Source organism: Chinchilla lanigera, unplaced genomic scaffold (genome assembly GCF_000276665.1).
Source record: "Chinchilla lanigera isolate Chin_1 unplaced genomic scaffold, ChiLan1.0 scaffold00068, whole genome shotgun sequence".
In the NCBI taxonomy this organism is placed as follows: Eukaryota; Metazoa; Chordata; class Mammalia; order Rodentia; family Chinchillidae; genus Chinchilla; species Chinchilla lanigera.
This window is the reverse complement of record NW_004955469.1, coordinates 8,793,105-8,864,706: the sequence shown is the minus strand read 5'-3', so window position 1 is coordinate 8,864,706 and position 71,602 is coordinate 8,793,105. Positions and strand designations below refer to the sequence as shown.

Below are 71,602 nucleotides of genomic sequence, written 5' to 3'. Positions count from 1 at the left end.
GAAGAGTAGTACATGGACCCAGAGGCTACACAGAGAGGCTGTGGGTGGTTACATCCACCATAAATCCTTTACAGTCATAATCATATCTCTATACAAACTGAAAGGAGGCCTCTACTGTCCCACCAGAGCTTCTTCATTCATCTGGACGGAAGGTAGGAGAGGACCGAGTTGGCCAGCAGAGGGCCAGACTACAGGTGAGAACCAGCATAGGAACAGCCTCTTGAGGAAGCAAGAGGAAAGGGAAGGGAAGCTGGATCCCCGACGGTCCATGTCACAGCTGTGACTACCATGAACAAGGCTGAACCTGAGAAAGCTTCACAACCAACTTGGGACAGAGGAGCTGCTACGAGACAAGCCCAAGAGGAGCTGCCTCTCTTGGACCCAGGCCAGGGAGAAGCTGAGCGAAACAAATAGCTTCTGGAAGGTGAATGTAAATCCGAGGGGTGAGTCCTAAAATCAAGTAAGAGGTTTTAATCCCATGGGTTCATCCGGATTGGCCTGGCTCCACGAGGCCGGCAGGCTTAATGAGCAAGCACAGCAAGCGTGCCGGCGACAAGACCTAAATTCCCAAGGATTAGCTCCGAGAGGGTGGAAAGAAATGGGGCCACCAAGCACTTGTTCAACATGATTAGCTGAGGGGTGGAAGAGAAACAGGCTGTTGTCAGAAGCCAAGCTGAGTGCGGGTGGAGCTCTGCACCGGGACAAGGCAGGTTCGGCTGTGTGTTGCTGCCCATGGATATCAGCTGGCCTTGGGCATTTGGGCAGAAATCGGTTTGGTACTGGCTTTCTCAAGGTCAGGTGCTGGGGACCAGGAGAGTCCCCAACGTCTTATGCCACCCTTCTGAGCTTGGCAGATTCCTCAGCCCTACTAAGCTCTCCAGGCCCTTGCCAGCTGTCCCCAGACCCCAGAAAGAATTCCATCAGGTCCCTTGGAAGGGCGGCAGCTGCAGCTCTCGGTCTCCAGCAGTCCAAAGTGGCTGCATCCCAGGACACCAGCCAAAGGGTGGAGAGGGACGGTGCCCCACTGCCAGGAGCAGGGTCAAAGACTCATCAGTTAAGATCTACGTTCTTGGGGGTTGAGGGAAGCGAGTCACAATCGGGAGGAAAAAATAACACCTTTTCCTAATTACAAAAGTATAGCTAGCTTGGGCTACCTGAGAAAATGACATGAAATTGAGCATGAATATGAAAAGTATTTTTTCTCGTTTAAACTAAATATTAGTATGAATAAACTACACCCATATGCAGCATCTCACAAACAATAACAGAGGGAAGGAAGTGGGCATAAAATAGTAGAGCATGAGTCCATTCATATAATTATCAAGACCAAGCTAAAGTGAATTATAGAGTTTCTGCATGTACTAGTAAAGCCAGGAAGGAACACCAGAGACAGGACAGCCAGAGAAGGTGGGGTGGGCTGGGCTGGTGGCGGTGTGGTCCTCGAGGGCTGAAAGTGCCCTGTCTTGTGCCATCAGCTCTGAATTAGTCTTTAAACTGTACATATATTTTCTGCACTCTGCTATAGGTAATTCATCCAACATTTAAAATTTTTAAAATCTTAGAAAGCTGGCACGCCCATACACAAGTATATGTCAAGCACTATCACAACCAAAATACACACAAACCAACAGACACCAAGAGAATAAACAAGTGTTTGTGTTGTGGGATGATAAGGATTTTTTCCCCTCAGATTTTCCAAACTCTCTATATAATGTCACACTGTATTGATAATTAAACATAGATATTTAACTATAAAGCTATGCAACTATATTTTATACTGTTGGGGAAATGGCAATAAAGTCAAAACACTTCCCTCTTCTTCCAAGGAAGTCTTTCCCTCTCCATGCCACTTTCTGGAAGATTTCCAGAAAGGGTAGGGCTTTAGAGCAAATCAGCCTTCTCCCCTATTTAAAGGGAATTATTTAACTAGTGAAATTAAAGACTTCGGAAGGGTGCCCACCAACCTCTTCTTCTGAGATACAGGACTTCTTCAAAAATGTAGCAGGAATTTTACCTTGTGCTTAAAATGTTTCCAGTGTCCCCCCACCCAGTTGAAGCTGCTTTTATCTGCCACTGACTGTAAGCCAAGAATGCTTCCGCCCAATCAAGGATGTGCCTCTTCCGGTGCCCACCTGTCCTAGCTGCTTTCTCCTAAGCCTTGGTCACCTTCATTACTGGGCCAAACAGATGTCTCCTCCAACCCAGAATTCCTGAACTTGAACACCAAACCCCACCAGAGCAACTAACAGAACCTAGCCCTGACAGGATGGACAAGGTGGTGGACCACTGTGAGCTCGTCAGGTCATCTCTGTTGGGGAGACACTCATACGTGAGATGCACAGGTGAGACACTGAGGCACACTGGGGGGCCCAAGAGGCACTCAGTATACTTACAGGCCTTGGGTCAAAGTGACCAACTTCCCCCTGGGCTAGGCAGTGACGCCTCTAGTCTGATGGCACCTGCACTGTGGGGCTCTGAAGAGTGACTGAGGATGCAAAGGATGACAGGAGGAAGTGGAGTTGGATGGGCAAGGTAGGTTCTGGAGTTCTGAACTTGACTTTGTCTCTCTGGCCGGAGAGAAAGTGTCTGCAGGTGACGTCAACACTGTAAGCACCACATCATGGCCCCTGAGCTCTTCGCACACAATTCCCCATAAAACTTACAGCAAGCCTTGGAGGTGAGCACGCTGCTTTCCCTGTCCTGGCAGAGGAACCGTGGTTGGATTTCTATCCAACCTGAGCTTTGCTATGCTTTGTGCTTCTACGGTTGGCACACGGAGGGGACTCAATGCTGGTTGAGAGTTGGCAGTGCTACAGCAGCTCAGGGATCTATGGGCTGGTGTGAAAGCGCCCTGTGTGTGAGAGGGCAGGAAGGCTTCTCCTGAGAGCACGCTGTGCTGGTAGTGGGTGTCTGGTCTGGTTGTGGACTGGGGCAGGGACACAGCAGGCATTCTCTGCTCTTCAGAAGTGAGAAGTGAGGGCTGGGGATTGCAGTCAGCCTTACTGCCTTGGGAGCAGGAGGTGGGACTGGGATGGCCAAAGCCACTTGGAGAGATAGGATAAAGGGACACTGAACCAGAGGTGGAGGCCCTGAGGGACACATGGCTCTGGATGCCCTAAAGCTGCAGAAGCAGAAACCCACATATAGTCCTAGAGGAAAACATGATGTGAGGGCTGGTTTCTTGCTTCTTCGCCTGGCCTGGACTAGTAGCCAGGCTTGAGGATGCAAAGGGTTAACTAGGTGGTGCACACAGAATGGGAAGGGAAGAAGTACAGCTGAGGAAGGACTAAATACTGGAAGGTCTCTGGGGGAAAAGGAGAAGGACTACGGATGCTGATCAGAGTGGCGAGGACAGGTGGGAACAAGCTGACCAGACCAGGCCTGGCTTGTGGAAGCCCAGTAATGTAAGCTGCTTTCACCTTCTCTCTCTAGGAATTCTTTAGCTCAGTCTAACCCAGTCACCCAAGGAAAGGTGGTAGAGGGAACCAGAGAACAACCCCAAGGACTATGCGTGCCAGGGGCTACTGGGCTCTTAACACATGGTGCTTTATGGAAACCACCTGACTGACAGCTGACCTTAGAGATGGGTGTGCTAACTCCTCTTGACAGGTAGGACAAGGGCAAGGAAGTAACAAACAATTAGGCAGGGTCACACAATGTTGTGGAAGGGAAGAGCAGTAGGGGTAACTCTAAACACCAAAAAAATATCAGGATCCAGGCAGTACCAATGGGTTAACTCACTGATTTTTCCTATGTGTAGAAGGTACTCAGGCACTGTTGGTTCTACCTAGTAAATCTGTTCCTCATCTGTCTTCTTGTCTCTGAATGAACGGTCTCAGGCCCTGGTGACTTTTGTGGACATCAATAGCAAGATTACAAGGAGATGCAAACTGGCCTTGGTCCTGTAACCTTCACACTGCTGATGTATGGCACCATATTAGGTACCAGACATTGAGCCAACTCAACTGAAATGCCTGATGAAGTTCCTAGTGGGAAGAAACACTTCATCAGGCATTTCAGTGTGAGATCAGGAGCTCAGAGAGCTGTGTCAGTGTTACAGTTTAGATCTAAAATGTCCCCAAAGCCTCATGTGTTTCAGGGCAACTGGTTCATGGGGTGCTACATCCATCAGTGGATTCATCCATTGATGAGTTCAGTAGTGCCTGTGCTCTTAGGAGGTGGAGTCGAGTTGGAGGAGTGGTCACTGGGGTGTGACCTGGAGGGAGGGTATATTATTGTCCCTGGCTCCTCCTCTCACTCGATTCCTGGCTACCTTGGAGCAAGCAGCTTTTCTCTCCCTTCCTACCATTCTACTTCTGCCATGGAGCCAGCCAACCATGGACCAAACTGTGAGCCAAAATAAAGCTCCTTTTAGGCGGTAGGAGTTAGGTATTTTGCCCCAGTGGCGGGAAAGCTGCCTAATACAATTGGTAAGGAGAAAGGTGGGGAAGTGCTTCACACTGACTGGGGTAGGGGACCTCTGCTCAGCAGCTACCCTGCGGTGAAGTTTGATGCTTGCTTGGGAGTTCAACAGGGGAGGGCAGAAGTCAAGCAAGGCACTGTCCAGAAACTGTAACAGGCTAGAGTGGGACTCCGTAAAGGCAGAGCCCAGATCTCCAAAGGCCTGAGAGGAGCCACTCAGTGTGGGCAAGGTGCCGAGGGACATCTCAAGCAAAGGAATGACATCATTAAACTCACATTTTACATCAAAAACAACACAGTAAAATATCAGAGGAAAATACAAAAGGGGATGTTTACATGTTCACAACACTTGAGTTGTATTCAGCTTTTCTTAGCATGATCTAGAGCCAGAAACCATAAAAAACAAGATTGATTTAGATAAGACTATATAATAGTGAAAAGCCATGATATAGCAAAAGATACCACAAATTACTTTTAATAAATTAATGGTTATGACATATTTGTGAATTATAACCAATGATTAATATCTGCAGTATATGAGATAAATACTCCAACAGGAAAAATGGGCAGGGCTAAGGGTAGCTCAGTGGTAGAGCACTGGCCTAAAAGGCAGGAGGCTCTGGGTTTCATCCTCAATACTGCAAAAAGAGAAGGAAAGAAAAAAGGCAAAGGATTTTAATAGGTAACCAATTGACCAATTATATATAGGTAACCAATTTACATATATAAATAATAGGCAAGTGAAAGAAGATTTCACCTTCATTAACGAAGAAATGCAAATCAAAATGAGAGGACATTTTCCACTTAGAATAATGGAACAGATGAAGGGGAACAGTGCTCCAAGCAAGTAAGAAAAGCACACAGCTAGGAAGGGTTCTAATTGGTACCATGTTTTCAAAAGGAAATCTGAACATCTATAAGAAAACTTACAATGTGGATTTCATATCTAAGACTTTCTTCTAAGGGAATAATTGTACTATGATGTTATTCTTCATTGCACTGTTATTTATAACAACAAATAATTGGGGAACAAGCTTAAGATGTAGCAATAGGAGGACTGTTGGTACATTCACACAACGGAAGGCTATGCAGTCACTGGAAAGGATTATGCTGTTGCTGATGGTCAGACCCCAGGGTCCCTGTACCCCACCCCATTTGTAAGGAACCTAAGGTCTCCATCCCCATAGGATAGCGCACACTTCTACTGCTGCAATCACCTCCTCCACACTGTGTCTGAGGACTTCCACCTGCTGGCATGCTTTCCTGACACCATCTGTTCTCAGATGGCTGCAGACATCCTCTACGATTTAGCCCACTGGCCGCTACCTTCCTTGAATGAAGTTTAAGCAACAGATTGTTTGGGGTTCCAAGGTTTTTCTTTGAGTTTGAAAAAGTGCAGATATCTTCCTTTACCTTAGTGAAGCACCGGTGGGTCATGGGCTGTGCAGCACCTGATGAACACCTCCCAAGGAGAGAGGGGAAGATAGCTACATCTCTGAAGCAGGTAGATGAAAGGAAGAGGTCAGGTTGTCTACACATCTAATTCACCCATCCTGAATGCCAGCACTTTCTCTTATTTACCTGTTCCTTGTGGAAGACATGTGGAACTGGACCTGATGAGATTCTTTTTATAAACGCTTTCAGTGTATCCCCCTTTGACCTCCCAGAAGAGGTAGCCAAGTGTACTTGGTTGCTGGTCCCTTGCAGCCTCTTTTCCACTTTCAGGTGACTTGTGGTCCAGACTAAGAACCGTCCTCAAAGGCAAGATGTGCACCTAACAAGCTGGGACTCCAGAGTGGGCCATCTGGTGCTGGATAAGCGCTGACTGCCTGCTCCAGCTATGCTGTTGCTGAGGGTCAGACTGCAGGATCCCTGTGCCCCAGCTCTGTTTGTAAGGAACCTAATGTCTCCACCCCCATAAAGTTGCACACCCTTCTACTGCTGCCATCACTTACTCCACACCGTGTCTGAGTACCTCTACCTATTGGCATGCTTTCCCGACTCCAGCTGCTCCCCTCCTAATTATCTGCCTGTACTCCTGCCACAGTGCCTTACCTACCTGTTTTCATGCCACCTGCATGCCTGGGTTACCCATCCAATGTTCTGGGCCATCACAGGTGCTCTGTCAGATGCAATGAAGCTGCTCCAGCGTCTGTGACCAGGCGTCCTGTCACCACACCCCACCCACTGCAGGCTTAGCTCTTTCTAATCTGCCTTATTCTGTTGCAGGTAATCAAGTGTTCCACTGCATTTCTGAGAACTGGAGAATAAGGTAGCTTTCAATATTAAAAACCAGCTCATTTAAATAGCATCCAAACAACAGGATAGATTTAACTAATTATGCAAAACTTGCACAACGAAAACTTCATAATGTTGTTGAGAGATATATGAGAAGCACTGAATTAATGAAACACAGTGTGTTCATGGGCTGGAAGACTTAATATTAAAGAGTCAATTCTCCCCAATTTTATCTATAGATTCAGCATAACCTGAATTGAAGTTCTAATAAGCAATTTGTAGATACTGATATGTGGATTCCAAACTTATATAAAACACCCAGGACTTAGCTCAGGTAACCCAATTTTGAAAAAGAACGAGGTTGGAAGTTACATTATCTGATTTCAACATGGAATCAAGACTGTGGTATTGGTGTAAGAACAGACAAACATATGGATGGTAAAGAGTACAGTGCGGAAATGGACCTCCATATATATGGCCAATCAATTTTTGACAAAGGTGCCAAGGTAATTCAACAGAGGAAAGATTAATCATTTCAACAAATGATGCTAGAACCAATTAACGTCCATGAAGGAAAAAATGAACTCAGAGTGGACCATAGACATAAGCACAGGTGCTGCAGTGTAAACTTCTAGAAGAAAACATGCAAAGTCTTTAGGAACTTGGGTTACAACAACAACAGCAGCAACAACAACAAAAAGCATGAATCCTAAAAGATAAAATTGATAAGTGGAACTTCATTCAACATTTAAACCGTTGCTCTTCAGGAGACATTATTTTGAAAAGACAAGACACAGACTGGGAAAACCCATTCACAAATCATATCTAAAAAAGGGCTTATGGGCAAAATCTAGAGAGAATTCTTACAACTCAATAAGACAGACAATCCAATAAAAATGAGCAAAAGATTTAAAGAGACACTTCACAAAGAGGATTCAGCTGACAGATAAGCCTATGAAAAGAATTTCAGGGGATGACAGCTAAACAGGAGGCTCTCCTGCATCTGCCAGGAATGTCCAAGAGGTCCCAGTCAAAAATGTTTTAGAGAAAGCAGGTCTTCTCTGTACATAGACATTCTAGAAAGAATTTTATTTGATTTCTCTTTAAGGAAAATAAACACATATATGACTGCAGCTTCATAGAAGATACAGAAATATTTGCCCAAATTTTAAATTATAGGTCTTTTAACTAAGATCAATAAAAGGAAATATCATTGCTTTTTTTTTTTTTTTTTCCGGGAATCTAACTCAGGACCTTGTGCTTGCCAGGCAGGCACTTATGCCACTATCACGGGCCCTATCATTGCCTTTTAACTTTGTGATGTCATTTCTCTGGAGGGTCAAAGTGGCACCCCCCAATTACACATTTACATTAGGTGCCCTAACTGTGCGTTCAAGAGATGCAAACATGTCTTGGAATCCTTTAAGAGTACTCAGAGGGGTACTAGTAGTGGCACTGGTCATAGTCATGGTCATATGTGATAACAATAGTGGCCTCCTCAGTGTAGGCCACCCCAACCTTAGCCATTACCTAAGCCAGGCTCATGGTCCCATGTTCCTCATCCCAAAGCCCAGGTTCCAAAATTGAGAAACACGTGTACTGGTGTACTGGGGTACACGTGCCCTGACTTCAATGATGCTGAAGCATTAGCGAGCAGGCAGTTTCTATTTTAGCTGTCTTTTATTTTTCTGATTCCATCAAGGAGATGTTTCAGCTGGTGGGTGTGTATCTCCTCATGCCTACCACTCGCTGATCCCTCCCCCCTTTAGCAGTGAGGAAAGCAAGGTCTGGTTTGTCACTGGAACTTAATAACTCGAGCTGTCTTTCACTGTATTTATTTTTACAATGATCCATTTATGGCAAATTTATTGTGCTGATAATTTTTAAAAAATTTTAAGTAACAAGGTAAATCTATTTAAAGAAAAATAATAAGCAAGCAATCATATAGTATCATGTTATAAAAAATAGGTATATGCACACGACTCAGATTGGGAGACAGTGCTCTACATCAAGCACTTTGCGGCCACATTTGGGTGCTATTATATGTTCTTTTCTTTTTCTTTCTTTCTCTCTTTTTTTTTTGATACTCTTTTTGGCCATGTAGTTCAGACTGGTCTTGAATTCATGCTGAAGCTCAAGCTGGCCTTGAACTTTCAGGAATCTTTCTGCCTCAGCCTGCTGAGTGCTAGGATTGCAAGAGTGCCCCACCATGTCCAGATCACATGTTCTTTTTAAGTAATCCATGAAACCTATAAAAACCAACCTTAGCTCACCAGCCCACACAAGGCCTCCACTGGCTGGGGTTTGCCACCTTCTCTGGCCTTTGCTGTCAGAGGTAGCACCCATGAGCCAAGTGTGGCTACTGAGCACTAGAAACACAGCTAGCATGCCTGAGGAACTGAGTTTTTAAACCTTCTTAACTTTAATTGAACCTAAATAACTGTGTGTGGCCAGTTGAGGCACTCTGGTTAAGGCACCGCACAATACAGCTCCAACCAAAGGTTAAAAAGTTAACTATTAAATTAACTTTAATCAACCATTACATCTTAGGCGCCAAAGACAAACATGAAGAAAAGATAACTCCCTCTCAACCTTGTTTAACTCTCCTTGCCTTAGTCTGTTAATAAGAGCCGCCAAAAAATAACATTTTAATGGCAACCTCCTCGCTCCATTTGATAAAGCAACACAACCTTAATATTGAAGCCTAATGAGGACAGAACTGAAACAGTAAACCCTTGCACAAATCTCATGACCACAGATACAAAAGAAATAAAGTATGGGTCTAGCAAGCAGGATGCTGAAGTGTATCACAAGGATACACTTTGACTTTGCTTTGACTTGCTGGGGCTTATTTCATGAAACAAGGACAATTCATGATCATGGAATTTAGCGACATAGTTCTTTACATTAACAAATCAACAGAGAAAAGCTAAACAACCAAAATAAATAAATGCTGACAAGACATTTGATGAACTATCATTCCTGATTTAAAAAAAAAAAAATCTAATAAGGGAACTGAAAACAATTGCTCAGGTATAAAAAAGACAAGTTAACAAAGTAACAACACACAAAAAAATACCATTCTAGTGGGTAAAATACTAAAGTCATAGTCATTATAATTAGGAATAAAGCAGGGATAACTCCCCAAGCCAATATTTTGTTTTGTTTTGTTTTGTTTCTGTTACCGGGGATTGAACTCACGACTTTGCACTTGCTGGGCAGGCGCTGTGCCGCTGAGCTACATCCGCAGCACCCCCAAGCCATTATTAAATAATGTTTGCAACTTACTAGAAAATGCAGTAAGGTAAGAAAACTAAATTTCCATGATGATCTCACTCAAAAAAGAGACAAATTATTTTAAGATTGTAGTTAGAAAAACCTTAGAAATTGGTAATAGATTATGAGATAAACTAATGAAGGGCGTTTTTCATAGTAGCCATCAGCTAGCAAGATGTAGGAAAAATGTTGTATTAACAACAGTGAAAAACACTGTAAAATACTTGGGCATAAGGAATAAAACACTAGGAATGCTCCTCTATACACAGTATTTTCTCTATTCTGATGTATTCGTGGCTTTGGGGGGGCAGGAGAAGGGATGGGAGGTGAGCTCCAGGTTTCTATCTGGAGGGATGGAAATTTTCTAAAATGAGATTCTATGATGGTTACATAACTCCATAAATATCTAATCATCGGTGAATTTTACACTAAGGCAAATGTCATGAGCCTCTTTAGTAAACATTAAAATGTGCTACCTGAAATTACTGTACTTAAAAGTACATAGTGTGAGCATATTAGTGGACAAAGAGATGAGTGGAGCAAAAGACAGTGCTTGGGAGAGATTTAGATGAAATCTAACCAAAGTGCTGCTTCAACTCAATGGGAGAAAATGATTTATGTAATAAATGATGTTGGCACAACTAGATATTCATCAGGAAGAAAAGTAAATTGCCTTCCTGCCTTCCTGTGATCCATCTGGAATTTATTTAAATACAAAATACAAAACAATAAAAATACTAGAATAATGATCCAGGAAGTAGCATACACAACCAAGGAGTAGGGGAGACATTTTAACTCAGTCTGGAAACTCCGGTCATAAAAGAAAAGACATATTTCTGATATTACAAATTTTTTTTTTTAATTTGGTAAAGTAAAAGGTGCCATAAATATAAGGCCAATTGGTAAACAGTAAGTAGCCTGGGAAAACATGCAGTTCATGTAACAGCTGTGAGCTCTTCCATACTGAATGGAAAAACACCAAACAAGACAAAGAGGGGCGGTGGTTAGCAGTAAGTGATACACAACACAGCAAATCTAAACAACCCGCGATATAGGAAAAGACCTACAACCCCTGTAGTAGTCAAGGAGGTGCAAGTGCGAGTGACAATGAGGGAGCACTTTACATCCATCAGATGGCAAAAATTCAAGAGTGATTCCTGACCTTGGCAGGACTAGAGGAGAGGTCTACAGGTTGGGAAGGGTTGAAGGACAGCCTCAAACTCTGCTGATGGAAATGTGAAGTATTATGCCCTTCTAGAAAAGCCTGAAAAAGATCTCTATTGAAATTTTTAAAGGGCCTCTGGCTCCACTATTAAGACCCTATGCACAGGAGTGAAAAGAAAAGAATATAATGAATCAGCTGTAGAGATAGGCGCAGGGCCGAAAACAAATGGAAACAAACTGAGCACCCTTCAACAGGCAAATGTTGCAGTAGCATCCACGCCTTGGATTGTTAGGCATTTAAAAGTCAGATCTCTGCAGCTTCCTCCAAGAGGTAGTGACAAGACAAATCATAGAGATACTGTACCTTTTACCAAAATAGAAATCCAATCCATATCTGTCGTGCCCTTGGCATGCAGACATAAATATAACCAGTACATGTGTCGCTGACACCCATACATAGACACAAATAACAAGATCCTGTTTTGATAGGATAGACAAGGACAAAAAATTATCTACCTGTGTGTAGGGAGTAAGGTACGGGTAGCGACACCCCATTTATGTTAGTTTCCCGAGGGGAAGAGGTGGTATTTACTTAGTTGGACAGAATGGTGTCAAGAGCGTGTGAATGATGAGATGCGTGAATGATGGTCACCAAACCTCAGAGCTGTGGGACGTCAGGCACCTTTCATCTTCTTCCTAATGCATCTCCTACCATATTGACATTTCTCCACTGTAGCTACACAGTTAATAAAATCAGAAGGAAAAAGCAATTTAAAATCATTTTCACTAAGGCAAAAACTATCCACTCATCCTGTAAGTCCTGTGAGCTCTTCGGAGTGCTCTGAACCGCACAAAGCATTAGATGTTGTTTGCGGAGCTGGAGATTGAACCCAGGGCTGTTCTACCGCTGAGCTTCATTTCCAGCACTTTTTACTTGTTATTTTGAGACAGGATCTTACCAAATTGCCCAGGCTGGACTCAAAACTTGTGATCCTCCTGCCCGACCCTCGCAAGTAGCTGGGATTACAGGTGTGCACCAGCAGAGCCAGCAGGGCTGGGTTGTTATACACAGGCATCCCTGGGTGTTTGCGCAGGGTTGGCTCCAGGACTCCCTGATACCTAGGACAACGAAATCTGCAGATGCTCAAGTCCCTTATATAAAATGGCACAGAGCCTACACACACCCTCCCATATTCTTTACATCATCTCTAGGTTCCTGACTGGGGAAAAACCTGCTTCCAAGCTCCCTCTGCTTGTTGGCAGAATTCATTTCCTTGTGGCCACTGGTTTTCAGTGGGAGGCCAGCCTCAGCTCCTCGAGGCCACCCATTTCCAGAGGTCAGCAGGCTTTCCCAGAATAGTGGCTCACTTCATCAAGATGGGCTGGTATAATCATGAGAATGCTATCCCTACCACCTTTGCCAGTCTATGGAGCAAAAGCACCTCACAGAGTTTGCCCACACCCAAGAGGAGGAGATCACACACGACGTGAACAAAAGCTGAGGATCGTGAGTCTCACCAAAGTCCTCAGAAAACACATTAACATGTAACTAAAACCGAGGGAAAATGGAACGAACACCCCTGATTTGGGAACTAACTCTACAGAAGGCAGACGCCTTCTAACTCCTCAGCCAAGACCTCCGCGGGCACAATCACCAGCCCTGCTGTCTGCCTGACACAGCCCCTGGGAGCCACTGGGCCCGAGTTTCCTCCTCTGTGAAATGGCTCTTTCAGCGCCAATATTGCTGACACCCAGGCCTCTGTAGGTGCCCAACAGCACGTACGGTGGGCAGGAAGGGAACGCACACATCGCTACGGGAAGGTTCACGATGTCTGCTGAGTGTTTTTCATTTTCTGATCCTAAGATTCAACCCCAAATTTTCCCTACGTAAAAATGACTAAAAGGGATAATGTTGAAAATGCTATTTGTCATCTGTAGGAAGGAGGTCATCCCCACTTCCTGTACTTAGAGCTCATCTTTTTTGATTGGGAAGTCAAGAAAACACATTCTGCTGGGTGTGGAGGTATACTCTTGTAATCTCAGCATTCTGGGAGGCCAAGGCAGGAGGATCCCGAATTGAAACCTAGCCAGGGCAAAATAGTGAGACCCTGTCTCAAAATTAAAAAAAAAAGTTAAAAAAAAAAAGGTTGGGGTACAGTTCAGTGCAAAGGTCCCAACTTCAATCCCCAGTACCCACCCTCACAGAAAAGAAAAGGAAAACATTTTGTCTCTTCAGTGGGTGTAAAGCCCAGGCTTGTGCTTTGTTCAGGGGCCCGGCATCTGGGGATCTATTTGTGAGCAAACTATTAACATTGTTAACACAGGCAACATGCACATGAAAACATTTATTTCATGAACTATCTATGCATATTTAAGCATAAATTATAAATATGATCCCCAAATATATATATATATATTTGGAAGGAAGTGGGGATGACCTCCTTCCTACAGATGACAAATAGCATTTTCAACATTATCCCTTTTAGTCATTTTTATGTAGGGAAAATTTGGGGTTGAATCTTAGGATATAAATAATGGTAGCATGCATTAAATATTGTTCTATGCTATTTTATCCCCATTTAGTGATATATGGGAAGCTGTTCTATACCAAAACATTTGCTTCATTATTTTTAATGGTACATAATATTCTTCTGTGCCCATGTATCATAATGTACTTAAGTAGCTTTCCAATAAGAAGCAGTTAGTTCATGTCTAATTTTTTGCTAGTATAAATAATGTGGCAATAATATCTCTTTATATCTTCATTGTGCACATGTGCTTGTATATCTTTAGGATAAATTCCTACAACAAGCACTGCTTGATTAAGAGATGGGTGTTTAATTCTGATAGTGGGAACTAGCACAGCTTCCAGACTGTGCTGATAAGGGAGTGTGACAGTCACAGCAGCAACAGCGTGGCTGTCACAGAACATCAGTGCTGTCACAGAGCACCTAGTCTTCATCTCCTCACTTTACAGAGAAGGGAGCTGAAATAATCTGATTAAGCCTCTCCTTGTGTGCTTGTTACCTTGGCACAATTTTATCCTTTAGCCAGTTCACTCAACAGTCATGTATGCATGCCTGTTCTTTTACACCCACACCTGTATACAAAAAGTATATACAGACCTAACAGTACCACGGCAGTTACATTACCTCCATTTATTCCACCCGGCTCAGTGCACTTTGCCCCATTATCCCCCGAGCAGATCTATGAAGACAATATGAACATCCTTTGAATTCACGAGGAAACAGAGGCACTGAGGAGAAGAGGAAATGACTTTGCCTGAGGTCTTTCATGCCTAGGAAGTAATACAGCCAGGATTCAAGCTCCACTTCTTTCCCATGTACTAGCTCCTTCCTGGAAATCCCAGTGCTCATTGCAAGGACTAAGGAAATACAGGTAGGTCTGAGAGGAGGTTCAAGTCTATCTCAAATATCAGCTGCGGTCTGTCCCATTAAATGGCAGCTATCCAGGGTTACTAAACCTCTCTCCTTTGTGCTGGGCTGATCCATCAATTAGCAATCTACTCTCAGATTTTTTGTTTTGTTTTATTTTTTGAGACAGGGTCTTGCTATGTAGTTCAGGCTGGCCTTGAACTCACTATGTAGCCTAGGCTGGCCTCGAACTCGAAGTGATCCTCCTGCCTCAGCCTCCTGAGTGCTATGATTACAGGTGTGCACCACCACACCTGGTTATTTTCAGGTATTTAGAATTCACCTAAGCACTGGCTGCTTCTCCTGTTTCATCTCCCCACAACATGGAGGTCATTTAATTTCTTTCACAATGGTCAACTTTAGGTGCTATCTGCCATTAAGAGGAAGCATAACTTTATGGAATTTATTGATAAAACTCATCTTCACTTTGGGTTGTTTGTCTTCTAAATTTTTTTGTAGGGTTTTTTTTTTTTTTTGCATGACAAAATCTTTACTTTTACTTGTAAATTGATATTGATACACCAAGTAACACGTAACAAGTTCTTGAGTCCTATTATCTAGTAAATTGTTTTATTTTGTTTCTGTTGGGTTTTTTTTTTTTTTTTTTTTTTTGGCACCAGGAATCAAATTCAGGACCTTGCGCTTGCCAGTCAGGCGCTTCTGCTGCTGACCTATATCCCCAGCCCTATTTTGTTTTGTTTTGTGACAGAGTCTCACTATGTACCTGGATCATCTTATGTAGCCCAGGCTGACCTCAAACTCATGACCTTCCTGTCTCAGCCTCCTGAGTACTGGGATTACAGGCATACACAACCACACCTGGCTCATCTAGTAATTTTGGTTAAAATAAACTAAGTACAGCCCAAGCAAGTATATTAGCATTCACTGTTCTATCCTTCCTCCGAATATACTACTTTAAGGCTGGCTGCTGCTTTACATAAGTTACAAATAACTATTTACTACTTTTTCGTAGATAAAGAACCTGATCTTCAAGAAAGTGTAAGGGAAAAAAGTTACTTAATACCTTCTTTTCTTTAAAGAACTGTGTTTTCTTTTTCCTACTAAACCTTAGAAAGAAAAAGTCAACACTGATATACAGGCTGCTTTGGCTAAAAGGTATAGGAAAACAGAAAACATATCAAATTTATTAAATTAAACAACTTATTAAATTTCTAAGAAATATGAGGTAAAAAGATGAAATCTTTGGAGAAAGTACTAAGTTTGTCCAAAGAAGCTAGATATGTTACTCTCTAAGAAGGGAAGGGAACTATTCTACAACATGAGACACAATTTAATGCATTTCATGACTAGAAATCAACTTTGCTAAAGCTTCACATTCCATGAGAACATCTATAATGCCAATCCGAGAAACAGGTGCTTCTTTCTTTTATCCATTTATGTGGTAGTTTTCATGGATTTCTGAAAGGATGTTGCAGACAAAGGCCAAGAGGTTATCCGGGTCTTTCTCCCTGTTCTGCCGGAAGTAGGTTTGGAGGGCAGCCATCTTCGCCCGGGTCTCCTCTACTTCACTGCTGCAGCTGCCATGGGATCCTAAGGCCGCAGCTTTCTTAGCCTTGAACTCTTTCTCCCTCTGCAGGCGGTACTGTTCAATCTCAGTGTGAACTACTTCTTCGCCCTGCTTCAGCCTCTGGTTCTTTGGCTAGTGGACTTCACACACCTTCTCCAAGGCCTTCTTTGCGGCCTGTAGTAGCTGCCGGATTCCCTGTGACTGGCTGGCCATGGCTGCTCTGTAGGTCCTGTTTTTTAATGTCTGATTATCTCAGACAATTTAATTCCTACTTTTACACAAATTCTTTGATGACCAGGTTGCCAAGTAAGGTTAAGTAGAATGCATTCTCTGACTGGGAGCTTTGTAAAGTTGGTCCTCAAATCAAGGGACATATGAATGTGCATTTATGACTTCCCTTTATATGAAAACTATCAAGCACCATGGGTACAATTGTGCCCACCAAGACAAAGCCAATGGTGCCTGTTAAACTTAATTATCAACTTCACTGGGTTAAGAGTCACCTAGCAAGGTGACTAGGTCATGGGAACATTATAGTCATCAGTGGGTTAATCCACAGTTGTTCACAGCTGAATATGCTGTTAGGAAGTGAGGTCCACCTGAGGGAGGTGGGTCACTGGGTGAGCTGTCTTTGGGGGTGTATCTCTTGCTGACGCTCTTCCCTTGGGTCTGCTTTCCTTGTGCCATGAATTGAGAAGCTTTGCAGTGCCATCCCTGTCCACTGTGATGTTTCTGCCCTGGAGCTGGCCAACCATGGACTGAAATCTCCAAAACTGTAAGCCAGATTAAACCTTTCCTCTTTTAAATTGTGAGTGTTAGATATTTTGCCCCACAATAGAAAAGCTGACCAATGAAGCAATATTTTTAAAGCAAGAGAATATTTTTTTAAAAACATTGCAGCTAGGTAGTAAAATCACGAATCTGATGTTCATAAAGACCAAGCAATGGTTTTCACTATTGTACTATGATAGTAAAAAACTGAACATAACCTAAAGCAAAAATTACACTAGCTGAATTAGCAAAACAGTCCATTGGTTAAATATTGGAACATTGGCTTTATACATTTTAAAGTAAAAACTTAAATCTTATACTAGAAAAATATGAAATATTTAAGTGCTTGAGGGATTGAGTTTAAGCAGTAAACTAGGTTTTAAAGCAATAAATTGATCTAACTCTGCTTGCTGAAGGACCAATAGCAAACAGGACACATGGTTTAAAAAAAAAGTCTTTTTCAGGAATAGCCTGGGTTGTAAATAGGTCTTGTAAGAAAAACCCTGCCCAGTTAGGAATCTATGACTGCCTTGTCAGGCTCCTTTGGCACACATTTCACTACCCTCATCCTCTAGTTATGCCAGAATCTCTGCCCTTGACTTGCATTGGCCATATTTACCACTGCCACATTTCCTGGGCCACACAAGACCAGATGTGGAGATGAGCAGGGTTTGCCTCTACCCATAATTCAAGTTACTGCTCACTGTGCTTCATCTTTGTGTTTTTTTATTTGTTGTATAGGTTCTTTCCACCATAATGCAATTGTAAAAATCTTGCCTTTTCAGAAACCCACAAAAGAGGGTATATGGAGTATAACTGAAAAATATAGTGAGTCAGGTATGGTGGTGCATGCTTATAATCCAGCACTCAGGAGGCTGAGGCAGGAGGATTGATGAAAGTTCAAGGCCAGCCTAAACTACAATGAAACCCTGTCTATGAAAAAAAAAAAAGAAAAAAGAAAAAGAAAAAAAGAAAAAATACAGTGAATATAGTGAATGTTCATATTTTTAAAAAACTTTGCTACACTAAAAAAAAAAATACATTGGCATTAATCTTCCTCAAAATGCCCCCCTTCACATCTAACACACTTATTCTATAGATACTACCACTTCCTGCGGGAATTCTGGAAGTCCTCTTGAATGTCTTTAGTTGCACTATCGTGCCTGCCTTGATATCCTGAATCAATTTATAACATTTACTTTTCATGGTCATTTCGACTTTGGGGAAGACTAAATCACGTGGTGCCAGATCTGGTGAATAAAGTGGATGAGAACACACCACGTTTTTATGAGCCTGCCCTTCTGTCAGATGGCACTCAGCAGCTGCATCCACTGTATTTTTGAATGATGGGATGAATGTGTTTGAGTGAAAGGGAATATTCTGAGGGGTACTAAGAGCATTGTATCTTGCACCATAAGTTTTTTTTTTTAAATTAAACATTCATTATGTTTTCTTCACATCATGTACATTACAATTCTTTTGCCAAGTAAGACATATGAATTCTATGATTCCCAGGTGCTATTTTAAGGGTAATTTTTTAAGACACAGAAATCATTCAGTGATCAAGATACAACAAATGAATATAATTATGTATCACAAGCATATTCAAAAAATACAAAATAGCTAATAATAAAAACCATTTGTTACTCTTACCCATGGCTGTCAGGATGTTTCTGGAATCACCTTTGGACCAATGTTTTAATTATAATCTGATTCTCATCTTTTCTTTAAGAAACAAGAGTTAACACAACTTGTAGCAAGAGGAAGGCTGATACACAACATTAGTTAATTCGATCATTTAGTTTATTTCAATCAACCAACCAGTTGCTTTAGAGATACTAGTTTAAGCTTTCTTTAAAGAAAAAACTAGCTTAAAGTACTACTTTTTGCTAAAGAATAAGCACTTGAAAGCGACCTCCAGTGAAGCCACAACATCAAGCTAACCTTCACAATTTCCAAAAACTGTTTCATCAGAGCATTACATACCTTGCAATGCAAAAATACCTTGGAGTATTTTTTTGTTGTTGTTGGTTCACTCTTTGTCTTACGGTTTGGTACAAGCTACTAAAATGGACCATATACATACTGTTGACGTAGCAGTTTCACCCCTCAGCATATACCCAAGAGAAATACACATACGTTCACCAAAGGCATGTACTAGATTGCTCCTAGCAGCAGTGCTTATGATAGCTCCAAACTGCAAACTACCCACGCACCTATTATCAACATAATGGATAAACTGTGGGATCTTTACAAAAAGGAAGGCTATTCAGCAATGAACATAGTAAGTTAAATGCAAAGGTAAAAGGAATCTCACACACATAACATAGAACAAAAGAAGCCATGCAAGCGGAGTGCCTACTGTTTGATTCCCTTTGTAAAAAGTTCAGAACTTGCTAGAGCTGACAGATGCTGTAACAACTCAGAAGAATGGTTACTTACCTTGGAGCAAACGCTAGTAACTGGGGGAGGGCAAAAGGGTTTGGGGTACTGGTAATCTGCTGTTTTTGATTTGATGCTGATTTCCTGGGTCTGTTTAGTTTGTTTAGTTCAGTGGCATATGCCTATAATCCCAGCGACTTGAAAGGCTGAGGCAGGAGGATCAGAAGTTTGAGGCCAGCCTGAGCAACTGTCTCAAAACTGAGCCAGCTGTCTCAAAAGAAAATTTAGAAAAGGGCTGGGTATGTAGCTCAGTGCTCCGTGGGTTCAGTATGGAAAAAAGTCCAAATTATAAAATAATTGTGCATATACTTTTCTGGGTATCTATTATACCTCACTAAAAAGTTTAAAAATATATTTTGGGTGCCTGGGGGCATAGCTCAGTGCTAGAACACGTGTTTAGAATATGCAAGGCCATGGGTTGGATCCTAAGGACCTCAAAATATGAAAAAAAAGAAGGTATCTATATAAAATACACCCTCAGCCACTTTACCTCCCCAAAAGTCACCGTCTTATGCATGTGTATTGCCACCTGGCTATATGGCAAACTTAAACAGTCCAAGCAACTTCACTAAGGTTGCAAGGATTCCATATATGTTAGAAATGAGAAAAAAGATATTTTAAAATCAGTGTGGTATTTTGGATGTATAAAGAATGAAGATGTCAATCAATAGGGATGGAAGTCTGAGGTGGTAAAAATTATGAGAAAAGAGGCAGTTTCCACATCAATAGTGGATCTTGCTCTGCAGAAGGACAAAGGGAAAGACAGGACCAGACAAAAGAAGAAAGAATAAAGACTCCAGGCCTGAGAAATTAGAGCCAGACTATGGCGGAGGATTTGAAATCAACAAAGGGGCAGCCTGGAAATGGCCACCGGCGTGACACAAAGATGGTGTGATTGAGTGCTGGCCACGCTAACGTGTGGGAGAAGCACATTCACACAGAGGCTGGGCAGTGACAGACCCAAAAAACTTTGCCAAGCCAATGAAAATGAACAGATGTCAGGGGTGGGAAGTGCGGCACTTAATTCAGAATTCAGAAATGCTTCTTTTTCCAAGAGAATTTAGTCATTCATAAAACCTCAATTTCACTTGGGCCACATGACTTTAAATTTATTGGGAAACCAGAGGTCTCAATGGCTGGAACATTCTGTAAAATATCATAAATCATTCAGTCATTATTCTTTCAATATTAGCTTCTGAATGCTTACTCTGAGCTATATTTTATGTTAGAAGCTACATGGATAAGAAAAGAACAACAAATTCATTCTCATTCTTTTTCTGCCCTCAGGACTGGAGGTTGAACCCAGGGTGATGAGCATGCTAAGAAGCACTCTACTACTGAACTACATCCCCAGCCCCAAATTCTATTTTAAACACAGTAAAGTGTACCATTTTGTAATTTGATAAAACCTACTGCTAAATTCTTTAGTTTCTTGTAAACCTTATACCCAACTAGTAAGGTTCTCAGCATGGGGTAGTGTTTAAAAGCTTGGATGGTTAATTTTTGTGTATCACCTTGGCTCGGCTGTAGTGCCAGTTACCAAAAACTCATCCAAGTGTTGCCCTGAAAGTCTTCTGTAGATGTGGTTAATATCTACAGCCAGCTGACTTTAAGTACAGGAGACTTTCCTCGATAGTGTAAGTGGGCCCCACACAATCAGTTGAATAAGAAAAACACAAAGATACACCTGAGCAAGAAGAAATTCTAGCCTAAAACTGTACTGCTGATGCTCGGGCCTGAGTTTCTAGCCAGTTAGCTGGCCAGCTCTATAGATACAGACCTGCCAGGCACCACAACTGCACTAAACAATTCTGTGGGTTCTGTTGTTCCAGGTGTCATGGATTGACAGAGACCTTGAGCAGTCTTGGGTCCGAGCTCTGGTTCTGCCATTTCTCTCTCTGGGTGGTCTTTCTACTCTGCTGCCTCCTTCAGCTGTGGATTATAACAGTATCTAAGTTATAGGAATCAGAACCAGTCCACACAGAGCAAGTGCTTTGCAAGTGTTTGTGAAATAAATAAATCTGTGGTGCCAGGTTGCAGGATCTATATTTCTTAGCTGGAAAACGAGAAATATTTTCTTCCTAACAGTTTGCCATCAGCCAAAAATGGTCATTCTTTGCCCTCTAAGACATAATAGTCTTGGAAAAATACACCTCACCAGTCTCAGGTGCTGGATGATTCTTTTGGATAGTGTAAGATCCAGGATCACCTCACACTTAGGGAGGATTTGGCAAAGCTGGGCTCAAAGCACTTCTGGAACATGTTTCACTCTCCACATTCTCAGCTGCTAGAAGCAGCTGTACATAAAGACGTTATCCAGGAACAGACCCGGCACAGAGCAATTCCTACTATTTGCAAGGGTGGAGTTTCAGAAAGGGGTCCTAATCATTCTTTCTTCCCCACTGTTAATATCCTATAGCAGCAACGTGCCCTGACATCTGTAGATGAAAATTTAAAAGGGAAATCAAAATGTTATTTTGGGGGGCATACATTTGGGGAAAAGCAGGATGATAGTGATGGTGGTGGTGAGAACTGATATTTATTGAGCAATGATTAGGTGCCAGACTCTGCTCCCAGAGCTGTCTCTATATTGACCTGTAATCCTTCAGGTAGGTACTGTACTGGTCCACCAGGCTCAGTGTGCGGAAGAACAAACTGAGTCCCTGGGCAGACAGGCAAATACTCACCTAGGAACAGATGGAAAGTGGCAGGGGCAGGATCTGAACCAGGCTTTCTGGCTCAAGGTCCACTTTTCCCTCCTGTGTGCACTGTCCCTGAGCCTGGATTATGCAGAGGAGGCCCATGTGCCAGGATGCAAGGAGCAAATGCAAGACTTGTTTGTGACTGACGACAGCCCTTCACAAGCTCAGGGGATGCTACGGTTAAGTCAATAAGTGAAGCAAGTCTCAAAGGCTGAATGAGAACAAACCATTAACAAAGCTCCTTCATGAACTTTTGTTTTAGTATACAATCTGTGCCCATTTTTATACATAAATATCCAAGTTCATAAAAGATTCATACTATACCACTTAACCTTTCATCATCGTATAAAAAATGTAAGCAAAGCAAATTTGTAGTTATTTCTCATTTATTCGCTAGCAGTGCAATAAACTCAGTCATCTGCTTTCTTGAAAAACACAAAACACACTTTTTCTTATTTGCTCTCATATTATGCCAATTTCTCCTTAGAGGATTTTACATTGACAAAGATGTATGTTCAATATTACTGTTTTCCCACAGGAGCCTATAAACTAAGTCTTAGACTTTTCTGAAATATTTTCTTATAGCTCAGAAAACGAAAAGATATACAGGATCAGATTCTATCAGAAACTGGTAAATTTTTGTACCCGAAAAATAGGCGGGGTCTCAGAGAGTCGCATCTAACAATCCCAACTTGTTCAGCTCTCGGTACTTTTCTAAGCCCTAATTTGAAAGAAAAAGATCTGTAAAAACAGTTCACTTTGACCGTAGCCTTGCCCACATCAGGATGTCCTTCAGCCTACAGTTCCAAGGAACTAGTGTCCTGGTCCAGAGGTTCTCAGGGAACGTTCTCAGATATCCACTGTAGGAGGATGACAGAGAGAAGTGGAGGTATTGCACAGAGGTCAGAATTCCAAGTCCCAAACTCAGTTTTGGCCCACTGTGTACACTTGCCTTGTGTAACTTGTGTCTGCCGAGATGGACACATGCAGCACACTTGAGAATCACGCAACTGCCTCAGCTCAGGTCTGCGTCTTGGAGAGACTATGGTGAAAATGTCCGGCCCACGGACATCTCTCTGTACTAAGCCAAGGTCCCCAACATGAGAGTTAAGAATGGTACCCCAGAATTCTGAGGACATAAATTTCTTCTCTTGGGCTACCTCCCTTTTCCCTTCCTGAGTTCATAGGAGCAGCCTCAGCAGAAGGTGATAGTGGCAGGGGTGAGGGGTAGGGGTGGCAATGCTGCTTTTTCTCCCTCTTCCCTGCAAAAAGCAAGATGGGTGTACCAGCATTCCTCACCCACGAACTCCCCTCCATGAGGGTGGGTTGTGTTGGCTGTTCAAGAGTGGCTTCACAGGAGTACAGTATCTTAGAACTCCAAGAATTAATACAAAAAGAATAAGCCAACAAAACAGCCTCTCTTTTCCTTTTTAAGTTAATGACATGAAAACACTTCTTTCACAAGAAGACTCTACATTGTCATATTCTGATTTTTCCAATGTTGGGATTTCTAGTTTTTACACACTTTGGATGCATATCATACGTACATACATGCATGTATTTGTATTTGATTTAATAAAAATAGTTTAAAATATCCAATGAGAAACATTCCAGTCAGTCCTTCCAGATCCTTTTTGTAAACTCTAAGAGGCACCTCTTCAAAGCGTCATCTTTCAAAACCTACAAGAGCTAGCTGATGGCCGATTTCCTGTGGCCAGCAGAACCCCAGACAAGAGGTCTTCAAGTCAGCAACTGCTATTTGCCCCGGGTCAGAGCCAGTAGTCACACACTGCCCCTCACTTTAGGCACCAACCTGCCTAAGAAAGAAAATCCTGAGGTTTCAAGCCTGGGTTAAAAGAGCCAAAGGCTCATCAGTTAGCCAAAGGCGCATCATTGGGCAACGTAAAGTGATACCAATTAGTTCTGGGATGTTTTGTCATTTAGCCAAGTTTTCTCCATGCTTGGAGCAAAAATGCACCTGCCTTGCTTTTTAAAATTTAATACGTAATAATTTAGCTTTATGCTTCAGATTCACCTTTAACTTATCAGCGAAACAATTACCACAGAACACCTGCAAAACAGAAATCTGGCTCGCGGCTGACATTTCGCGTGTCAAGGCAGTGCAGCTCTGGCACGCACGGCTCTTAGGCAGCAGCAAGTCTGTGTGCACATCTGTGAACGCCGCCACAGCTCTGCCGAGCCCGTTTGTGTTTCCACTCTGCTCATCTGCTTTCCCGTGGGCAAGAGCCCTCCCACTCTTAGGTCAGCAGACAATACAAGCGAAATCTGCAAAGGACCAACTAGCTTGGGTGTGGTCACTGGCAAAGGGAAGCGTGGGTCCTCGGCTGCAGGCTGCAGCTACAGAATCTAAAACCAAGAGCCGCACCCTCGGCGGGGAATCTCACAACTGCTTCTGCCCAATTTTTTCCCAAACCCTACCAGCCCTGACCGCTACAAGGAAGCACAACAAACCCTCTAGATTTGGGCGGTCTTCAGAGACAAAGCCGGTTGCTCCGGAGCCTGCTCTGTAGCGAGGAGACACCCAGCCTCTGGGACTCGCGGGGAGCCCCGAAGCACAGCGCCGCTAACCACCACGCGTCTTGGCTGCTGGCCAACAGCCAGGAGCCACCAAAAGCTGAGGGGGTCGGGGAGCCGTGTCCCGGCTCCACAGCCTAGGGGAGCGCGAGACTCCCACTCCGGATTTGGAGGGACCGGGTGCCCCACGCAAACCACAGACAGTAGCGCCCTGAGGTTTCTCTACAATCGTTTCTGCACCAGACTACTGCACACTTGAATTCTGGGGGGCCCTGATTCGACGTCCAGCGGACATCAGGGCCCGCTATTGTTCTCGGGTCTCGGGGCGGGAGACGCCCCCCATTCCGCCTCCCCAGTAGCATCTGCCGCTGGGCAAAGCCTTTCAGCTTCGCGAGAACAGGGTGTGCCGGGGGGCGCTGCGAATCCTCACAAAATCCTCCACGAGTCTCTGCGGGCTCGTTCCAAGCTGGGAAACAAAGCTCCTCGCGGGCCAGCCTCACCCCGTCCGGGATCCGCCATCCTGGGTCCCTTGCCCGGTCCCAGGACCGCGCCCTGCCGGCGACACCGAGCGTCCTCAGGCCAGAGACCTGCTGGGCGGCCCTCCCTACCCCTGCAGGGGAGCCCCCGTTCCCCGGCGGACCCCCGCCTCGCGAAGCGCCGGTCTCCTCCCCCTCCAGTCTGTCCTCCTCAAACCCAGACGGCCTCCACCCGCGCTCCCCTCCCTCCGCATCCTCCATCATCAGCCCAGCCTCGCCCGGCGCCACCTGCACCGCGCTCCTCGCCTCTCCGCGCAGGCCCGCCCCCTTCTCTTTCCTTCACGAACCTCGTCCCAGCCGCCCCCACTCCAAACGCAGTCACTCACCTGTCCCCACCCAGCTCCCCAGTCTTGCCCATCTTTGCTCAGTCCGAGGCCTCCGCCTGCTCCGCTCCCCTTCGCGGCTTCTCCAGGCCCGGACTCCGGTCCCTTCCCCAGGCCCAGCGCGTCGATGGCCTCGAGCGCTCAAATCGATGCTTCGGGGCGGCTTTTGCGTAGGAAACCGGTTGGCGCCGGGGGCGAGGCCCAGGCAGCAGCGGGTGGCCTTTGTGGCTCGGGCAGGTGCTTCGCAGGCAGCTGGGGCGTCCTCTGCAGACGCCCACTCCGCAGACCACCACCCGGGCAGGTCTAGGCTGCGCAGATTCCAGCCCGGGGCGACACGGACAGAGAGTGCGTAAAGGACGGCGGGGTGGGGACCTGGAAGGAGGCAGGACGGCCCCAGCCTTCTAGCCATTCGCCGCACGTCGACGATAGAGGGAAGGGAGCCCACTGTGTCCCCCGAGTGAGCCCCTGCAACCCAGCTGCCTGCTCACCCGGGTAATCTGCCAATCCCAAGAGCAAACACTAATGCCCAGGCACAGCACGGGGCTCTGAAGGCGCACAGAGAGGACCTGACCTGAACCCCAGTGTAGCTCAGCTGGGGTCCCCAATCCCAACCACACCTCCCGCCACGTCCCTCGCAGCCGGGCCCCGAGGCGCACCCCAGTCCTCTCCCTTTTGTGCGCTCCCTCAGGGAGACCCTGGTCGGTGGATTTCCCAGCCCCGGGAGCATAAAGCCCACGGCCCCCCGCCATCACCCACTCGTCCGGGATGCTGCGGCTGCGAGGGTCCTTCGGTGGCTCGGTCCCAGGTCTCGCCGCGGCGCGGGAGCTGCGGGTGCTCGGGGCGGCGGCGGCTGCACGCGCGCTCGCTCGGGGCCGCCTTCGCGCGCTTGCCGCGGGAGTCGGAGGTGGCGCGCGGAGGAGGGGACGCGGTGGGGGCTGGGCGCGGCCTCAGCCAATCACGGGCCGGACGGCTCCTCCCCGCGCTCCCCACCTCTTGTCCGCAGGTTAAGGGGAGGCGGGGACAGGCTGCGCCCCGCATTCTCCGCGCGGCGAGCTGCGGCTGCCTGGCGACTACAACTCCCGACAGGCGCCGCTGCACGGCCGGGGTCCGAGCGCGGGCAGAGGGCGCGGCCCGGGAACCAGCCGACTCAGCTCCAGTCTCCGCGTTCCTGTGGGTTTCCATGGTGACTTACGACATTCACAAAGCCCGGGCGCTGGGCCTAGCCGCTGCGCGGGTCCCCTGGGAGCGCTGCGGGGCGGGTCCCGGGGACGCACGTCGCCCCACCCCAGGCAGAACCCCACCCGGGAGCGGAAACAATGCCGAGCTGCCCTCGCCGCGCCGCGGGGCCAGCGGAGGCCTCCGAGTCCGCGCCCAGCACCCTTGCGACGCCCGCGCACTGTAGATCGAGAGGCCTGGGGCGGTCATTGCGGCGAAACTGTTCCCCTGGGGGGCCGGCCCCGCTGGTCTCAGTTCGTGTCTGCCCTCTTGGAGCTCTGGAATCTCCGGGTCATTTCTTGGATGGCGAGGACTTTGCTCGGCGCTGCGACCTGATCTCTCAGGCCCAAACTGCTTGTCCTATTTCCGGAGTCTCCATTCAAAGGATGGTGAAACCTCTAGAAATGTTTTGTAACCCAATTTACATTCGCTTCACCTTTTTTCTTCACTTTTAATACGAATATAATTTAACAAAAAAAAACCAAGTCTGTAAAAGGAGCGGGATGGCCCCGCCGCTTTGAGCCCCTTGCGCTGTGGTCCCGCGTTGTTTGCTGGAGTTGGAACGCTAGCTTAGTTGCGGATCAGTGATTTCCCTGTGTACGCTGAACGGTACCCTAAAGGCGCCGGGAAACGTGGAAACACAGCATCTTAACCTGCAACCCCGCGCTGGGTCCCCGGGGAACCCTAAAGACGCTGAAGAAGTTCCTGCAGACCCGGGCTGTCCCTGGTGGGAATGAGGCCTTCGGCCACCCTGGTCACAACCTGGTGTTCTCTTTGCGGGATATTTTCAGAGAAAATCGTCCTGCTGTGATGGTGGTGGTGGTGATGCTGGTGGTGAAGTAGGCCAGGATGGCATTTGTGGCATGCAGTTCTGGGTTACCCCACTAAACCTCCACTTCTGAGAGGAAGATGGATCTCCCTGCACTCCCTTCGTCCTCAGAGTAGTAAGTTCATTCCAGTGGTCTCCCAATGAGCCTGGGATCTACCCACACCACCCCCAACCCGGGAGAGCCCAGGATGTGGCTGTGAAAACGTTTCTAAATTGGGGCACTGTTTATGGAATCTCCGGCCAGGCTTTGCCGGAGCAGGGATTTAAGCAAATTATGCCCGGGCCTTGGGGCGGTGGAGTGGAGCCCAGAGTCTACGCTGGGCGTCGGGTCTGCCAGCTCCCATGGGCTCGCCTCAATGCACTTTTTGCCTTGGGCGGAGACAGCCCTCTAGCGGCAGTAAACATTTTCTGCAGCGTTTAGCGGACCTCAAATTTGTTTAGACCTGTGCTCTGGTCAGAAGGAAAGATTTCTGCGAAGTCGCCGGTCAGCCTGGGACACTAAAGAAAGTCATACCTAAACTTGAAGTTGCAAATGTTCTGGATTTTTGCTTGGTTAGTTGGTTTTAAATGTTTTCTCTTGAGAAGTAAAGAGAGCACAAAGCTTAGAGTCACATCCCTGGATTGGAATTCTGGTTTCTTCTGGCGACTTGAAAAAGTGACCCTTTCCATCTGAGCCCACCTCCAGCCCAAGAACATGAGAGTCATAATATGTTCTTTTACCCTAGCTGTGATCATTTCGTGAAGAAATGTGTATAAGGGGCATAGCCCACTGCCTGGCATATAGAACACACACTCAAATGCATTCATCTAACAAGAATGGTTATTGAATTGTATGAAGGAGATAAACTATGTGACACTCCCTACAATAATACCCACAAAACTGAGCATGTTCTGATTTTTATCATAAAGCTCATACGACTGGGCAGACAAAGTAGGATAGAGATTCAGATGAGAGAAATAAGTCCAGGACAAATGATCACGAAGTGGGGGGATTTGGATTTCACCCGGATATTGATTTGATGGGCGGCCAGAAGCAGAGGTCTGAGATTCGAAGATGACAGGAAAAAAGCTTGTGCTCAGGCAGCCTAGGGAAGTCTAGGAGACAGTGGAGGAACTCACTGTGGCTTGGAAATGAAGTCAAGTCTATGAATGGCGGTGATTGCAAGGAGAGGGAATAGCAAGGCAGGCAGGTGCTGAGGTGAGACTTCTTGAACCCCTGGAGTAGGCACAAACTTGTGATGCTCCTGCCTCAGCCTTCCAGAGTGCTGGGATTACAGGTGTGTGCTACCATCGGTGGCTGCACAAGGTGTTTTGTAACATATCATTTAATCTTTACAATTCAGCCTAGCAGGTACCAGCTCTTATTATTATTTTTTTTTACAGGTGGGGAAATCCAAAGTGAGAATAGGCAACTTGCCCAAAATCACACTGCTAAAGACCTCTTTCCGATCCAAAGCTGAGCAATTGTGCTCCCCGATGCCCTTCCTTCCACTCTCCCTCCAGAGGGGTTGACTCTCCTGTGCAGAGATGGCTCTCCTGACTTGACCGGCTCCAGAGGGGCCTCTTGCCAAGCCATTGGCCCCCCACAGTGTCTTCCTATGCAGTTTCAACCGGTGCCTTCCCTGGGTGCCGGCTGGGAAAGGGCTTCTTCAACAGTCTGGGGAGCTCTGTGTTAAGTTTCTTCCCAAGCCCTCTCTTTCCACCTTTCTGGATCATTACACTTCTCTGTGACAGCCCTAGTGCAGCAAACACAAGGTGAAGTCTACTTAGCCAAAAGTAATTGTGGGCCAGCTGTCTGTAAACCCTCTGTATTGTGGTCATTGCCGCAGAGCAGGAGCCCAAAAAAGGACAAGACAGGACAGGACGTTGGGAGAAGGAGAAAGGATGCAGAAGCCTGAAGAAGCTCTAAAGACATAGAGACGGGGTGGGGTGTGGTTAGCCCTGAGCTCATCTCCAGCCCCCAAACCTAAACTTAATCAACCAAACAAACAAAGCCCAGACACACTGACCCAGGCAGTGGGAAAAGAGAGGCAGAGAGCTCCAGTCCTCAGCCCAACACAGTGCGGGGACCTGGGAAGGGTGGAGACAGACGCTGGAGCTGAGACCACCAAAGTAAATTCCCATGGCTATCACTACCCCGGAAATGCAAATGCATTCGCCAAAAGTTTAAATGATTCTTTCTGGCCAAGGGAATAGTTTTTTGTATTTATTTTTCTGCTTTTATTTTTAAATTTCAAAGTTCAATTTTGAGTGTCTCCTCCTGGAACCAGAATGGCTGCAAAGCAGCATATTGGAGGAATTGCTGGGTGATTCCAGCTGCCCTAGCCCCATAGCAGAAATTTACAGCTCTGAATTTGCATTTCTTTCACACACATATAGAGACTCTTTAAGCCAAAAGGAACCTAGAAATTGCACGGTCTCACAATGCCAACATTATACAGACGAGAATAATGAGGCGTTGTTTTATGCCTTTTTCTCCCTTAACAAAAATTCGTTTGAGGCTTAGTAAGAATAATAATGAAAGCAAGAAACACAACTCTGACAAACAATCACCTTCAGAGAACAAAAGAGTTACTTTAAGAGCTAAATCGTTAATCATTTTCCCCACCTGTCACGCCCACAACACAGTGCTATATTAAACTTCCACCAGTGTGAGGAACTGAGGAGATCCGAAAGAAGCCCCTCAGCTCGACCCCTAACTTGAGTGTTTATTTATAAAATGAATCCAAAGAAATAAAACAGTAACAGAGACCCCTTACTACCTTTACTTGATTTTTTTTCTTATACTCTTTTATGAAGCCAGCTCTTCTGCTGATCTTATTTTTCCTCTTTAGTTATCAGAACTTCTCTCAGTAAGAATTAAAGCTACATAGTGCTCCCTTCGGCAGCACGTATACTAAAATTGGAACAATACAGAGAAGATTAGCGTGGCCTCTGCTCAAGGATGACACACAAATTCGTGAAGACTTCCATATTTTTTGCTGGGAAAACTGCTCACATGCACAAGATTTAATCTAGACCCACATCTTCCACCCTGTACTACAATAAAATGGATCAAACATCTAAATGTTAAAATACAGATGCTTAGTATGCTGGAAGAGAAAATAGGTAAAACTCTTGAGGTCCTAGGTGTAAGCAAGGACTTTCTGAATAGAACCCTAATTGCACAAGAAGTATCACCAAGGATCAAGAAATGGGATCATTAAATTAAAAAGCTTCTACAGGGCAAAGGAAATAACCAGCAGAGTAAAGAGACAACTTACAGAATGGGGAAAAAATTTTGACAGCTGTTCCTCAGAAAGCAGCCACATAGCACAACTAAAGATACTCAGGAAAGAGGACTTCTAGAATTGCTTCCAGAGGAAAATTAATGGCAATATATCTTTTACTATAATATTTTTTAAAAAATTCTATTGTTTGATCACTTTGCCTATATATTACATTTTCTTATCCATTCATCTATTGGTGGACACTTGAGTTGCTTCCATGTTTTAGCTATTGTGAATAATGCTGTTACGAACACAGGTATACAATTATCTCAAGACTCTGTTGTCATTATTCTGGATGTTGTAGATTGACAAATGGTAATCAACTTGGATCACCCAGCTGAACTGAACCAGTGTGGTGCTGGGTGTGGAGGGCCTACCTGAGGATTGTTGCTAACAAAATAATAAGAACTGAAAAAGAAGAAGGAGAAACTGTTGGGAACTGTTAGTTCTCTTGGTGCTGTTAGTCCTGGAGGAGCTTGTCATGCTGGCTTTCCTGATATGAACGTGACTGTTCTCACTGTCAAAGGAGCTCGGCACTTTGTTGCTGAGAATGGCTATGGTTCACTTTGGGGGAGCTCTGGTCCTTACTTTGAGCATTGCTTCCTGGCTCTGGAGGGGAAGATGGTGCACTGGTCAATGTCCTGGAGAAGCCTGTCCCGCTGGCTTTCCTGATATGAACTTGGCTGTTACTGTCAGAGGAGCTCAGGACCTTGTCACCGAGGATGGCAGTGGTACTTTTGGAGGAACTCTGGTTCTTACTTTGAGCATTGCTTCCTGGCAGATCCCTCAGCCTGCTAACAGAGATCCTTCATCGTGTGGGCACAGACTTTCTAACTTCTACCACTGACCTTTGGGCCTTCTTAGCACAGATCCTTGAAACAGGCCTGCATTTGACATTGTCATGGGCTCTTGGCCTCCAGTTGGACTTGTAGGGGGCCTTATTATGGGCTTTAGGTCTTCAGCTGGACTCATGCAGGACATTACCATGGGATCCAGGCCCTCAGCTGGATTCTTTGGGTCTTTGAGCATGATTTCTGAACAAACGTGGAAGACACGCTGAACAAACTGTACAACAATAATAATCCACCAGTTTCTCATCTTTGTGTCAGAACACCGAAAAAGACCCCTTCATCTCTGACAACTCCTGGATCTGTGCTCAAACTTGGATCTATGAGAAAAATGCAAGATGACTGTTGGGCTGTACTTGCTAAAATGGACAGGGGAAAAAAACTAAAAGAAGCAGAAAAGTCATTTGTTTAATTTAAGAAAATCAGTGTGATAATGGAATCTAAAAACATCAAGTTAATAGTTAATTTTTTGTTTTCCAAAGAGCCAGACTGTACCTGGAGATTCAGACTTTAAAAGTTTGCATACATAATTTGTATTTTTTATATTATATTTTGTCCAGAATGTGAAATATCTATATATTATCTGGAAACTTATTGTTATATTCAGATAATTGTATGATTATATTTTGTTACTTTTTCTTATATTCAATATTAAGTTTTCACATTTTTAATTTTGAATATGAGAAATGCATTACTGAGATTTATTCTTTATCCTTTACTATTAAAATATTTTGAATGTAAAAAAAAAAAAGCTGCATAGGCATAGTGCACACATCTGGAATCCCAGAACACTGGGGAGGCTGAGGCAGGAGGACTGCAAGTTTGAGTCCAGCCTGGGCAATTTAGTGACTTAGCAAGACACTGTTTTAAAATTTAAAAGAAGACAGGATGCTACAGATGTAGCTTAGTGGTAAAAGCCTTGGGTTTAATCCCTAGTACCATAAACAAATGAATAAATAAAATAAAGAATTAAAGCTAGTTTGTATCCATAGTTACTAGGAAGACTGAGGTAGGACAGTCATTTGAGTCCAGGAATTTGAGTCCAATCTGGGTACTCATATTAAAAAGAAATTGAAAAAAATGGAGAAAAATAATTAAAGCTGGTGTTTTGTTTTGTTTTGTTTTTTTCAGTATTTCCTGCATACTTTGTATACATTACTCATTTAATCTCACAGCACACCTACTGTATGTATGGGAAAATATCATGACTTCTACTTTATGGAAGAGAGAAACAAGACTGCAAAGGCCAGCAATTTGCCCAATTTGAGAAAACTCAAAGGAGCAGAGTCATGAGCAAAACCCAGCTCAGCTCTAGGTTCACTGTTTGTCCCATCAGACCACTGGGTTTTCTTGAGCATTATTCCCTTACATTTGCCTTTTCCCAAAATTGCTATGCTGTTTTAAGTTTACACTGGAATTTTTGGTTGGGGCCACGCCTATCCAGCTTGGTGATTTTGTTGAATTTGTTTCTCCACTTTGGGGTTTTAAAGGCTGTTACAAGAGTTCTGTAATGTCCCCAGGGAGCCCGGTGTCCTGCTATTCCCCCCTCCAGTCCCTCAGTAATGTCCCCAGGGAGCCCGGTGTCCTGCTATTCCCCCCTCCAGTCTTTCAGAGTGCTTGTCCTCAGGGGACAGTAGGACAAGTGTTTTCATGAACTAGAGAGGGGTTCACTTCCCCACAAGCCCCTCTTCCCTACTGTCAGCCATGATCTCTAGCTCTGCTGTTTCAAGGATCAAAAAAGTCCCAGCCATTGGCAAAGTGGACCAACTTTTGACACCTGCCAGAATCATTCACTCAGCTATGGAAACTTAGCAGGTGATGCAGCTTTCCTGCGCCTCCCTTTCCAAGGAAGACAGTTCAGTGCCTTCCTTGAAAGTGGCTGTGGGAGTGAAGGAGGTAACGTACGTAAGGGCACCAGTTAGAAGGCAGTATGTGCTCAGCAGAAATCAGTGATTTATAATTGACAACATAACTCTGACAAGGTAAAGCCCATGCAACCAAAATGCAACTACTTGAGTGTAGTGGTGATGAGGATTAAACAATTCAGAATGCTCTAGTAAGCTGTCAAAAGTTATTAGCAGCTGTAATTTTATATTAGTCACTTTCCTATCTCTGGCACAAAATATCCAACACCTGTAACCTAAAAGAGGAGCATTTTACTTGACTCATAGTTTCAGAGGGTTCAGTCCATGGTTAGCTGGCTCCAAGGCAGAAATGGCATAGTAGAAGTGTATGACAGGATAAAACTGTTTAACTCATGGCAGCCAGCAAGCAGAGAGACGAAGGATGAGCCAGGGACAAAAATTCACCCTTTCAGGTCACTTCCCCAGTGATCCATCTCCTCCAACCAGACCCTACTTCTTAACAATACCATTCAGTTGTGAAGTCATTAATGGATTAAGCCACTGATTAAGTTTGCACCCCAGTGATCCAATCACCTTCCAAAAGCCCCACCTCTGAACACGAGCCTTTGAAAGAACCTTTTTACTCTAAATCATAACAAATTACAGTATCACTATCTGTTCCGTGAAACACATGTCCATGAAGTATGGAACTGCTATAGAAGCCGATCTTACCCCTATTAACAAGCTTTTTTTAAAAAATGTATTTGTCTTTTGGATTCTTCTCTGAAAATAATTTTTATGTTATGGACCCCTCCTTAATTAATAAGTTAAATAAATCTTTGATATCTGTTCTTTCAATAAAAGTATGAACTAATCCTAAGAGTCATAGTTTTTAAAAGAGTAAAAAATGCAAAAACATTAAAAATGATACAGAATTTCAAAAAACAAGATGATACAAATTCAACAGTGGTTGTTATATTGCATTGTGTTGTCTTCCAAGTAGTTGTTCAGATTACTGGACATAGGCATGTAAAACCGGTCAAAAATTATTAAACATTAACTGTTTCTTTCAGTAAACCAGTAGAAATTAGTAGTGCAATTATCTTAGCTATCCTGTGTGTATGTATATATATATATTTTTTCCCCTTCCTTCTTTCTTTTTTTCTTTTCTCCTTTCTCCCATCCCACTGTTCTTTCCTTTTGAGCAGTTTCTTTCCCTTTCACAACATGGTTTTATCATTAAGACAGATCATCATTTAATGGTCCTAGAAGTCCCACCAAGGTGCTCAGGGAAACCATCTGACCCAGTCGGGTGATATTGCCAGAAAGGCTCACCTGAGGGTTTCTTAAATCCAGCAGTGTCTTTGCTTGGCCTTCACAGTGACCTCAGAGTGGCAACTGAACTTTATTTAGCCTCTCTATTTAGAACTGTGTTAGCTTTCCATCACTGTGGCAAAGATACCTGAGCAAAACAATTTAAAAGGAGGAAAGATTTGTTCTGGCTCATGGTTCAGAGGTTCCAGTCTGTGGTCACCTGGCTCTGCAAGTGGTGAGTGTGAGTGCCCATGGCTTCACGACAGAGAGCATGCAATGAGCAAAGCTCACGGCTAACTGGAGGGAGGGTGGGAAGGAGGATCACAGAAAAGAACAGGAAGAGAGAGAGAGGGAGAGAGAGGAAGAGGAGGCTAGGGCCAAGCTATATCCCTCCTGGGCGCACCCCATTGACTTATTTTCTCCAACCAGGCCCCACTTCTTAAAATCTCCACTACCTCCCAATAGTGCCATCAAATTATGAACCCATTAATGGATTAATCCACTGTTGAGGTCAGAGCCCCCAGGCTCCAACCACCTTCCAGGAAGGCTCCACATCTGAACACTATTGCCCTGGGGACAAAGCTTTTAGTACATGAGTTTTGGGGGAAATTTCAGATCTGAACCAGAACACCTGCTTCCACCTGAGGAGCATGTGTTTTACTTTCATTTCTGGTGTGCATCCAGTCAATGTTATTCCCCCGTGGCAGCAATAACTAGAAATATGGGTTTATAGTCTGAGCATTTCGGGATCTTTGTAGATGAACAATAGCGATTACTCTCTACTGGATAAAAGATGACGGAGAATTATTTGTGTATTTGCCTATTTTCACCTCAAACCAATTAAGACTGTCATGTCCACTGAGAAGAAGAGTATCTTTTTGAGGTCAGAGCTGGTGAGTTTTTGTGTTAACTCTTGATCTGAAGCAAAAGCTACACAGAATAGCTACTCGAAGTTCTTTATGTGCCTGTGAGTCTAAATATCTATAATTCTGACAAACTTTTATATTCATAGTAATTACATTTCATAATATGTTATCTTAAAAATGATTGCCAAGATATTTAGGCAGTTTAAAATTAGACTAAAATTCTGAGTGAATTAGCAATAATTTCCAAATGAAATGGAATATGGAAACATTTTTTATATTTAAAAACTTGTGCTGTTATGTATAGATTTTCTAAAAATATGACGTGTGTTACAGAGAAGCTATGTCTTTGGGGAATGTTAATGAAGGTGTTCAATTTTGCCACTTTAAGGAGGTTATTATGGCTTAATTATGGAATGTCCCCAAATACTCAAGTACTGAGGGCTCGATCCTCAATGTAGAGGTGACTGGAGCATGAAGACACTCACCTCATTAGTGGGTTAACTCACTGATGAGTTCACAGCTGAATGGGCTATTAGGAGGTGGGGCCCAGTTGGAGGATATGGGTCACTGAGGGTGTGCCTTTTAAAATGTAGCTTGTCCCTAGCCCCTTACTTGTTGGCTCTTATTGCTTCATAGCTGCCCTAAGGTGGGCTGTTTTCCTTTGCCATGTGTTTCCACCATGATGTTGCACCTTACTTCATGCCCACAGCAATGGAACCAGCTGACCATGGACGGGAATCTCTGAAACCATGAGCTAAAGACAACCTTTAGGTCATAGCAACAGAGAGCTGGCGAATACAAAATTGTAAAAGGGTTGTGTCCAGGCGTAGACATTTGGGTTATATGTACTCAGAATTGTGTTTGTCAACAAAACTATATGTACCTGACAGACAGACATTTTTCAATCATTTCGCATTTGATTTTTTCTTTGTGAAGTAGAAATTAGTTACTTTGGCTAGAAGTTATAGTTAATATGATGACTGAGACCATCTTAGAAACAACAGTAAAAGAGAAGCACAAGAGAACATGTGCTTTTATTTTTTTCAAAGAAAAAAGAGTAGTTTTTCTAAAGCAGCAGCCTTTGAGCTCTTTGGCTGCAGGAACCTTTACATACATTAAAAATTATGGAAGACACCAAAGAATTTTTGCTTATATGATTTACATCTATTAATATCCCTCAGGGAGAATATTAAAACATAATTTAAAAATATTTGTTTGAAATGAGCAATGATAAAATTGTTGCATGTTTTTAGGAAAAATAACTATATTTTTTCCCCAAATGAGAAGAGTGGCATCATTTTTTTAAAAAAAATGTGTTTAATGTTTGGTGGGATAGAAGACAGCTGGATTCTTTTGCCTTCTCTTGAGTTCAGTCTTCTGCTTGTTTCATGTTATGTAGCCTTGTTCAACATTCAAGAGGAAATGAGAGGAAAGAAAAATGTTTTAGCATAATCATGAAAGTAGTTTTGACCTCATGAGCCCCTGAAGGGTCTTGAGGACTCCTTGGGGGGGTCCCATAGACCACACTTGGAGAAATGGTGACTTAAAGTTTCTTCCAGAATATGAATCACTGTAATGAAGGACAAAAATCCAGAAAATGATTTTTATTTATCTTGATTTATAACAGCTGTGCCTGAGAGAAGTTACATGAATATATGAAATATGCTAAATTTTTGACAAAATTCACTTTTCCTTAGTTTTGCTTCCTTAATTTGCTGATTAATGCCTTCATACACAATAGAAAAAGTAATTCTTTATCTCCATAAAATCTGCCTTAATATAAAGAATTTTATGTCTTTCCAGTAAAATTTTCTTGGTTTTATATTGATTTTATATTAATTTTTTATACCATTGATCATTTGATATAAGAAAAAAAGGACAAAATTCTTCATGAAAGAGCTGTCTTTATCAGCATTTTTCATTGTGTTACCTTCTGTGTTTATTTTTAAATCATCTTGGTCATTTTCTTATAAATAGTTAACCACGTATAGTTTCATAGTCTCCCATGACCTTTCTTTTTTTTTTTTTTAAAGAGTAAAAGAAGGATAACATAGTAATAGGGAGGCTTAGCGAATTACAGACAAAGTGGTAAGAAATTATCAATGGTTGTTGTTTTACATATTGTTATCTACAAGATAGTTTCTCAGGAAAACAAATAGACAAATAATAATGAGTTACAAACAAAAGTGGTAGGAGATTATCAATAGTTGTTATACTATACTTTGGTATCTTCAAAGTGGTTTCTCAAGAAAATAAATAGAGCTATACGTGAGTGACCAATTGAATATTCATTCACTATTCTCAATGGTTGTTATTGGAAACACATAGTAATAAACATACATCCATTTACGAAGTAGTGTAGGAACAATACAAACGTTACAGAGTAATGGACAGATCAGTGGGAAAATATCAATGGCTGCTGTAATACATGGTGGTATCTTCAAAGTGGTTTCTCAGGAAGACAGAGATATGCAAGAAAGATCTAACAAGTAGTTACAGCCTACTAATTGTGAAAAATAGTGTATTACCTCCTCACCAGTGACTCTTTTCACCAAGGTGTGACGGCTGGAAGGAAGGCCAAGATTGAAAAGAAGGACCGAGAGACTTGCATGTGTGTCTATCAACTGGCTGTTTTCTTTCTCCTCTATAGTCAAGATTACTGGGGCTCCCCATGAGCTTTCTTAATATCTCCTCCAATTTCTCTTGTTTTGCCTTCTCAGATTGGACTTTAATTTTAGGAGAAAAAGTGAAATGAAAGTTTTAAAATATCTTTTAAACCTAAAAGTACATTTTTGAGATTTCCCAGAGGACACTCTGCAGTGAAAAATTTGTCTGACCTTTAGCTTATAAAAAGAGAGATGCTAGAAATAATTAAGTTTGGTGTCTTGCTATTTTTAAGTTGCATGGGAAGTGTTTAAATATTTCAGAAATTAGTATTCTTTATGGGACGTTTCTAGATTTTTGTTTTGTTTTGTTTTGTTTTTCTTCTGGTACCAGGAATCGAACTCACGACCTTGCGCTTGCCAGGCAGGCGCTGTGCCACTGAGCTAAATCCCCAGCCCCTCTAGATATTTTTTAATACCCTCGTTGTCTGTCATATACTTTTATCCTCAGGAAACATCGATCAAACTTGCAAAATAAACATATGTTTCACCTGAGAATTTTACTCTCCTCCATTCTGACTTTATTTGGGAAATAATAAGTTAACAAAAAAAAATGTTAACCATAACCATTTCTATTGCTTTTTAATTTTTTAAAATTTTAATATAATCTTTTTGTTTGTTGGTTTGTTCTTGAAACAGGGTCTCGCTATATAGTTTAGACTGGCCTTGAACTCACTATGTAGCCCAGATTGGCCTCTAACTCTTAGCAATCCTCCTACCTCAGCCTCCTGAGTGTTGGGATTATAGATGTGCACCACCATGCCCAGCCTTGTATTGTTTTAAAATTCTTAGTTTGTGCTGTGTACTCTCCTGTAGAAAATGAATCTAGCATCCCTTCCCTGGAAAACCAGGCTCGGGCCTTTCTGGAATATCTGACTCTATAGGGTTTGCACTTCTCACTATCTTTGAAGGCAAATGTTTCCTGTTTATACACATGGAAATGCATTTTTCATTAAAGATGCCATTTATTTTCTCCAGTGAAAGTGGCCACCTATTAGTAAATTCATATGATTGTTCTTTGGATTTTCCTTGGGAACAGCTTTTATATCTTAATGGTTCTGTCAGAAATTAATGAGTTAAATAAAATCTTTAACATATGTTCACTGTATTAGTGTGAATCACGATTTTACCTTTCTGAAAAAATTATCCATAGGGACAGAATGTGAAAGGACATCATTTTGAAGCATCCGCTCTATATTTCCTGTTTTTCCCCTGGGTCAGGGCTAGGGCAGTCTACACTCCCTTCCTTAGGCGGGCATGAAGACACCCTACGGGAAGAACAGAAGTGATTTCTGCTCCTGAGGTCCCAAAGCCCCACTGTCAAGGACAGTGGAAAGCACTTGGGCCCCACCAGTGGCATGGGAAGAACATGTGTCTGGGGCATCCTCATGTCTGGGCTAGGTGGAGGTTTCCAGGCCTCTCCCTGCCCCAGCTGAGCCGAAGTAGGTAAGACCACAGACTGCCCAAACAAATGTAGCCAGGCTGAAGCAGGGGTGTTTGCAGCCACACTGTGCATAGAGATCCACCTAACAGGGGGACACATCTCCTGGAGATCAATTAGCCACTCAAACTGAACCAGCTTGGAATAAAAGTCAAGCTCCATTAGAAAAACTCAGTGTGTAGATTTAGGTTTCCCACCCCTTTAGAGAAATACCTCACTCGTATCCAAATCTCAGTCTATCTACCCATTTCCTCATCTAGCACATACTTGTCTATCTCAGCTGCTTGGTAGGTGGGCCAGCCTCCCTCTACAGGAAGGCCTTGCAAGTACTATGCATACAGTCACAGGACCTGCCCACCATGTGGGCCTGCTTGGCTTAGAATCAGGAGCTGGTGGCACAGTGACAGCTGGGGTTTGGCTCATGTAGAGCTACAGTGCACACTACCCATTGTTTCAGGTGCCTGCCATTCCCGGCTGCCCAACCTAAAGCTAGATACTGTCCTTTTATGCAGTCTGTCTTCTGTTTGCACCAGTCAGCGGTGATTTCTGTTGCTTCCAGGCAAGAACTCTGATGGACTGTTTCTCGTTGGCATTTTTTGCTAAAAGAGTTCCCAACAGGTGTTCTTTGCATAACCATTATGATACCTTTAAGTATTTTGTTAAGGGAAATCTAATGAATACTCATATTTTCAAGTTTTATTTATTTGTTTATTTGGAATTGAACCCAGGGCCTTGCACATACTATGCAGGGGCACTACCACTGAGCTACACGCCCAGTCCCAAGGGTTTTCAAAGAGAAACTATCAGATAACATCCCTACTTGCAGCCTATAGACATGCTTGTCTCCCCATAGCCTGTGTATTTTCCCAGAATGCATCTTACTGGAGCTTATCTGTGTGTGTGTGAGTGTGAGTGTGTGTGCATGTGTTTGTGTCTGTGCATGTATGTAGGGATGTGTGTGTATGTGTATGTTTGTGTGTACACGTGGACCCAGACCAACTGGAACACCACCTCCCTTCCCTTTCTTGCCCTCATTGTTGAGCCAGGTGACCCCCTCACCCCACCTTACCATTCCTCCCAGACCCTACAAATCTACCAGTAACTGATACTGCAGTCAGGTCTTCTTCATTATGACACCGTGACTTGATGGATGTGCAGTTAAACTGGAGTGCGAAATAGATAAAAGGAACCAAGTCATGAAGAAAACCTCCGTGAGGCCCTGGCTAGAGGCAAATCCTGGTCTGATCTCCTTTCAAAGGAGAGCTTTATTAACTGGCCCGTTACCAATAAATAATGGATTCAAAAAAAGCCTCCATTCAATTCTTATTTGTAAGAAATCCTAGAGCAACCTTGACAGCATGATTCTCCATAAGGTGGTCTTGGGTCAGAGCCCTGAGGACCCAGGTCAGGTGTGAGGAGAGTGAGCCCTGTGGCTGGAGCTAGAAGGTCAGGAGGAGAGCAAACTGCTCCTCTGTGGGAGAGGCTGCCCTGCCTGCACCCAGACCCTTCCCTGCTCCACTGCTAGGACGAAGGCTTGGTGGCATCCAGCTGGTGCAGGCCAGTGCCCGGATGGAGTTGCCTCTCAACAAAGTAATTCTCCTCCTCACCTATGGCATTCACTATGTCACATGCTCTCCCTTTGCAGATGACTCCAGAGGGGCATCTCTGCCTTCCTGCAGCAGAGGGGTGCCCAAGACCAAGGCCTGGGATATGTGGGTGAGGGTGGGAGGGCTGGGTTAGTTTTGGTCTATGATAAAAACAGTGTCAACCCTTATTGAGGAAGGAGACAGGCAGTATGCTAAGTAAAGCAATGGGTTAATCTCTTTGATTTGATTACATTTTTAGACAAGAGAATTGATTTGATTACATTTTTAGACAAGAGACTTGGAGCTCAGACAGGTTAAATTGCCAAACTAATGGTCACAGAGCAAGTGAGTAGGGCAGCTGGGGACGGGCTGAGGCCCCTGGACCAGCAGGCTTCAAACCCTGTGGCCCCTGGAGAGGTTATCTCTGGAAGCAGCTGAGGTTCTCCCACACGGTCTGAGTGTGTGCATGCCGGAGCAGGCTAAGGGGCTGAGCAGGTGTGAGGCCAATGGCTTGGGTTTTTTGAGGGAGCTGGTTCAGGAACTCAATGTGCCATAGCTTCCAGTTTTACTTGGACATTTTCTGGGATGGCCTCATTAAATATACTGGAACAATTTCAAAAACTTGAGCAGATTCCCCTGTCCCCTCCCCCAGTTACCAATGCCTGAAGCAAGACAAGTTCCTTGGAACCAATACTTAACTGGCTCTAAAAATAGCATTTTGAAAAGTATAATCAATCATTTACACTTTTGTGTGAACTAGTCCCTCGATCTTTTTAGCTCAAGGGATCAGGTAAAGGAAAAGCCCAAGTAGGAGATTAATTGTGTCCCTGCTTCCTTTAATAATGTCTCCTCTTAGGGCTTCCAGACACTTCTCCAATTTTGTTTTCATTTGTAAGACCTCTGTTTTCTGTTAGTAGATTCTTTCTTGCTGGCCTTTAATTCAAATTGTCTTTGGGCACGCGTTGGAACTCTCTGTTTGCTTTCTTCTCCACTCTTCTCTACTTCTTGACTCAATTCAGCAGCTTCCTGGCCTCTGTGTCCTTGGGGCGGCCTAGAAGGCCTCCCCCACCTTGCCCACCCAGGTCCTGCTTTCCAGGCAGGGTTGCACAGGCAAATCCAGGGGGAGCTGGTCAGAAGGACAAAGCAGGTTTTCTCAGGTGGGAGGGTGGGGCTAGGTGTGTGGACAAGAACAAAAGCCTTTGCAAGAGCGAGAAGCCAAAGGCAGAGGGCAGGGAGAGGCTCAGGGCACTGAAGAAGGCGAGTCAGCAGGGAGTATGAGGGGAAGGCGAGAAGGTGTTGGGAGCACAGCAGGAACATGAGCACCTCGGCAGTGGGAGCAAGGAAATAGCAAAACTGGAACTGCATGGAGCGCCTCCCAGTCTGAGCCCTGGCTGAGAGAGCTACTGGCTCAGAACTTGGGGTTCAGAGGATGGGGTCTTTGTGACAATGTCACAAGCTACTTGTTTCAAAGGCCAGCTTTGCCTTAGCCTTCAGGGACCTGGGCTGGCTGGGGTCTGTGTGGCACAACACTGGCCATAGTGATGCCAGCATGCAGTGGAAGGCTGGGATGGGCAAGATCTCACCTGGGAAGGCATGAAAACCCCTGGGCTCTGCTTTCCTCATCTGTAAAATGGGCTATTCCCAGGGCATCATTGAGGCCGCATGCCAGAGCCTTCTGGAAACCAGAAAGAGTTACACAATTTCAGGGATTATGGCTGATATCAAGGGTAGTTTGTAGATGAAATGGGTTTTTCCTCCCTGGCTTCTTCTCAGAAAAGTTCAGAGGAAGTTATTTTGAAGTGCTCTGATCTGCTTGGCAGAAAGGTACCGAATAAATTCAAGATGTCATGGCACATTAGTCCTTGTGCTTTGGAACTGAGGGTGACCAATTGTATTCAATAGCTAGTGACAATCTTTTGGAATTGCTTAAAGTCCCTGAGCCCCACCAAGTCCTGGCCCTGAGCCTGGCCTTCTTCTTGTAGCTGCTTCCCATTGGTCTTCCTCCAGTATGACCTAAAATAGGGCCCAGGTTCCCTGTGAGGCCACTCAAAGTCTGACACCTTGTTTATGTCGCTATGCTCCTCCCTTGGTCCCAGGGTTTCTGCTCCTTGTGGTTAGCACTGTGACTCGGGGCTGTGGCTGCAGTCAGGTCCTGCTCTGCGCTGCCCCAGCGGCCTCACTACAGGTGTTACCAATAATGGTAGCTACCAGGTACTGGATGCAGACACTTCCCTAACCTCCCCGAGTCCAGTGCCACAGCCTCAGTGAAGAGGATCTGAATCTTCATCTGAATCTTCTAGGCCAGGTGGCTGAAGCCAAGGAAAAGGGTACAGAGCTGTGAGATCCAGTCAGGACCCTCCCCAGCTGTCCCTCCCCGGGCCTACCTTCTTTTACTGTGGAAGGTGGGGGTCCTAGAAGCCCTCACAGAGCTGCCACATGGAGGAATAAGTACCAGCCCGCATGAGAGTTGGTTCTTAATCAATCTGCTGGTCTCCTGTTGCTCCTGCAATTCTTTTCTAATTTAAATGCCTGCTACCGGTGTGATGTAAAGGCCTGTGGGGTTTGTGCCCTTCTTCTGCTTTCCTCCTGAGGTTGCAGCTACTGTTCTTGCCACCTTGGGGTTGGAGGCGAGCACTGGGCTTCTGGATCTCTTGTCCCATTATGAGTTCTACAGTCCTCTGTAAAGGGCTCAGAATTCACTCTCAGGGGACCCATTGGTAAGGGCCCTGGTGAGAGCTGTGGATTCCCTCTCAAGGGATCCTCTTTGCTGGGACTCCAGTTGCATGGACCCCAGTGACTGCCTCTCGTCTCCTGAAATGATGTCTCACTGCCTCACTCCCTTTTGTACATGTTTCTGTGTCCATTTCTGCTGTCACACCTCAATCAGCTGCTGTGAATATCTCTGTGATAGCGAAGTTCGGGTGGTGGGGCCAGCTGTACAGTACTCGTTTGCTAGGGCTGCAGTAACAAAGGCCTGGATCACAGACTGGCGGCTTGAACTTCGGACTTTGATTCTGTACAGTTGTGGAGGTTGGACGTCTGAAATCAAGGTGTAGGGGGACTGATTTCTTCTGAGGTCCTGCTCCTTGGCCTGTAGATGACCATCTTCTGTGTCTTCACACGGTCTGCTTCTGTGGGAGGCTGTCTAAATCTCTCCTTATAAGGGCCAGCAGTGCTATTGGATGAGGTAGGGGCTTTGTCTGGGCCTCGTACCTTGTCTTTCTGGCTGCTTTGAATAGCACAAATCAGAAGTGTCACACAGCTCACTTTAAAAAGAACTGAGAGCTGTCTTTTCATATAAAGCCTGTCATGTCAGGGAGGGGTGAAGTCTGTTCTGTAGGGTCTCAACTGGGAGAATCAGAAATAGTAGGTAGAATGGGCTGTCTGAGGAGGTAATGAGCTGCCAGTCAATAGAGGAATTCAAGCAGAAATGGGTTATTGGACAGGAGATTCAGGCATGGGTATGAATCTGGGTAATGGGGTTATTCCCAAAATGAGTCTTTGATTCTATGAAAGAGTTTGAAGAAAAGGAATTTTATTTGGAAGCACTAACTACAATATCTCTTGTATTCTGTGATGGAATCTGGGTCCAACTTGACGTTGGCTGCTTCCTGTTCCTTACTGCTGTTTCTATGGAAAAGTTGATGTGAATGTCAGGATAGCATTAAAAACAGAGCTGAGTATTTAGCTCTCTGGGGTATCAGAGTGTGAGCCAATAAATGGAATAATACAAGCTCTCGTGTGTGTGTGTGTGTGTGTGTGTGTGTGTGTGTGTACAGAAGACGTTTATAAGAATCTGAAGAGACTTGGAAAGAAATTCGTTATGCCCCAGGATGGTTTATTTTTACTTAGACTGAATCACTATCCTTTCTCTCTCCATGGTCTGCACTGGCATCAGTGGTGTATGATCATCTGCCTTCTACTCTGATCCCTGACTGCATGGAAGAGGATCACAGGGTGTCCACACTGACACCTTTGGCTGAGTAGGGGTGAGTGGCATCTGGAAGTTGGTGAAAGCACAGTGAGAGCCCCCCTGTGACTTCTCTGGCTCCTGCTGGATGGAGCTGCATTTGGTACTCTCTGAGTGCCATTTCTATAATGTTTCTGATTGTCTTTCTTAGGATTAGTTCAACTCACTTGATGGGTTCACCTGTGGACTATGTGTCTGCCTTCCCCAGCTGGGAAGCTTCAGAATCCCACCCACTGTCTACTGTGGACTCTACTGAGCTGGTTCAAGGCCCAGCCAGAGAGCATCGGTGTCCAAGTGAACTCTGAGGAAGCCCATGAATGAGGTGATGAGCTAAGGGCCCTTCTTAATCCAGTGGAGATGCAGACATCTCTAAAGTACTCACACAACAGTATCGCAATCACAAATGGGAAAGAAGCATAGAACTCCCTGGAGTTGTACCTGTGGAGGGCAGAAGGGGTGGGTGGCTTAAAGGAAACTTCATGGAGATACAGAGTAGGAAGTGATGGGAGGAGAGAAGCAAGGCTGTGAGTGCTTTGTCTGCTTTCTGTTGATATTGTTCACGAGAAGACCACTTGACAGCATTTCTTTCTTCCACACTATAATCTGGGCTTGACCATGGGAACAAAAAGTAAGTATTGCTATTGACTCCCATCTCCCCAAGATTCTCTTGGTTACTTGGGTTCTGAATAGCCTGCATTTGAAACAAAACTGCCAACTTTAGACCTTTGGGACTACATAGGGTTTCCAGAGGCTGACAGATGCCCATTTGGAACCTCAACACCTCCAATGTCCTTTGGACAACGTGTGTTCCGGCCACCACTCATCCATTCCCTCACCTCATCTGCCCAGTCAATAGGCGTTTACTCTAAGCTGATACCTGGGCTAGCAGTTGGGATGGCAAGACAGCAGAAAAGACCCTCTGGGGTCCAGCTGGGTGGCTCTCCAGCCAGCTGTGGCTCAAGAAAAGCCCCTTTCTGTCTCGGGGGTCAGTCTGTTCATTTTTAATACAAAATCCAGAGCAGAGTGGACCTGAAGGGCCCACTGCTAAGATTCTAAAATTCTGCTTTTACTAAATTTAGATTCCCCAGTATACAGTCGTCACCTAGCTCCTGTGTGAAGAGTGGCACTGTGGTCCCTTTGTCACATAATTGTGACTGGCTCCTTCCAGGACCATGAAAATGGGGCTCTGGGGTAACGCCTCTTCTAGGAGGCGTTACCGCCCAGCTGCAGACCACTGACCTTGGCATCTGCCCTCGGAAGTCAGTCGCCGCATCTAGCAGCTCCCACTCTGGGCCTCCTCAGGTGTGCGGTGGCGCCCTCTCCTGGTTGGAGGCCCGGGATTCATGTGCACTGTAAACGCTCTTTGGCTCATGGGTGGTTTTTCTCATGCAGGATTAACTGCTAAGGGGCAGGGAGTGTAAAATCCGGATTGTTTACCTTTAGGGATTAATACTGTGTCAGAACCTAGTGTTCCTACTGGGCCTAGCTCCCCCAGGTGTCTGTCTGCCCGTTGACTCTCAGGTCTCAGTGGCCACTGCTGATGACTTTTGAAGGACACTAGCTCTGTTGCATCTCCTAGTCTTGGAGGATCCATGAGCCAAACACCCTGGTGGGCTTTACAGCTCGTCCATCTCGTCGGTCGGAGGCAGGGCCTTCTTGCAGGCAGGGGAGCCATTTCCTTCTAATGTGGATTCTGGACGAGGGGGTCCACCTACCTCCTAGGTGCTCTCCGAGGGCACAGCATGTGCCTTTGAGATGTTCAAGTACTTATAACCTGGCTCAGAACTGGGCACCTTCTCAGGGTTCCAGACGAAGCCGCAGACTCCACATACACGGTGGGGAAGAGTGGTGCCTGTGGTGTGCCTAGTCCCAGTTCCCAGCCTTGCCTGGCGGTGGCGCTGTGATGCCTCTGGGCTGGTTGGATGTGGAGGGGTGAGAATCCCACGGTGAGCAGGATTCAAAAGACTGGGAAATGCCTGCAAGGACTGAACAGAGAAAATGTAAGCAGCCTGCCCGCAAACTATCCAGAAGGAAGAACCCAAGGTCGTCTGTCAGCTCATTCTAGAAGCATCTACTGAACATTTTCTGATCCGTAACTGAAAGATACAGACTGGGGCCACTTAAGTAAACCCTGCCCTTTCAGTCTAACCTTGAAAATAATAAAAGTGGAAGGCAGGGCCAGGAGTGGTGGCACATGCCTGTAATCTCAGAACTGTGGAGGGCTGAGGCAGGAGGATTTCAAGTGTGAGCCTAGTCTGGACAGTTTAACAACTTATGAACACCTATGTCCAAATGAAAAACTAAAAAAGGACTGGGGATATTATCTCAGTGTGAAACCCTGCCTTCAGTTCTCAGTACCAAGGAAAAAAGTGTTAGGTAGGTTTGGCAACAGTATCAACTTCAGAATTAGAACCAAATTCTCTGATTTTCTGGCTGGTGTCTGGTACCATGAGGAGTTCCAGACACGGGACATCTGTGCAGCCAGAATGGGGGGGAACCTCCTAATGGGAAATGCGGAGGGGCTGGGGAGGGAAATGGGGTATCTAAGTGTGTCCTATGGTTTACAAACACTTTGACTCAGACTAGTCTCTGTTCTCTCTTAGCATCTTCAGCTGCTTCCCCTGGGTGACCTCGTTGTCATGGAAACAGAAGGGGAGGGATATTTCTGACGGGCTCTGCAATCCCTGTGCACTGGCTTCCTGGAAAGCAGCGTGGGAAGCAAAGGGAACTGTTATCTTCGGAGGATCCCCAGAGCCTTATTTCTCAATTTGGAGCCAGTATGATCTATCTGTGCGACTTTGTAGAAAGAAATTGAAATATCTTAGAAATTCCTACTGCTCCCATTGCTCAGTGATGTTTACCCAAAGGCACGCTCATATTGGCCGTCATTTTGGCCAGATAGCTTCCTGATCTCTCCTCCTTCTCTCTTCACACTACAGTTTTAATGTATGATATAATCATGTACTTGTAAGCTCAAGTATTACCGTGAAAAATGTTAAATAAATCATGTTTACAGGTAATAGGTGGAAATGCATGTAGATTACCAATAAATTGTAAAGTTCCTCTGTGATCACATCACCTACCCTGATGATGGTTTGCATCTTCCCTAGCCCCCTAGTTCTTGGTCCATGGCATACAGGTATTGGTGGTGTTGCCATGGTTACAGCAATCTTTTTGAACACTGCACTGTATCCTGGAAGATCACTTTTTAAGTCAGCTCTTCTGACCTACTCCTCTCCAGCCTGGCACTCATCCGGGGCATGTGTTGCCCGCTAGAGAAAGGCAAGGATGCTAGCTGGACCAAGGCTCCAGGAAGGAGGTTGGGCAGGTCCTGAATGGGGAGGTAAAGGGGGCGCCCCTTTTGCCAGGATAAAGGGGAAGCTGTGAAGATCTGGGGCTGCACTCTGAGTTCCTGTGGTTGATCACTGCTGTGTGTCCCATGGTCTGTTTGGTCTCCTTCTCTTGGAGGCTCTTAGCCTGGATCCTTCTTAGAATGACCTCAGGTAGCCACTCTAGAGGGTAAGGCTCTTGATCTCTCACTGGTGTCAGATGCACCTATCCCTGGGGGCAGCCAGGTGGACAAGGAGAGAAAACCCTAAACAGGGACAGAGAGTCACTGCTGTTCAGATCCCTCACCAGCTGGAGGAGCAGCACTTTCCCCCAAGGCAGATCAGCTAGAATGCCCAGATTTCTTTCCTCAAACAACATATGCCAAGGACTCGTAAAATACAAAATGTTTTGAGAAGCTGTTGTCCAATACTGGGAGCAAACCTTCCTCCGTAGCAGAAACCCAAAGTGGGTGTCTGTGGATCACCATTAGTTGCCAGTGTCCTTTAAAATTGAAACTTCCTCTTCTCTTGTCTCAAGCGAAACTGTAGGTCTCTAAGTTTACTTGCATGTATATTATCTTAATTCTAAAACCAACTCTCCAGAGTAAAGAATTATTCCTCAGTTTGAAGATCAGTATACAAACTTAGGAGCAAGGCTTTGACATATTCCTTTCAATGTATTTTCCCCATACAAACTACATTGTCCTATGATGAGTCAAAATGTGTTGTGCGTGGACACAGAGAGGCCTTCGACCACGTGACAAAGAGAACAACTGATGTGATTCCTCTCTCCCGTCATATGGAAGAGAAATTACACTTTTCTCTGTGGTCCAAAAGGTATGATCAATAAGCTGAGGACACGAGAAGACAAAGATGAAAGCCATACATGAGGTACAATAAGATGAATGCTAATTTTAAAAAAATGTATCTCAGTAAAAGACACATTGCCATTAATCCTCCTCAAAATACGTTCCTTGCTTCAAACACACTTGGCAAGTATGCCACTATCTGAAGCAGTTCTGGAAGTTCTTTTTTGTGTCTTTACTTGTGCTGTTGTGGCTGCCTTGATGTCCTGAATCAATCTAAAATATTTATCTTCCATAGTCATTTTGGCTTTGGGGAAGGGGCAGATGTGACATGGTACAGATCCAATGGATTGGGCGGATGTAGAGATGCAGTAAAAGTAAATATGTAGTAATATGTAGTAAATATGTAGCAAATTTTCACCAGCCTGCCTGTGGTTTGCATGGCAATTGGCAGTAACATTCACCATGTTTTCAATCATACCCTATAAACACATGAAAGAAGACTTCTACAACTGCTTCAGAAAGTGGCAAGAAGGATGGGATGTGTTTCAAGGGAGGGGGACTATTTTGAAGGGGTTAATGGCAATATATATGTCTTTTACTGTAATACATTTAAAATTTAAACATTCACCATATATTTTGATCACATCTTGTAGATGAACAATTAGAGCTTCTTGAAACTTAATTCCTTGAATAAATAGTGATTTTTCCATCATGGATGACATTGGAACAAAGATTGAGTGTGAGAGAAAAGATTCAAGCATTTGCTAAAGGGTTGGCTTAAATGCCTTTGACGATGCACTGAGAATGAAGGAAAGTTAACCTTGTCTCCCAGGACCATAGTCCTGCAGAGTTTGTGACCAGGCACAACTGAAGCCCAACCTGCCCAGCCTATGCCAAAGCCTAATGCCCAAGACACCAGGGACTCCAGCCCCATTAAGGATTCTGTAATACTCTAGGATGAGTGGGCAAAGTTTTTTCTTTTTTAATTATTAATAATGTTTAAGTAGCTAAATTCCCAAATGTGTTTGAAGGGCGCTAGCTGGGGTTGGGGAAAGAATGGCAACTTGGGGAGAGAAACAAGGGTGTTTTGAAGCCAACTGGATTTGATTTGCAAAGGGAAGTGAGTCAGGCAGGACGCTGGCAGATGCCAAGTAGACAAGACTACTTCTCTAAACAGATTGTATAGGACATGGATTTAAAGGTTTGCAATAACACATTGCAGAAAAGACAGGAACTTAAACTGATCTTAGAAACAGTTAGGAATCTTCCTGTCCCCTTTGGGCTCTGTGGGGCTGCAATATTCCCCAGTGAGGGAAGGGAGGGAGAAATACTCAAAATGCTTTGGTTGTTCCTTCAAGATGGAGTTGATTTCCAATCCACCCAATGTCTCTGAACTCCAAATGCATCTTATATAAATGACGCGCTGTCTGCAGTGAGCACGAAGCAGATGCTGAAAGAGCATTATCAGTGACAAGCTGTATTGATTTAAGGCATTACCATTACTCTCATCCCAGTAGGAGATGCCCTCTGCGGTGAAGAATTGAGGTCAATAGTCCACAAATACATGTCAAGTGGGCTTTGAACATGAAAGAAAAATCTATGCAAAAAATATGCTTACTGAGAATACTAGTATGAAGTTGCAGTATAAATAACTCGTGATTCTAGAATGGCGGTTTACACTCATCTGTGGGTGGACCTGAGATCTCATCAAAGTCATACAACCCTTCTCAGAAAAGTGCGCAAATTACATATTTATGGAATTACACAGAATTTCAAAACATACATACATACATATTTCACTGGAAATTGGTTTCTTTCACATATTCAGAACTTACTCAGAAAGTTTACAAAGACTGTATCTCCAAGTCTCATAATTTTTTAGGCAAAATACATGGCCAGTATTTGTAATTGCCTTACATTTGAAACTATCCAAATGTTTAATAAAGTAGAAATAGATATACATTAGGTATGTCTACATAATGGAACGTTATACAGTGTCCATTGGAATGCATAGGGAATTGGTCCCAAGGCCCTCTGGGGATGGAAACTGAAGTCCCTTATATAAATGGCATAGTATTTGCGTGTAACCAACACATACCCTGCTATATACTCTAAATCATCTCAGGTTCCTTGTAATGCTTAACACAATGTAAATGCTAAGTAAATGGTTGCTATGCTGTACTGTTTTTAAAGGGTGATGACAAAAATGTCTACATGTGTTCAATGTAGACACAATTTTTTCAAGAATTTTTTTTTTTTGTACTGGGAATTGAACTTGTGACCTCACGCTTGCCAGGCAGATGCCATGCTGCTGAGCTATATCCTCTGCCATTCAAGTATTTTTGATCTGAGATTGGTTGAATCCAAGGATAACTCATTGAAGTAAAGGGCTGATTGTACAGCAAGGAGGATTAACAAAACCACAGGAGAAAGTGTGAATTTCACAAAACTGTTGAGTGGAATACATGGGAATATATACTTTATAATTCTACTTAACCCGACAGCCAAACTGATCTATAATAATGAAAGTCTGGGTTACTATTATCCTTGGCAGGTAAATATCCACTAGAGCCGGCACAAGACAGGCTTCTGGAATGCTGGGAATGTCTGTTTCTTGATCTGAGTACTGGTTACATTGGTGTTTCAAGTTTGTCAAAATTAAAATGAATGGAATTTCTCAATTCCAGGAAACAATAATATTGAAATAGATTCAAATATATATTAGTTTCCTATTGCCACTGTTAACAAATTACCAAGAGCTTAGTGTTCTAAATACAACACAATTTCATTTTTACAGTGCTGTAGGTTAGAAGTTCTACATATTTCACTAGGCTAAAAATCAAGGTAAGAGTAGGTCTGTACTCCTTTTCTGGAGGCTCTAAGGGACAAATCTTGTTGTTGTTTTTATTTGTTTGTTTGTTTTTGGCTTTTAGAGACTGCCAAGGTTCCTTGGCTTGTGGGCCCCTTCTTCTTCAAAGCCAGCACGCCTGCATCTGCCCTTTTTCCAGTCACGTCAGACTGTCTTCTGTCTCCTTCCTCCATTGTCCATGGCCTTGGTGATTACACTGGGCCTACCGAAGAATCAAGGTAATCTCCCAATTTTAATGTCAGCTGATTAGCACACTTAACTCCATTGTAACCTTAATTTCCCTTTGCCTTGTAATATAACATATTCACAGGCTCTGATGGCCTAAAAGTGCCTTCAACAAAAAGCACCAGAATCAAAAGTGGAGAGAGACCAAATCTTTTCTACTGTAGTGGTGTTGCAGATCAAACTCAAATTATTTCCTCAAATAGGTGTGTCAGGCATAGTATCAAATGCAATCAAATACCAAAGAGAATAGAGCATGAGCCATAACCAACAGAAACCATAAACAGAAATGGATCTACAGGGACTCTTAAGTATTAGAACCATCGGGTATAGTCTGGAAAGTGGCAAGGCTTACTCTGTTAAAGAAGATACAGGCTAAACTTGAAATTTTCAGTAGGGAAATGGAAACTATAAAAAGTAACATGGAAAAACTAAAAAGAATCAAAGAATTCAAATGTTTAAAATGGACAACTTTAAGAGTATATTAGAGGACTAGGGGTATAGCTCAATGGCACAAGCACCTGCCTGGCAAGCACAAGGTCCTGAGTTCAATTCCTGGTACCAAAAAAAAAAAAAAAAAAAAGTATATTAGAACTAGCCGGGCATGGTGGGACACACCTGTAATCCCAGCACTTGGGAGGCTGAGGCCAGGAGGATCCCCATGAGTTTGAGGCCATCCTGGGCTACATAGTGAGTACAGGTCAGTCTGAATTATATAGTGAGACCCTGTCTCAAAAAATCAAAAAAATACAAAAGAAAAGGTATATTAGAACTAGCTGAAGAGAAACATTTATTATTATTATTATTATTATTATTATTATTTTGGTACCGGGAATCAAACTTATGACCTCCCACTTGCCAGGCAAGCACTGTGCCACTGAGCTCTATCCCTGGCAAAATTAATTAATTATGAAGTACGGCAGAAGAAACAACTTGGCTGCTGGGAACGACAGACAAAACGAAAGATAGATGAGGAAAAGAAACAGTGGAAAGGCCTAGAAAGCAGATACCTGGAGTTCTAAAAGGAGAGGAGAGAGAAGGGGACAGGCAATGTTTGTATTGAGAACAACTAGGAATTGATGGACAGACAACAATCCATATGAGGTGTGCCCCATTAAGAAGACCAAGCAAAATAGTTAAGAAGAAACCCACACAGTAGACACAACACAATGACGTTGCAGAGCACTGAAAATAAGGAAAAATCTTTTAAGAAAAACTAAGTCACAGAAAGATTAGTTTCAAAGGAGCAACTGTTGGACTGATGGCTGATATCTCAAGAGCAAAAACAGAACCCAGAAAATCATGGAATCAGCTTTCTCATCGAAGAAAGAAACTGCTAATATACAATTCTTTACAGAGTGAGAAAAATCAACATAAATTTACAAAGCCGGGGAAAGGAGAGGCAAAACAGCAACAAAAATTTGAAAGTTAAAAAGCAGATGGACAAGTAGAGGCTGATTTCACAGGCCTAAGTCAAGTAGAATCCTAAGTTAGCAGTGCAGGATTTGATACCATCACAGTCTACACCACAAAATCTCCACAAGGTTCATACATTGACAGCAAATAAGTGCTACTGCAACTGCAGGTGGTGGTGAGTGTTGGCCAAAATAGAGGCCTGGCTGCAAGCTGCCAAGGAAATAATCAAATCCCTGGATGCTTCTGTCCTCCATGTAACTCATCAGAGTTTTGCCTTTCCCCATCCCCACAGACATCCCCTTCTGCTCAAGAAATGACACAGGAGCGGGTTTCTGGACTCTGGGAGGCCAGAAGCAGGGACAGTAAATTGGTGTAGGCAAAGTGAACTCTGAACACAGGCACCCTTGCTTCTCCTTCTCTACTCAGCCCCCAGCACCAGCTAGCTACCCCTATCCCAGGAGGCAGCTAGGCACCTGGCCTTGGGCATGGTCTAGCCCAGCGATGGTGAACCTTTTAGAGCTTTCAGTGATACAAACAGCCTGCTGCAGCATGTGTGCCATAGGTCTAGCCTGAGAACAGGGGCTTCCCACCAAAAGGCTCACCTGCCCATCATACAGTACAGTTTAAAGGCAGCAAGTCCTATCAACTACCAATGAACATTTTTTTGTCTCCACTGTTATACATGAGGATTGTTACACATTTAAAAAAAATCAGAATTAAGACAGGCCAGAACAAATGTAGGGGGTTGGGCAACTTGCAGAAAATAAACTATACAGCCAAACAAAACAAAAATCAGTTAACAAAAAACTATAATAAATATCCCTAAAATGATATTGCATCTATGAAGCAAGATTGGGATGTGAGGGGCTGGGGATTTAGCTCAGCGGCAAAAGCGCCTGCCTGGCAAGCGCAAGGTTGTGAGTTCGGTTCCTGGTACCGGAGAAAAACCAAAAAAAAAAAAAAAAAAAAAAAAGATTGGGATGTGTACTGATTCTATCAGCTCTCAGCCCTTTCCCACTATGCTCTCTGTAATGCAGCAGGGTTAGAAGCTGGCCAGGGATATTCCCAGACTCCCTTGCAGGAGCTTGTTTAAGTTCAGGGAGATGGTGGTGGGGCCTGAAAGGTGGGAGAACAAAGGAGGCAATTTTCTCCGGTTAGCATCCTACCTTTGGCAGCACAAGCAGAAGTGGATGTGAGAGGTGCTTTCAGCAGTAGTAAAGTGGGGGCATCTGACTGCTCAGCTGCAGCTATGCAGAGCTGCAGTGAGGGTAGTCTGAGCACTCGAAGCTTCCTGGTCTTCGCCATAACACTATCATTGTGAATCTTCCATCCACTGCCTCTTTGCTTGAAATAGCCAGAATGGCTTCTGTTTTGTTGTATGCACACTGATGGACTGAAATGGTATTAAAAAAGAACCATTCAGCTGGGCATGGTGGCGCATGCCTGTAATCCCAGCACTCGGGAGGCTGAGGCAGGAGGATCGTTGTGAGTTCGAGGCCAGCCTCGGCTACAAGACCAGCCTGAATTGCATAGCGAGACCCTGTCTCAAAAAGAAAAAAAAAAAAAAAAACAACTATTCAAAAGTAAGAAAAAGTTCTTAGGTGTGAGAAATGTGAAAGGAGAAATAAAAAATTGATGGATGTGTTAGAATGATCAAATCACTTAGAAAGCACAGAAAGGGGATAAACAAGACAAAAATCCAACAGAAGTGCTCAAAATGTACAATAAATTGTGACATTATAGAACATTAATTATTGTGATGCAAATTACTTATTTTCATGTTGTTGGAAATAAGTCCTCACACTCAAATTATCGGTGCAGATCATAAAGCACTTAGACATCAAGAAATCATGACAAGGCATTTTACCTCTGTAGAAGGGTGCAAGCATGAGGTAGCAGCCACACGGGACAAAGCTGGTTTGCCCCTTTTATCCCTAACTCAGAAGCAGCTGACATTTAAATTCACTGGCCAAATTCAAAGGCTTACAGTCTATGGAGGCTGACTAACTCCAGGGGCTCACACGGGATGGGAGTGGAGTGCCTTGGTCAGTAAGTTAGACAGAGGGGGCTTGTGGTTAGGAATGCAAAGTCCTTAGTTCTTACCTTGGAAACTGGCTTCATTCTGGGAAAAGGTGCAATAGAGTCACCATTTCTTGGAGCTCAGGATATTAACAGAGGTGGGACGGGTAGTGAGTAGATGGCCAGGGCATTTAAATCCAAAATGGGGTTGTTTTGGTCTCGTGCTTTGACAGAAATGACAAAGCTTATTTCTCACAATGCCGTATAAATACTATGTGACGCTGAGAGCGCACATCCTGCCTGGCATGTGGGTGTGATGTACATGCATTGTAGTGGTGTGCTGCTTAGTACAGTTCCAAGAGCAACTTGAAATAGAGCGACCAAGAACAAGGTGAGGATGTTCCCTTTCACCACTCTTATTCAATACAGTAATTCTTAAAATTTTACCCTGAGCAATCAGGCAAGAAAAAAACACATATAGGAAATACATATAGGAAAGGGAGAAATCAAATTATCCTTGTTTGCAGAGGATACTCTGTATAGTACTTAGAGCATCTTAAAGACTATCAAAAGACTCCTAGAGCTGATAAATGAATTTAACATAGTATGACACAGAATCAACATTAAAATAAAAATCAATAGCTTTACTATACTCCAATAATGAGCTAGCGGAGAAAGAAATCAGGAAAACAATTCCATTCACAATAGCTTCAAATAAAATAAAGTATCTAGGGACCAAACTAACCAAGGAGGTAAAAGACCTCTACAGTGAGAATTTCAGAATGAAGAAACTGAAGAGGATACTAGAATATGGAAAGACCAGTCATGTTCATGGATTGGCAGGGTTGAAACTGCCAAAATAACCACCTTATCCAAAGTGATCTACAGATTCAACACATTTTCTACCAAAATATCAATGACATTCTTCACAGAACTAGAAAAAGTGATTCTAAAATCCACATGGAAACACAAAAGATCCAGAATAGCTAAAACAATCTAAGCAAAAAAAAGCAAACCTGGAGGCATCATAATATCTGATTTTAAATTATACTGCAAAGCCATAATAACAAAAACATCATGGTACTGGCACAAAAATCCACACATAGACTAGTGGGACAGAATAGAGAACACAAAAACAAAAACAGAACTACAGCCCTTTTAGTTCCAGACAAAAGAGCCAAAAGTATACTTTGGAGAAAAGACAACCTCATCCACAGATAATGCAAAACTGAATAGAAGATTGAAATGAGATCCCTGTCACCCCATAAAAAACCAATTCAAAGTGATTAAAAGACCTAGGTACAAGCTCGGAAACTTGGAAACTGCTAAAACAGGGCAAACACTTGAGGCCACAAGCACAGGCAAAGCTATCCCCGAATGAGACTCCACTAGCACAGGTGATAATAGCAAGAATAAAATGTGGAAGTACGTCAAATTGAAAAAGTTTTGCACAACAAGGGAAACAACTAACAGTGGAGAGACTACCTACAGAAGAGGAGAAAATCTTTACCAGCTGCTGTTTTGACAGACCTCTATAATAAAAATTTCAGAATGCTGAAGAAAGAAATTGAAGATACTACAAGATGGAAAGACCTCTCATGTTCATGGGGGGCAGAGTTAAAACTGCCAAAATAGCCATCTTATCCAAAGCGATCTACAGATTCCACACACTCTTTATCAACTGTATCACTCCAGAATCTACTATATAAATGGAACTCAAAGCCAGGCATGGCAGTGCACATACGTAATCCCAGCACTCTGGGAGGCTGAGGCAGGAGGATTACAAGCTCAAACCCAGCCTGGACAACTTTGTGACTTAGCAAGACCTTGTCTCAAAATAAAAGATACAAAGGGCTGGGGATGTAGTTGTGGTGGCCCTGAGTTCAATCCCCAGTATCACCAAAACCGAAACCAACAACCAACAAAAAACCCTCAAAAAACTTAACACCCAAAAGCCAAATAGCTCAATTAATATGCAAATGAACAGAACAGACACTTTTCAAAAGTACGGGCAGGGTTTGGTAGTACACACTTATAATCCCAGTACCCAGGAGGCCAAGGCAGGATTACTGTTTGAGTTTGAGGTCAGCCTGAGCTACATAGTGAGCTCAAGTCTAGACCGACCCAAGCAAGACCCTGTCTCAAAAAAAAAAAAAAACCTACAAATGGCCAATAAGTACACGAAAAAATCTTCAACATCTGGAGTCACTAGATAAATGCAAATCAAAACTACACTGAGATTCAATCTCACCCCATTCAGAACAGCTATCATCAAGACTATAGAAAACAATAAATGCTGGTGAGGCTGCAGGGAAAAGGAATCTTTCTCCACAGCTGCTGGGAATGTAAATTAGCACAGCCACTATGGCTATCAGGAGGGAGGGTCCTCAAAAAACTCCAGGGGGAGCTATCATTTGACCCAGCTATGAAGGCTGAAGTATGTAACCGGCCTAGGTGCTTATCAAAAGGTGGGTGGACAAAGACGTGGTATATCTACACAATGGAGTATTATTCAGCCATAAGGAAGAATGAAGTCCTGTCATTTGCAAGGATATAGACAGATCTAAAGATCATTATGTTGCATGAAGTAAGTCAGATTCAAACAGATAGTGCAGATTCTCTCCCATATGTGGAATTTAAACATGACAAGAAAGCAGTTTGCTGGGTGTGATGGCATACACCTGTAATCCCAGCACTCAGGAGGCTGAAGCAGGAGGATCACTCAGAGTTCAAGGCCATCCTGGGCTACATAGTAAGTTCAGGACCACTCTGAACTACACAATGAGGCCCTGTCTCAAAAAAAAACCCAAAAATCAACAACCCACCAAAATCCATGTATGTTAATTGTGAAAAAAGGTAATATGTTGTGAACAGAATAACTTGCTTAGTTTACTAACAAATGTATAAAGCTTTGTGTTTATGAAAATATTGTTGCTTAAAATTACTGAACTTAGAAAGTAGAAGGTAGTCTATTATTAGACAAGAGGAAAGGAATAAGGCACGGGAGGGGACATAAGGGTGGGTAGAGGGGCATGGCTATGAACAAAATATATTATGCTTACTGACACCCCCTCAAAAGGGAAACTGGGGCAAAGGTAGGGGATAGGGGCGATGAAAGTGATCAAAGTATATTATGTGCATGTACGAATCTGCCAAAATGAAATCCATTAATCAGTATAACTGAAAAAGTGAATGGAAGAAAGAAAAGTACAGCAAGACTATAATCTTTCAATTAATGACACCGACATGAAATACATTTATAGATAGATACGTTTTACTTGAACATCTGCACAAAATATAACTTGATGTCAAACAGGAAGTTTTTCCAAAGGATTAAAATGTATTTACTAGTGGGCATGGTGGTGCATGCCTGTAATCCCAGCACTCAGGAGGCTGAGGCAGGAGGACTGTGAGTTCGAGGCCAGCCTCGGCTACAAAGTGAGCTCAAGGCCAGCCTGAACTACATAGCAAGACCCTGTCTCAAAAAGACCAAAAAAAAAGTATTTATTGAACAATAAAACTCTTGCTCTCCTTTGGTCTGTCTCTGAATTTGGTGGACTAACATCTTTATTAGCAGTCTGCACTCGCTGCTCATTTACACCACACACATCTCTCCAATCTGGGACACGGCACCTCCTCTCTGTGGAAATCTCGCAAATTGCGTTCAGTGACAACAGAAGGGCAGGTTTTCATCTGCTGCTCATCTCTACTTCATCAGAAGCAAAACTACCTCCTTCAATTCTCTTTTTAAAATTGTGACTGTTTGTAAGCTGTACAAAAGAGGAACTTAATGTTCAGCTTTTTAAAATCAATGTTTGGGAATGCTGGGGATAGAAGCCAAAGGACTTAATATACAAAAATTTCTTTATATGACAATAGTAACTTAACTTAAATTTTTCATTAAAGAATGACTTTTATTATCTCTCCAAAAAAGAAGCTATACAAATATGTGTAAAAACACTGAAAAAGCACTTTAAAATCCTGGGCTGACTGATATAATACAACTGTGATTTACAGCTTACAACTTGATTTACAGCTAAGCATAAAATGTTAAGAGCCTGGCCAGTCATTCCACACAGCTTATTGAAATGTTCTCTTATTTTTTCCCTTATATTTTAAATAAAAGTACAAATTTACATATGGTAAAAAAAGTACATAGTATAGAAAAATCTAAAACAGTAAGTAAATATCCTTCTTCCACAACAAAGCAGACTTGATGTCTTCAGAATCCTTGAGTAGTCCTATGAGTCATTCACAAACTAAAGGTGACTGTAGTCTCCTATCAGCAAATGCTTCTCGGCCTTTGGAGCCGCGCTGGCTCTTCATACAGCACCTCGGCTACAGAGGAAAGCCATGCAGTCTTCTTCATAAAGAAAACGTCAAAAGCAACACGTACACACTGCTCAGAGACAGCAAAGTCTGCGGAACACTGCAGATTGTCAATGGATTTAGTGGTGGCTCCTGAGTCACAAGCATCATCCTTAAAATTTAGGAATCACATTTACTAACAAGGCATTTTCACAAGTTAAGAAAGCTTTTTCTTTAAAAAAGTGATCTGGTCTTGTAAAATGGCGAGACAACTCTGCCAGAGAGTTGGGGCATAGTAGAAAATTATCTCTCTTTAACACTGTACAAAAGGCATTAACCAAACCTCCTAAGCAGTCCCGTTGAGTAAAGGCCTAACCCCTCCTAGCACTGAGGGAGGGTGAAAGGGCAGGGGGCTAAGACTGGACTGGACAGGGAAAGTCCTTCCGGGGCTGGAGGTTTTCACTCACTCTCTGCTGATCAGGAAGGACTTCTGGAGACTGCAGCAGGTCCTCAGCCGAGTCCTTCCTCAATGCCTCGGATCCTCCTGGCCAGCTGCACATCCTTGGGGAACAAAGTGACTCGGCCAGCATGTAAGGAGAGGAGGTAGGCATCCTCGAAGAGGTGAACTAAAAACGCTTCTGCGGCCTGGAGCAGGAAGAGAAAGGGCACCTAGACAAAGGGCGTGGCTGCTGTTCCTTGGAAACTGGCTGAGCGGAATCTGGGGGCTCACAGGACTGAGGGAAGACCGCCCAGGAAGGGAGCTCTGCAGCCACCACACAGAACCCCCGCCCAGCACTCGGGTGTTAACACGCTGCCTGCTCCCAGGGGCAGATGCAGCTTGCCACACTCCTGGGAGCCTTGCAGAATTCCAGAAGGTTCTTCCTTTCGTTCCCAGCCCACCCCGTTACCTCGACCCTCTCTCACCTCCTGAAGGGCCAGCAGGGCCTGCGCTTGCCAGCTGAAGTCCACACCGCGGGTGAATTTAGCACATATTTCTCTTACCTGGGGAGGCGAGATGGAGAAGGACAGAGAGTGGGTAGGGGTAGTGAGTAACAGAAGAGATGTGAGGGAAGGCGGATGCCTCTAGTGTCTCCAGGGAACCCTCAGGCCTGGTCTTAACCTCGGGCCTGGTCTTAATCTCAGGCCTGGCTAACAGCAGTTGTCAACTCCGGGGAGCTGAGGAGTTGGCATGACTCTTCCTGGTGGTGGGGAGATGAGGAGGGACTCCCTAGGATAGGGAAAGGGATTAAAGGGTGGCTAGACAAGAGGGTTCTTGGGTTATATAACCCAAGAGCAGTTTCAAATTAAGCAAAATTAGAAGTCAATTCCAAATAAGTTCTTCTTCTTCTTCTTCTTCTTCTTTTTTTTTTTTTTTTGTCTTTTTGAGACAGGGTCTCACTATGCAGTTCAGGCTAGCTTTGAGCTCACTTTGCAGCCCAGGCTGGCCTTGAACTCTCAAAGATCCTCCTGCCTCAGCCTCCCGAGTGCTGGGATTACAGGCGTGTGCCACCATGCCCTGCAGAAGTCAATTCTGTAGAGCACTGCATGCTATCCTTCCTTGGAGAACTTGTTTTCAGAAGATTCAGGGCACCCAGGTACCTCACAAGAGCACAGGGTCTCCCACCCTGGCAGATTAAAGGAAGAAGGGTGGCACAGGGTGACAGGAAGCTCCTGGGAGCTCACCACGCGGCTGAAGGGCGCCTTCCTCAGCAAGAGATCTGTGCTCTTCTGCAGCTTTCGCATCTCTCGGAGCCAGACAAACCGCCGAAAACGTGAACGGGAGGCGGCACCTGGGTGAGACAGTGGGGTCAGGAAGGGAAAGTGCAGTGCCTTGCAGCTCAGAGGGACAGGGACTGTCAGTCAGGTCACTAGACTGCAACCTGCTGTAGCGCTCAGGTGCTAAGTAAATACCTGTGACAGGAATGAATGGGCGGCTTTTTGTGAATACCAATCCCTTCCCAGCAAACAAGTTGCCCCAAGGAACTTGTATCCCTTTTATCTCTGTCACCTAGATTGGAAACTTCTTTGTTATTGTGGTTTATTTTAAATGGCTTGTAACTATCAGAGATTATCTGCTACCATCCCTTGCCTTGATTATCTCGGGAGTTGGAGAAGATACCCAGAGTCCATCAGAGGCTAAGCTGGGCTGGGGAAGGAGTATAGCTCTGTGTCAGTGTCAGGAATGCAAGCCACACAGTCACAGCCTTTGGGTCAAATTTTAGTTCCAACAACGAAAAAGAAAAAAAATTTCATCAAAAGTAAAAATAAAAAAGCCAAATTCTTTTATCAGAAATTAAAAACACAAGAATACCACCCCCTAAAAGAGACCTAACCCTCATATTGATGAGAAAGTATAACTGCAATTAGATTGTTTAAAACACAATAATAATAAATGTACTTTTTAACTAGGCATGGTAGCACTCAGGAAGCTGAGGCAGGAAGATTGCTGTGAGTTCAAGGCGAGACTGGGCTACACAGTGAGTTCAGGGCCAGCTTGAACTACATAGTGAGACCTTGTCTCAAACAAGACAGAACAGAACAGAACATACTTTTCAAAACCTATGGATAAGGCCAGGTGTGATGGTGCACACCTGTAATCCTAGAACTCATGAGACTGAGGCAGAAGGATAATTGAGTTTGAGGCCAGCCTGGCCTACATAGTGAGACCCCAAAACAAAACATAGATATAGCCAAAATAGTACTAAGCAAAATACACAGCTTTAAAATGTCTATCAGAAAATAAAACATCATATGATAGTTGAGCTAAGTTCAATTAAAGTGTTAGTTATTAAAATAAATGAAAAGAGAGCAAAAGCGATATTAAAAGTATAGTAGGTGGTATGATTGAGTGCAGTTTAGAGTAGAACTGGTTGAATTTAACTTGGTTAGACGTAGGGGTAAGAGAAGAGAACGTCTCCCAGGCTTCTGGCTTGAACTACTAGGTACATGGTTGTGTATTTACTGAAATGGACTGCCAAGAAGTGTCAAGTACCCATTTAAGGGAAAACGTTTCATTTAACTAGGAGTAGTGGAAGAACGCTTCTATACTGGAAACCAATAGCAAACATCACACTTAACATTCCCGGGCTGGGGATTTAGCTCAGCGGCAAAAGCGCCTGCCTGGCAAGCACAAGGTCGTGAGTTCGGTTCCCGGTACCGGAGAAAAGCCAAAAAAACAAAAACAAAAACAAAAAAACATTCCCATTAGCACAAAGGAGACAGATGACCAGGTCACTGCTCCTACATTACTAGTCTCAGGGCCTTACTAGTACCATGCAATAAGAAATAAAATGTGTAAAAATGCAAACAGAAGATTCAAAAGTCATTTTTTGCAGGTGACATGATAATAATCTGTTTTAAAATTCCAACTGATGCAACAGGAAGACTCTTAATGAGAATTCAACAAGTTGACTAGATGCAAAGGTTAAGACTTTTAGGATAAAAGGAAAGCAAAAAAAATCCCACTCACAACAGTAATAGACTTTTGTATCTTGCTTTTAGCTATGTAGCAGGAGAGTTGGAAGAGGTATTCCTACACTATTGGTGTAACTGTAAATTAGTACAACTATTACAGAAGTCAGTAAGAAGATTCCTCAAAAAACATAAAAAATAGATACACTATTTGATCCAGCTATAGGACTCCTTGATGCATTCCCTAAAGAATTAAAGACAGCCTATTACAGTGATTACATGCACATCCAACTTACAGGGGCACAACTCACAGTAGCTAAGCTGTAGAAACAGCCTAGATGCCCATCAGCAGGTGAATGGATAAAGAAAATGTACTCTATGTACACAATGGAGTATTATTCAGCCATAAAGAATGAGATCACAAATTCAAGTCCAGCCTGGGCAGCTTACCAAGACCCTATCTTGATGGGACAGTGGGCCTGGGCTGGAGATGTAGCTCAGTGCAAAGGCCCTGAATTCAATCCCCAGTACTGTGTGTGGAAAAAATAAGGAACGAAATCATGTCATTTGTAGGAAAATGAACAGAACTGGAAACCATCACATTAAGTAAAATAAGCCAGTCTCAGAAAGTTAAATATCGAGTATCGTCTTATAAAAGCAATCTAAAAATAAATGTTAAATAAATAGAGAGATGGCAGGAAACTAAAAAGTAGACTTACAGAGAAGGGGAAGAGGGTTAGGAAAGCAAGAAAGGGGTAAGGGATGAAAACAATAAATGTATGTTATATGCATGCACCAGTATACCAAAGTGAAAAAGTGTTCTGTATTCCTAGTATGCACCACCAAAACAAAGTCTCCACTGACATTTGCCACCTTTAACCTGAGATCTACAAACGGAGGACCACAGACCTCTCCCTCTTCCCGGGTACACAACCTTGAGAGGGACAGGCTGAGCGCGAGCAGCCCAATGCAAGGAAAAACCTGGAAAGACTGCAGTACTGTGGTTTGAAAGCATCACAGAAAACCAAGCCAATTCTTTTGCAACTAAAAAAATAAAAGACGATTAAAAGTCCTGTGCCTTCCACGGCCAAGTGTGTGGCTTTGTTCAAGTGACAGGGTCTCTGTCCCCGTTTTCTCACTAGCTGTACAATGGGTCCAATAAACCGAGTGGTGGCGCACGCCTGTTATCCCAGCCCTCTGGGAGGCTGAGGCAGAAGGACCACAAATTCGAGCCCAGCCTGGGCAACTTAGCAAGACGCTGGCTAAAGACTGAAAATTTTAAGAAGGGACGAGGATGTAGCTCTGTGCGAAGGCCCTGGGTTCAATCCCCAGCACCACGAAAATAAACAGACTCAGTAATAAAGTTAGGACGAGGCACGCAAGGCACTTCAGCACAGTACTCGTCAGGGGCAGGCGCCGAGCGAGGGCTGGCGGCGAGGAGGACCCAGCCGGGCAGCAGGGGTCTGGCCGGTCCTCTGTGCCGCAGCCCTCACCGGGCCGGCGGCGGCGGCGGCGGCGGCGCGGCCGGGTTACCTGAGGCGCTCGGCCGGGGCGGCCCGCGGGTCGGGGTCGTGGTTCGCCTTCTCGGGGTTTCTGGCTTGCGGCTCCGGCGCGGCCCCATGGTGGCCCGCGGAGGGTCTGGCGAGCGGCCCCACGGCTCCGACCCGGCCTCCCGGTCCTGGGGCCTGAAGGCCCACGGGGCGGACGGCGGAAAGCGTGTCTCGGGGGAGCCGGTGCTCCGCCGCCCTCCGTGCCGCCTTCCGTTCAAATCTCCCGCCCCGCCTCCTTCAGGCCCGGAATTTTTTAAAACACCAGTGTAGAGACTCCCAGTGGCTGACACTGGAACTCCAACCATAGAGCGACAGCGAAGAGAGCCAATGAGAACACGGGCCGAGAGACGGAGGGCAACGGTGACAGGAAGAGAGCGGGTAAAAGGCGGACCCACTAAGGAGCCGGCCAATGGGCACCTGGAGAAATCAAGCGAGGCGGAGGTTTTCCCTCTAGTTTGCTTCTTGGGAGGGGTGCGAGTGTTTGAGCTACGCTATCCCAGGTCTTTCCTTACCCTCTGGTCTAGAAGGACTGTTCGGTTCTTAAGACCTGGGTGGTGTGTTTGGAGATAGTGTTTCTCTAGAGAAGTCACTTACCACAAATATTTATTGTGCCCTATTGACCTTGAAGTGGCTTTTTTTTTTTTTTTTTGACCCTGGAGTGGCTTTAAAGATGAAGGAACAGACCCATAGAGAATGACACCCCCTGCCGGGAACACCTTGCAGAAAGGACTGGGAGCGCTTGGTGGAACCCAGTGCCTCATGCACAGTAGGCAAGGGCTGTACCACAGAGCGACATCCCGGGGGCCACTTTAGCTGCGTGGACTTCACAGGTTCGGGAACAGCCAGGACGGCGGTCCTGAGCCGAGGTCCAGGCCGGGTATGCATCCGCACTATTCCTGTGTCTTGTCAAGCATGGCGACGGAATCGTCCCAGGAAAACAATCTCTTCCATTTCTGTTGGGAATATGAAGTACAGAGCATGTCTCGGTACTTATAAAGGGAATTTTAATTTCCTCATTTTGCTTTTCTGAATTTTCTAAATGTCCTAATGTGAACATGTACTGTAATCAGGAAAATCGTTAGTCATAAAAATCAGTGATTTCCTGGAGCCCTTGTGCAGTGCTGGAGAGAATGTTCAAATAGTGCAGCTGCTGTGAAAAATAATACGCATAGTGCTTCCTTAAAAAATTCAACATTGAATTACTATATGATCCAGCGACTCCATTTCTGGCTGTATACTCAAAAGAACTGAAGGAAGATATAGGGACAGATATTTATACATTTATATTCACAGTATAACTGGCAGGGCGAAGTGGAACTTAGAATTTTTTCCTCTAGAGACAAGCTGCTTCTCTACCCTTCCTCAGGCCTAGAGCATAAAAAAAACCGGCCACCTTCTCCTCTCAGCCCAGGTGATGGACAGAATATGCAGATGCTGGCACAGGTCAGCATCCAATTCCCCTTCCATAAGAAAAGGAAGGAGTGGGAAAAGGCCTGGAAGGATGAAGCAGGCCTAGAGTCTTCTGTTGTCTCATTGTATTTCCTTTTCCCTCTGTTCCTTACCATAAAGACCCTTGCAGACCTGCACATGGGAAGATGGTGATTTGAGGCAACACGAGCCCCACCACCACCCCATCTCCTCAGAGCTAGCTTTGAATGAACCCTTTTTCTTTTTCACCATGCCTCCTGTGTTTGTTTGGGAGCAGTGCTCCTGCAGACCTGAGCAGCCAGTAACAATAGCAGCTTTATTCACACAGCCCAAAGCTGGAAACAACCTAAATGTCCACCGATAGATGAATGGACAAATAAAATGTGGTGTATGCAATGGAATGTTATTCCACTTTAAAAAGGAAAAAAAAATTATGACATATGCTGCACACATAGATGAACTTTGAAGACAATATGCTAAATGAAATAGACTAGTTGCAAAAGGGCAAACACTATGATTCCATTTCTGTGAGGTACTTGGAGTGGTCAGATTGATAGAGACAGAAAACAGAATGGTGATAGCCAGGGGCTGGGTAGGAGAGTGGAATGGGGAGTTAGAGTTTAATGGGGGTGGAGTTTCAGTTTGAGATGGTAAGAAAAATTCTAGAGATGGGCAGTGGTGACGCTTGCACAGTAAATGTACAGTACTTAATGCCACTGAACTTGTATTGGTCAAGGTACAAAAAACTTAAAGAGAGGAGGTGTAATGTGGCTCACAGTTGTTGAGGTATTAGTCCATAGTTGGCTGGCTCCAAGACAGAAATATCATGGCTGAAAGGCAAAGCTGCTCACTTCACCATGGCTGAGAAGCAGAGTGGGTTGGAAAGAGCCCCATCAATGCCCCTCCAGGCATACTGTTGGTGACCCACCTCTAACTGAGCCTCATCTGCTGGCAGCACATCCAGCTACTGACATCCATTGATGAGTAGAGCATGATCTGATCACCTCTCCAGCAGTCTCTTAATTCAAGCAAGTTGACAGCCTCAAGCATTACAGAGCTGTACTCTTCAAAATAAGTAAAATATAAAATGGTAAGTTTTATACGTATTTTGCAATTATAAAAAAAGTAAAGGGAAAAAGGACTGAAAGATTTTACTAAATCCATTAAAGTGTAGTCCTATCACAGAAAGAAGATGGTTTTTTTTTTTTTTTTCAGTAAACTAGGATAACACAGAGGGAAGAAATCTGTGGACATCATACCTTTTTTTTTTTTTTTGGTTTTTCTCCGGTACCGGGAACCGAACTCACGACCTTGCGCTTGCCAGGCAGGTGCTTTTGCCGCTGAGCTAAATCCCCAGCCCTGGACAGCATACCTTAACAGCCATTAATCAGACAAAACAAATATCTTCCACTTTAGACAGATAGCCTTTTCTTTGTTCAATTAGAAATAGAAAACAAGGTAGAAAACAGAATCTAGAGTTCATAAGAAACTAATAAAATTGGCTGCCTATGAAGTAGTGGTGGCTGGATGGAGACAGAACAGGGAGTGATGTTTATCAGTGTGCACATTTTTATATATCATTTTGATTTGTGAACCCATTAAATTACTAATCTGTTTTTAAATTAAATTAAATTAAAAAATAAAATGGGTGGAGGAAGCCAAGGAGAATACTAGACCTCCTGATGTCCAGAGGAGTTGAATGAGACAGAGTAGTGAATTATAGATCCTACGAACCCCTAACACTTAGCACCAACTGTCTTGGCAATGGGGTAGCCCAACATGGGAAACAGAGAAGGGATAAAATTAGTTGGTTGTGTCATCACGTCACATCACATCACATCAGACTGAGAACCCTCAGCCAATGCCTCGAAGGATCTACTTTCTTAAGTCTTCCTACGGAAGAAGGTTAGAGTCTAGAGAAAAAGTTCCTGGACTTCCTGTGGGCTAAGAACCTATTCTAGTATTCCTCCTTCTTATAAGATCCTTTAGAAAACCTAATGGTTAAGGCCATGCCTGACACAGTCACAATGTTAGGCAGAAATCTAGTCATTACCATGCTGGAGAGAGGTAGGGAGGGGGTGCTACTGGAAAAGCAAAGATGTGATTGTTTTTCACTTTCTTAATCATTAACTTAGATAAGTTATACACAAACTTGTGGTTTCTGACTTTAGCTAAGAGAACGTAATCCTCCAAATGTGCTGGCAAGGTCCAGACTGTTGGTGAGGGGTTAGAAAAACCTCAAGATCTCAAAACAATTTAAATGGAGACATCCACCTAAGGGGTAAACAGAGACCTGTTTGGTACACACAGCTCATTTTATCTGTACAAGAATAATAAAATAGGAATCACTATAGGGAACGGGACACAGGCAGAATCCTGGGCCCTGACCTCCTTCTCACTGCGTAAACATGATTTGTGTTTCTCCCTGGGACAGCCAGGGATTTCAAAGCCACTTTTTGCAGTGGACTTTAACTTTTCAGTTAGGCCTACAGATGTCCAATAGGTAACTAAACGCAAAACAAAGTTTGATTTTCATTTTGTATCCTTTGTTGCTGTAAAATTTATGTCAAATCTCTTCTCAGCTCTACATATATTAATCATTTAGGGAGTGTCTATCTAAAAAATTGGCAAAACAAGGTTGATTAGTCCTAAATTTACATATTATCACCCCATCTGAGATTGAGAACAATAGGGTGGGGGATTTTTAGGAACGTTCAACTGTGCCTTGAAGTTTCCAGCCACTGTCCTAAGCCTGTGAGCATCTGGATTCCAAAAAAGCAGAGCTTCACAGGACTGAGATCACCACAGACGGACAGATTTCCTTTCTGGGAGTGAAAACACCTCTTAGCCATACAAATTAGAGAACTATGATACCAGGACCTAGATAATGATCAGCTGGGTCCCAGCTCACCAGCTAATCCTTAAAAGCTAGCCTTTGTGGATGGGCCCAACTAAAACCTGTTTAGAGCATGCCCCCTCCAACTACCTAAGCTAGAGTCCACTCATATCTTCCTCTAATGTTACAATTAAAAATTTTTTTGTAAAATTTGTGCTTTAGTTTTAGTGTCTATCATTACTAAAATCAAGGACCCAAAGTAGCCAACGACATGCTCACATATACGGAAATAAAAACCAGAAGTCAAATTGAAACACATGAAGTAGAAGTAGACCATCTCCAAGATTATCAACAGCCAACTCTCTGCTGCTTGGTATTCCCCAAGTAAAACATTTGTAAAAGTCCTTCCTGACCCAAGGTAGTTGGATGGCTCCCAATGAACCCCAGTGTCTCCCTGCTCTCCTGACAGCCTCTGTACAATCATTAATAAATTCTGGTGCTCCTGCTACTGGTTGGCAAATGAACATATCAGGAAAATGAGAAATCAATTCTGCTGATTTCTGGAAACAAACTAGAGCTCTAGGAAACTCACTTGATCCTTGATTCCGGTATTTATAAGGCTTTGTGGTGACCTCAGCTCCATACAACTATAAAATGAAGAATAAGCCCATGGGTTTACAGGCCTATCTTTTCATAAGCAGTCTTCAGGGAAGTGGGTGGCTCTTCTGTTCTGTCCTTGGGTTCTCCCCTAGTACTTATCACTGGTACCGTTGAGGCAGGAGATTAGGGAATGGTGAATTGGGTGGGCAAGTGGGTGTGATCTGTCAATCACAGAGATCCAGAAGACATGGACCCAAGCCCTGCACCTGGAACCAATCAGAAAGTGCTATCTTTAATTCTTGCAGAAATCAAAAAGTAGGTTTTTGATAGAAAGGCCTAGACTTGACCTCATCCTGAGGCCGTGGAAGATATAAAAGACAGCTGCCATTAAGTTCTTGGCCACTGTGCTCTCTCTTTCACAGTGGTCTGCTTTCACTCTGCCAGTCATACTTTTTTCCTACTTTAATTGGCCCACACCTAGTGTGCAGAGCGTGTTTCTTTCCCTGCCTTTAATAAATGTAAAACTTTGCTATCTTTTGCACTTGTTTTGTCCAATTCTCTGTTCAGGACAAGAAGAACCTAGAAGGGGCTGGGGATTTAGCTCAGCAGCACAGCGCTTGCCTGGCAAGCACGAGGTCGTGAGTTTGATTCCTGGTACCAGAAAAAAACCAAAGAAGAACCTAGAAAGAATTCCTAGAAGTCCTTAGCACCCCAGAACCCAGTAACACTGTCACTATGCACGAAGCCTGTGGGTCTCACTGGCCTGGACCAGGACCAATACAGTATTTAAGTATTTAGAAGAGGATACGGATGGTACCACCAGGTGTCAGTGCTTAGGACAGAGGGTCTGGAAACACTGGCTTGTTTAAAGACAGCTCAGACACCCACCCTCCAGGACAAAGCTAATAGCTTTGCTCCATCGTGATTTTCATTCTCTCTGATCCTTTTTTTTTTTTTGGTGGTACTGGGAATTGAATCCAGGTTCTTCACATTGAGCTACAACCCTCCCCCACCACCGCTTTACATTTCTTATTGCTAGGTCACTAAATTGCCCAGGCTGGGCTTAAACTTGCCATCCTCTTACTTCAGCCTCCTGGAGTGCTGGGATTACAGGTGTGTGCCACACAAAGCTCACATGATTTTTGACGTAATTCCTTTAATCAATATCCCATCTCAGCTATCATGACATTCTCTGCTTCTCATGACCTAGAGTCTATTTTTCCCTCATGACTTTGTAGGTCCTCTAAGATGCTAGTTGCCCTTTTGTTCTGCTCTTGAAAATGTCCTTGTCTGCAACCCTAACCTTTCAACTCTCTAGTTCTTGTCCTTTGTTGCCTGCAGTTTGTCATTTCTCCTCTTGAAACAAGTGAAGAGGGAAGCCATGCATGCTCTGAAAGCTCTGACAGGAAATATGCAGGGCTACTGTGATATGTTTTGGACTCATCGCTGTTGGGTTGTGATATTTGGGCTTCCTCACCCGGCCAAGACAGTTCTTATCTGGATGATAGCAGCTGGTGTGATGTCCCCATAGAAGACAGGGAGGCTGGGGCGTGTATAGGAATGGGATGCGCGATTTGGGGTGTGCGTGG

The 71,602-nt window shown here is 44.0% G+C and overlaps 2 protein-coding genes and 1 pseudogene across 4 annotated transcripts in view; all 3 read right to left on the bottom strand.

Moving 5' to 3' along the window:
- Dpysl5 (dihydropyrimidinase-like 5) overlaps positions 1-26,540 on the bottom strand; it is an 82,825-nt gene extending 56,285 nt beyond the window's left edge. Inside the window, exon 1 of one of the 2 annotated variants that reach the window (XM_005400443.2) lies at positions 26,128-26,540. Coding sequence is in view for 1 of the 2 variants with exons in the window: in XM_005400442.2 (XP_005400499.1) it covers positions 25,375-25,406 (32 nt within the window). In the remaining variant the exon portion in view is untranslated. Of the gene's footprint in view, positions 1-25,374; positions 25,696-26,127 lie in introns of those variants that run through there. The other variant, XM_005400442.2, reaches the window with a different exon arrangement.
- Positions 15,922-16,275, bottom strand: LOC102016370 (annotated as a pseudogene).
- An 18,529-nt stretch (positions 26,541-45,069) lies between the features above and the next one.
- Cenpa (centromere protein A) lies at positions 45,070-65,395 on the bottom strand. Of its 2 annotated transcripts, none has more exons than XM_005400441.2 (5): positions 65,133-65,395; positions 61,872-61,978; positions 61,113-61,190; positions 60,656-60,833; positions 45,070-47,201 (listed from the first exon to the last, which is right to left on the bottom strand). In XM_005400441.2, exons 1-4 carry the CDS (start codon positions 65,218-65,220, stop codon positions 60,699-60,701), a joined length of 408 nt encoding a protein of 135 aa, XP_005400498.1. In that variant the 5' UTR covers positions 65,221-65,395; the 3' UTR covers positions 45,070-47,201; positions 60,656-60,698. The 2 variants fall into 2 exon arrangements, with proteins under 2 accessions (XP_005400498.1, XP_005400497.1); XM_005400440.2 differs by lacking the exon at positions 45,070-47,201 and adding an exon at positions 59,774-60,360 and having other exon boundaries at positions 65,133-65,394.
- Positions 65,396-71,602: the final 6,207 nt, after the last annotated feature.

Excerpts from the sequence above, each read along its gene's own strand:
- Cenpa (XM_005400441.2), bottom strand. The coding sequence starts at position 65,220 with ATGGGGCCGCGCCGGAGCCGCAAGCCAGAAACCCCGAGAAGGCGAACC. Across the intron at positions 61,979-65,132 it reads GCCCCGGCCGAGCGCCTCAG|GTGCCGCCTCCCGTTCACGT; the intron begins GTAACCCGGCCG and ends TGTCTCACCCAG. Across the intron at positions 60,834-61,112 it reads CCCTGCTGGCCCTTCAGGAG|GCCGCAGAAGCGTTTTTAGT; the intron begins GTGAGAGAGGGT and ends TTCCTGCTCCAG.